Raw genomic sequence first — 72,089 nt, forward strand, 5'->3', positions numbered from 1 at the left:
AAATAGTTGAAAAAGAAATAAAAAAATATAATAATCGGACCTGGATTTAAATCCAGGCCCAAACCAAATTACCCCCTTTAGCCCAGGTCCGGTCCAGTCCGAAAAGAGTCAAAACGACAGCGTTTAGTCGTGGTTCATCATGGACCGTTCGATCAAATCCAATCAACGGCTGAGATACACTACCCTTACCCGTAACCCGTAACCCGACCCTTTGACCCAATACAGGCCGACCCTGAACTTAGACCAAACGACGACGTTTGGTTAAGTGGATTGATCTCAACCCTTCATTCTATCTAATCCAACGGATAATATCAATACACCTCACCCCTATATAAGTCCCAGACCCCTACCCCGGCCCCAAACTAAACACCCCCCCTTCCTACACTGTTCATCATCGTCCCCCAAACCCCCACTCCTAACCCTAGCCGCCCTAGGATCCCACCGCCTGAAACCCGGCGGCATCAACGCCGCCGGTCACCAAAATAACACCCTAGAACCCCCTGAACCTCCTCTATCCAAATATGTTAGCCGTTTGGCTCGAATCTTCCTGAAGGTTCTCGAATCTTCATTTGAAGATTCGAGCTGAGTTTAGATCTAAACCTAACAGTCCCAAATCGACACCATAGCTTCCCCTAGCCACCCTGAGTATGGATCTATTGTTTGTTTGGCTCGAATCAGTTCCGAGCTTCTCGAATCTTCTTTTGAAGATTCGGACCAAACAAGAACAAACTCAGATTTGTTTTAAGCTGACACCAAATGACCCCTAGGCTACCCTCACCCTTGTATCATGTTTGGTTCTCCTCGAATCTGACCAGAAATGGTTAAATCCCAAATCGAACTTTCAAGAACCCTAAAAATACCAAACTTTTGGATTCTGTTCATATTGAGTAAAGATTGAGGTTTAATCGAACTTAGTCGAAGTATTTTCAGTGGAAAATACTTCGACTAAGGTCTGTTTGATTTCAAACAAAATCCGAAGCCAAGATTGAGTTCGAGTCTGATTAAAATTCAGAGGTACTTTTCTATTTCTGTTTGTATATTCTGTATGTATTTTCGTTTGTTTTAATAACTGGTTAATTTTTCATATTTTGTTTTGATTAATTCTGTCATCTTTGTCTCATGCCCGTCTTATGATCAAAATATGAAATTATTTCTGTTGGTTGTGATTGTTTACAATGTGTGTAATCGACTCGATTAAGTTCGTCGATTAGTTATATTACGAATTTTCATTTCTGAAAATGCTGACTGAAACAGTCTGCTTCTATTGTTTTAGACTGATTATGGACAAATGTTGTAAATAGTCAACTGATTAATACTCGTCAATTAAATCATGTTTGTTTGTGAATCAGTGAATTCAAATGTATGCTGTATATGTTGTTTTCTGAACAGGGCATTGTCAGTATATTGACAATGCTCCTGTGTATGTTTGATCTTAGTTCAATTTGAAGATCAGTTTGAATTATTATGCTGAACTCAGTGTAATATTGTTGTAATGTCAAGTTTGAATTCAAGTTTACAAATGTTGATTGGATATAATTGTGTTAGGGGGTTACATTCTTAGTCAGGATTCAGTCCAAACTTTAGGATTGGTTTGTAGCTGTTGTAAATCAGATTAATAATCAGGCTTATACAGATTTTAAAATCTGTATTGTTAAGATGCTGAATTTAAGGCAGTAATACCAGTAGAAAACAGTAAATCTGGACATTTCACAGTGAGGATAGTAGTGTGTTGATAGTGGAGTGTTAGTGGCTTTTAATTTAATGGAGTAATGGGAACAAAGGGTAGTGGACTGCTTAAAACCAGGTTAGGATCATATAAAGTATTAAAAAGTAGTTTGTAATGGAATTTTCTGTTTTTAAAAGATAAAAGGGGGTCCGGGTAGCACTTAAAAAGGGGGGACAGACCTGTATAAGATGGAGGGAATTGGGACTGATTGAGGGGAGTTTTTCAGAAAACTTGAAGAGAGTTTAAGAGTTTTTTTTGAGAGATTTCAGAACAGAATTTAGACAGACTTCCAAGTTCATCAGTTTAAATTTCATTTTTTGTTTCATGTTAGTTAATTAGTAGTGAATTCAATTGGATAGCTATGAGCTAATTGTCTTACTTTGAAAGTTCGTATAAAGCTTTGTAATAATGTTAGTCCTTCATCTCATTAGTTTAATCATATTTGAACTGTCAAGGCAAGAAACATGACATAAAGATTGGCCATTTACTAGGCCTTATGGCGTTGTTAGAATAGAGTGAAAATATCAAAACCATATTGCTAGTTTATTCTTATACTTGATTTAGTTATGGATGGAATGATATAAGTTGTACGTTCTTATGTGGTATGATAACAGGTATTTATAGAACCATTAGTGGATGGTGAGTTGAGTTGTTATGGCTCATTACGATGTTAAAGTGCTACGAATGTTTCAAGACATACAAATAGGTGGCATGTAAGGCAATGTTGTTAATTAATTTGTACAATAATTCCCTTTATTATCAATTTGATGCCTATTTACCATCCTAAATAAATAATTAGGCCTATTAGATTAAAAGCAAGTATATGAGAATAAGATGAGATATACAAATTGCAACACTTTTTATCAACGACAATTAGAAATAGGACTTGCACTAAATAGAAATAATAAAAGTTCTTGAAAAAATATTCTTCCCTTTATAAATCATTTTTAGTTTCATATACAATTCATTATTGGGCATGTAGATATATATGTTGTATTTGTGAAGTATAGTATTAATCATGTTTTTATTCTTTATTTTGAATTTGAATAGTCTTGGATGAACATGTTATATGCGGAAATTATAATCAACGGGCAACATTCAATAAATTGTGAATTCTTTTTCAAGAATTAAAGGGTATCTTAAATGAAGATTTCTCATAATGTAATAAACAATTTGTGGAAAAATCCCTAATATCATTACAAATATTTTGCGCAATGAGGGATACGTTCGCGTACCCTGATTATATTTTTAAAAGCAAAAATTCGGATTATGCGTACGCGCAATTTCGAGCGAATATTTAATAAAAGGATTTTTCCAAAGGCGTTAAATCAATTTCATAAAAAACCGAGATGTACGGTTCACTATTTAAGGAAAAAAAACAAATATTCTTGAGTCACCACAATCTCGAAAAATGATTGTTTAATAAATATATTATCAAAAGTTATTGTGTACACGTACGCGTGACACAATTCCGCATCTTTTTTTTTAATTTATAACACGAATATACGTACGCGTAATTCGATTCAAAAGAATGGTCTTTAATCACAATAAGTAAAAGCGGTAGAAATAAAAATCACGTAACAAAAAGTATTTAATAAAAATCAAGATAATTAAGCCAATAATAAAAATAGTTAAGCGACCGTGCTAGAACCACGGAATTCGGAAATGCCTAACACCTTCTTCCGGATTAACAGAATTCCTTACTCAGGATTTCTGGTTCGCAGAATAATAAACAGAGTCATATTCTCCTCGATTCAGGGATTGAAATTGGTGACTTGGGACGCCTTAAAATTCCCAGGTGGCGACTCTTAAATAATTAAATAAATCACGTTTCGACTGTCCTTTAATTGGAGAAAACTCCCCACGCACCCCGCGGGTGCGGAAAAAGGAGGTGTGACAGGCACGATAGCATCTTTCTTTTGCCAACCAATCCCACTGCTTTTGCGACGACTCGGCGAAATTCAGGATACGGGGTCTTTTAGCCGGCCTTTAGTTCTCTTCTGTACCACGCAAGGTAACCTGGCGCCATTTCACTTTTGGCCCGATCCTGCACACAAGTATCCGCCTTCAAATGTTGACATTCATTCCAAATCTGGCAGATTTTTGCTTCAGGAAATTGTCCGTCAGGGCTAATCTCAATTGTTTGAGCACTAAGATCTTCCTCGTGTGGCACTATTTGGCATCTCCCGAGTTGTCTCAAGACTCGGCAGGGTGCGTAAGGTTGAATGCTTTTAAGTCCCATCAGTAAAAAGTGAGTTCTAGCTGCTGGCATATACATGACCTCATCAACAGGCAACCATCCCAGTGTCCACTGTATTTGGCCGGCAGTGAGAGTCTGAAGAAATGAAGTCCATGCCATAACTCCTTTGGGCAGACTAATCTTTTTGGTTCTTGTGTAAAACTCTTCTATGCAAGTTTTCTTCGAGGAACCATGGCTCAAAAGCTCAGAATGATGGCAGAGATGTTCAGTCATCCATATTTGTAGCAGCAAGTTACACCCTTCGAAGAAATTCCCCCCGACTTTGCAGGCTGTGAGAGCTCGAAAGATATCAGATACCACCATAGGCGCGAGAGTACTGTCATTCTGTGTGAGCAAAGTACTGACGACCCCGGATATTTTCAGATCAATATTTCCATCTTTCCTTGGAAATACCAGAAGGCCCAAAAATGTTATCATGAAAGCCACCCGTCTATGCTCATCACACTTCTGACGACTACCTTTGCTGCATAGCTTGTTAATCGGATTATTGAATCCTCCCACATGACCATACCTGTCGTATATGAAGCATGGATTACAAAAACCTGCGACCAAATCTGGGTTATGGACCGTTCTGGGTATTTTTAGCGAGTCTAGAAATCGATGCACCGTGACAGCTCTTGGGGCAACCAGGTATTTTTGCCTTAATGGAAGTTCAGCATTTCCGATGTACCCAGCCATTTCCTCCAGAGTCGGGGTGAGTTCAAAATCGGAGAAGTGGAAAACATTGTGCGCTGGGTCCCAGTAGGTGACCAAAGCTCTTATGATATCTCCCAGAGGCTGGATTTCCAATAAACCCGTGAGACCTTTCAGATATTTCTTGACCTCATCTTGCCCTTCAATACCTAGATCATTCCATCATAGCCGTAACTTGACAGGGATTTTAGTCATTATAATGGCTAAATATCTGATTTAATACATGTTATTACTTATGTACTTTTATTAAGTTTAAACCGCTTTTATTATCATTTTTATGGAATTGCAACGTCGTGAAAATGCGTCTCGAACCACGTCACAATCAATGCACCCGTGGTTGTTAATGCATTCCGACTCCGTTGAGATTTGAATTTGGGTCACATAAATGCGCACCCGAATTTAAGAATGTAATTTAATTAAGTCGCGCCTAAAGAGTCTAACGCATTATTATCTTTGGGGAGGCAGTGAGGTTCGCTAAACAGCCCATCCCAAGAAATCTAAATATTTATTACAACCAATTATTGAGGGCCCCGCAATTTGCATCTGTACTTGGCGAGACTCGTCTCATTTTTGAAAGGATAAACCTACAATGACTACATTTTTTCTATTATGTTAGTCTCTAAAAATGGAAGAAAGATAAATACACGCTAATTAAATTAACATGCTTGGCCGGCTCCGGACTCTTATTAACTATCAGATTAATTATTTATGAGGCGGGGAATTTTCGTGCCTTATTCCATGAGCGAACATGCTTTTAATTTGATAAAGGAGATTACATACAAGATTAATAAAAATGCTAAACTTACGCTAAATTTTCTTCAAGTTGAATTTAAACTAACCCATGTAAGCGAGATTAATGGAATTAATTATTAGAAGATATTGCTAATGGGATTCGAACCTTGTCTTATAATCTACCTAAAAGGATCCGATAAAGTTAAAACTCAAAAGATTAAAGCTACATTGCATTTGGCAAGGTTAAAGGCAACCCGACCTACATATACAAGACATAACTGGAGATGAAGTCTAATTATCAATATACTAACTACCTGTACATTCCATAAATTACATAGCTATATCATGTATACTACTAAACAAAATATATATCACAGTATTAAACAAAGTAAGTTTCAATTAAGTACAAACTACCTAATGCATTTTCCGTTGACTTATAACTTTAAAGAATCGTATAATCTACTAACACTTTACAAGACTTATAGTTACAGAACCAAGTGATTAAAATTCTTCGCTTCTTTCATTTCATATTCATTGTTACTGCTACATCAGTGTGAAATTTGAGTGTGTATCTGGATGTGGAAACACAACAAGAAGAAAAAAAGTAGAAGAATCAGCAGCAGCAAGAGAAATGGCAGCAGCAACAATAGAGCAGAATCAACCCCAGATGGACAAACCAGAAATAACCCAATGAAACAGTACCCAATACCCAAACAAACAGACTCAGCAGACTCAGTCGAGACCCGGAAATACCAATGTTAATCAACAGGCAGAACTAGGTGAATCCGAAACAACAATGGAACACAGTTTCTGATTTTCGGACACTCAAAGAAAAGAACCTAAGTTTCAATAGAACAAATAGCAGGTTTAGTGCTGATTTCAAACAAAAAAAGTAAAGAAAAGCAGAATTTTCAGCTTCAAATGGAGCAACAGAGATTTTCTTTTGTTTATTGTCTACCCAGGATTGAAGTCCAGAAATGGGCTCTCTTTTTGGTTCTAAAAGAAATCCTCTCCCTCCTCCTTCTATCTTCTGATCTTCTTTTCTTTCAACTCTTGCCCCCTCTTATATTCAACACCCAAACTCCTTTTGCTAGCTCTTAGAGCAACTAGCCAAAAATAAAATATTGATTCCTTCACATCCCCTCCCTTCTGTCTTTCCACTCAAAGTTTAAAACTAAAAGTATTCCCCTCAGATTCCCCTCACAACCTTCTTTTCATTATTATAAGGGTTTATCCTTTTATTAAACTAAAAGAGTATGGGCAGCATGAATATGCCCTGACAGCACATGCTGTCAAGTTAACTTTAGTCCACTAAAGACTACATTGCACATGCTGTCCACAGAAGTAGACAAACAAGGACAACAATTCCATATCAATTCGAATTGAACTCTGAACTCTATATTAAACTGCAGCTATAGCCAATTCAAACACCTAGATTCTGGATTGAAACCTCAGAACAAAATCAAAAACTAATAACCAAAGCTTAGCAGAAACATTGAAACTGAATCTAAGAACTAAATAAAGTTCATCAATGCTCAAAACAGAAAAAGAAATCAAAGATAGTACTACCATTAATCAGCACACACATCAGGTCAAACTTCAAATTGACAATGGCACATTATGGGAATGATCAATTCATAATTCCAAATTGAGCTAATTGGAATGAAGTAAACTCTGCGATAATACTGAACTTGACCAGGATTCATGAATATCAATGCCACATATCACATATGGAAGACAATTTTGAACCAATGTCGCACACCATCTAAACAAAACAACAAACGTACTGAAATGGACTATGGAACCAAAGCCAAGATTAAAACTAATTATCAGGTTAAAACCGACCTACACATAACGAGCCAATAGATTAACCTAACAATTTACAACATGTCATCAAACAATCAGAAGAACTGGACCTAATAAAAGGTCTGATGAGAAGAAGAGAAGTACGAAACAAATCAGGACAAAGATACAATTAAACATAGACAAACAAAACTATAGAAGGCAACAAAAGGAATTGGGGAGAACTTACTATTCTTTTCTCAGATTTCAAACAGTATGTTCTTTTGAACTTGGGTCCTACTCAGTATTGTTCGTCTATTTCGTGAGAACTAGGCCTGCAATACTGAACAGAAACCAATCGACCTTGAAATTTTGACGTTTTGGACTGTTGAAAACCCCTAGATCCGCTATTTGACGGTTTTTAACTCACGTTCGAACCAATCTGGTCAGGGATTAAGGGCGAGGAAGTAAAGGGGGTTGTTGGGTGTTGGTCTAGGGTTGGTTAGTACAAGTTGAGGTTTGACTCGAATCTTCAGATGAAGATTCGAGACGATGTAGGTTTATTCGAACCAAACGGTTTGCGGATCTGTGTCCAGGGGGTCAAGGTGCACTAGGGGTGTTAGTTTGGGGGTCACCGGCGTTGTTGTCGCCGGGTTACAGTGAGGGGAAAGGGGGGCGGCGCTAAGGTTTCGTGGGGGGTTTGGTTCAGTGAGAGAGACGAAGATGAGGGAGGGGGGTCTGGCTTAGGGGGCGTGGGGGTAAGATAGGAGGGTTTATATACGGGACGGGGGTTGGATTTTTGGTCGTTGGATCATTGGTGATCAACGGCCTTGATCTCTTAACTTAAAGAGACGACGTCGTTTGGACTAATGACAGGCCTGACCTGGACCGTTGGATCTGTTTGACCAACGGTTCAGATGGAGGGTGCCAAAAATGGCGTCGTTTCTTTTGCGTCTGGAGCCGGACTGGGTTAGTGAGTTTGGGCCTGATTTTTGGGTCTAAAACCGGCCCAATTCCTATTTTTCCCATAAAAAAACAATTCTTTTCTTCTTTTGATTTTTAATTCAAACAAAATCACTAACTAAATTGTAAAAAATCAAAATAAAACCTTACACATATTAATTAATACTCAAACAACAGTTATCACTCACATTAAATATTTAATTAAAATAAAATCACTCAATGACAACAAATAGAATAAAAGATGCATATTTTGTGATTTTCCTTTTAATAACCAAATTATGGTTTGATTAATTCCTAATAGTAGAATGACATCCTAAACTCAACATGCGACGTATATTTTTTTGTATTTTGTTCGACGATACTAAACAATCACAAACAACACTACAAATAACTGCCAAAAGTGTCACGTAAACTCCAAAAATTGTACAATAAAACCATTTGTTTTATTTTTTTGATTTCTTTTGGAGTAATTGTTGTGTAAGCAAAAATCACGTGCTCACAATATTATGCTGGAACTCCATCACACAGAAAATTTTAGCATAATATACTGGAGATTAGAGTACCTATGTATGAACTTCCAGCATATTATATTGGAATTCCATCACATTATAAATTTCTAGCATGTTATGCTGGAAGTTCACATGTAAAAAATTCGAACTCCAACATATTATGCTGAAATATTTCCGAATTTTGAACAATGTTTTTGTTCAGATTTATCTTTACATGAAAAGTTGCTAAATTTTGATTACTTTTGAAATTGTGGCTATTTTTCAATTACCACTTGTAAATTTGGCTATTTTTGCATTTCACCCTAATTCAATTAAGTTCAGTTATTGCTTGTTCAGTATATTGCACAGAATATTTTTCTTTTATTTCCTTTTTCCCTTCTATCGGACAAGAAAGGTGATATATTTAATAATATATATATATATATATATATATATATAAATATTTAAATGATCAGATCCCTGCACTAAGTACATGCAAATCTTTATGATAAGTATTGCCATTGACAACCTATATAAAAATAATATTACTTCCATCTCAATTTTTGTGACGGTATTAAGATATCGAAAATTAAACGAGTTTTTTTTTTCATGATTTTTTTATATATCTTTTAAATATTTTGACTTTTCATTTATTGTGACTTATAGTAGTAGTAATTTTCACGTTGTTTTCAAATATAAAAAGATTAATATGCTATAATAGATTTGATTATAATGATAGTGCAAAAATGTTGAACACAGTTAATATGTATAACTAAAATCCTATAAGAAATTATATACTAATATAGAAGTAACGGTTGCTATACCTATAATAAGGTCCTTATTAACAACCGACGTGGCCTTTCTTGACATCCAAAGGAGGATGGCGAATCTCACAACTTATTGAACACGCACTTTACATTTTGGAAAGAAAAAAAGGAATCAACTGTAGAAGAAAAGTGAATTAATTCAGGAATGTTCGTAGCTTTCATTGAGTTATGAAGTAATCCCTATACTCTCCGATAGGCAACTGTTACTTTCTCTGTGTCATGAGCTTTGGCTTTGGCTTTGGCTTTTCTCCTCTATTTTAATTTTTTCATTGCGGCCGGGTTTTAAAATTCCGTACGCAGAAGCAGCTTCACCTCTGTAATCAGAAAAAGGTTTCACACAATCTATGTTTTTTTTCGTTTCATGCATTTCAGTTCTCATGACTTTGTGAAATAGGTTTCGTATTTTTGTATTTTAAGTGTTTCTGCATGATCTAATACTGCCACTGTTCCAGTTTTGGTAAACCTATTTCCTCTTTTTGGTCTGTTCCAAAAAGAACGATTATAACCACACAAATACAAATACTGTGAGCTCTTTTAACTTGTTTAGGACCACAAATTTCAAAAGTATTCACAACATTTGTCTCCTATTATTTTTTTAATTTGGTTGTTTAGTTCGATGAACTTTGTTAGTGTTTCTCTTTTTGTGCTTCCTTAATCGTAATCAGTTAATTTCTTAATGTGTAACCAGTGCTTATATATGCATCTCTGCGGGGCTATAATCTATTGTCTTTTTCTTTTATCATTACTAGTTTATCCAAAGATAAATGAGAAGCTTATTCAACTATTTCCCATTGTATATGGTTTTTCCCTTTATTTTTTTCAATTCATGAATTTGTAAACGATAAATTAGTCATGCATAAATGTGTAAAAAGTTGATGGTAAGTGCTATTTTCGCTGACCTTTTATCAACTATCTGGTCTGTAATTTAGAATTGAACATGCGTTTATAGTCTGCATTTTGAGAGTTCTGTTGTAGTCCATGTAAGGCCTAAGCTCACATAGAAATTTAGAGCAAATGGATAAAGAATTATTCAATATAGACAGCCGACCCCGATTAATATAGGATTGAGAAAAATTTGAATCATTTGATCATCCAAGCACGAGACTTGATATCTTTTGTTTACAGGTAGAAGATGGCAACACTGGGAGATATAGGAGTTTCTGCAGCTATAAATATTCTCTCTGCATTTATCTTCCTGTTGGCATTTGCAATTCTGCGGCTCCAACCACTCAACGACAGAGTGTACTTCCCAAAATGGTATCTTATGGGTTTGAGAAATGGTGTGACGCAGTCTGGTGCAATTGTCAAAAAAATTGTTAATTTGGATTGGAGGGCATATATAAGGTTTCTGAACTGGGTGCCGGATGCACTAAAAATGCCTGAACTTGAGCTCATTGACCATGCAGGACTGGACTCTGCTGTTTATTTACGGATCTACTTGCTAGGGTATGCCTTTGGAATTAGTTATACGATTATTTCAATATATATCTTGCTGTTGCAATATCTAGTTATACGTGTTTAGTGACTTTTAGTTCCTCTTTCAATAGTAGTGGGAAGAGATGCATCATGCTTTAAAAGGGAAGCACTGAATTCATTTTACCTTAATAGAACAAACTATAGTTTTTTTTCTTTTCCAAAAGAAACTTATTGGAATTGACTTCAATGTAAATCCATGTACTAAACCGCAAAATAATTTCTTTGCTTTGGATTGATGTGAAGAATGGACGTTCACCTTTTATGCAGCTATATCTTTGATAGGATAAACTTCGAATAAGAAACAATAAACTGAGGGAGAGCTACAAAACATCATTTCTCTTCTGAAGCAGCTAGTTGATCACATTCAACACGGACCTTTAATATGATTATCTTAAAGGCAAGAAAAAGGAGAAATACAGATGTAGTGTCTCGATTAACCTTTTCTATGTGGTCATCACTATATCTCTGGCGTAAATCTTGTTAAAGCAAGACTGTTGAGCAAGGCACATATTCGCAATAATCTCTTCTTCTTTTACTTGGAAAAGTGATGAGAAGGAGAGTGGGAGATGAGGCAAATGTATTGATTTCTTTCTCTTTCTCCTTTCTTATGAAAGGTGGCCTTATGAGTTTCAATTTTGAAAGGAAAAAAAAACTTCTACAATACAGGATTTGTTTAATCATTTACAGTTTATACAATCCAGCTCTTTCCTTTTCAACTGGAAAGAGTATTTCCTTTGCTGGAATTTTGAGTTACACCGAGGAACTGAATATCTGATGTCAATTATGGCTTCTGATTCGCAGGCTAAAAATTTTTGTTCCTATTACATTGCTTGCTTTTACTGTACTAGTACCTGTTCATTGGACAAATAGCACTCTTAGAAAGTCCGGGTTTACTTACAGTGACGTTGATAAGCTCTCCATTTCAAATGTTCCACTCGGATCACAAAGGTTAGACACTTTTTCTTTTTTAAGTGTTTGATTAAATAGACTCATCATTACCAAGTTCTTATTCTTGTACCTACTTATATGATACAGCATATTTTTGGTCCTAGGTTTTAAACCTGTAGCCTTTTATGTCTACACTTTGAAATATGCACATTTTGTATCTGTCTAATTTTATTATAAGGCTATTCTTATGATTCCAAGAAGCTATTTCCCTTTCTTGGGTCAGGGAACTTGCCATACGTTATGAACATTATGATGAACAATTCATATGACTTATCAAAACAAAAATAAAAATAAAAAATAAAAGGAGGTTCACTTCTTGTGTGGATTGGAGTCCATACTTCTCATTAAAAATGTGTTAAACTTATTCTTCGTTGTTACTTGTTTGCTGTATGTCGCAATATGTTTCTGGTTGCTTTATCTTTCACAGCTATATAGATTGCTTCCTGCAATGACTTGTCTTGAACATTGGATGTTTTCAGGTTTTGGACTCATATCATTATGGCCTATGCCATTACAGTTTGGACATGCTATGTCTTACAAAGGGAGTATGCAAAAGTTGCAGCTATGAGGTTGCTGTTTCTTGCATCTGAAAAACGTCGTCCTGATCAATTTACAGTATGTGAAACTGAAACTCTGAAATTCTTCTGTATTAACTATTTACAAGTTTCCATTCTGGATCTAGTGTTCAAAGACTAGAATATATAATCTTTCGTACATGGAAACTTATAAATATAACAATTGATGCATAGATAGAATTGTAATGGCTAGTTTTTCTTTTTTAAAATCTTAACTGTTCAAAATACAAGAACTGAAAGTTTAAATATTTTTACATTCATGATATGTGTAGTTTGTTTGAATTACCTAAATATGTGGGACGATCTTCTGAAATATCTGAATTGACTTTACAAAGGCGAACCTATTTTTCTTTGCCTCATAAAAATCTCTTCTAATATTTGGTTCCACAAAGGAATTTAAAGTTATGGTCTGTTTTCTGAATTGATCCTTATGATATTCATGTTATTGATATGATGGGCTTGATTAAAGAAACTCTAATTTTAAAGTTCTAGCCATAAATAGATTTCTTCTTAACTCTTTGTCAATTCCTTGACCAGAAGAAAGTTGATGCATGTGGTAAAATTCAGCAGTAGAGTTCAGTGAGTATACCTGCATGGGTTTTACTTGTGCAATTCTTTTTTCTTTGTATCAACTAGTTGTCGGAATACTCTTATATCTCTTGACACATAATGGTTCTGACTCACTCTCTTCAGGAACATCTCCGAAATGATCGTGATTCTCATTATTGATATGCTACAATTGCTAATGTCTTTCAGCCAGTTTTACTAGATAGTCGTGATAACAACTTCCTATTACAATCTTGAGCACTGTCGTACAGAAAATCTTTTTACATCATTTATTGAGCTAAAATTTGATTGTTCTCAGGTCCTTGTCAGAAACGTTCCACCTGACACTCATGAATCAGTCGGTGAATGTGTAGAGCACTTTTTCCTGGTTAATCATACAGATCATTACCTCACACACCAGGTTTGTACTTGATAGTACATGTATATGATATATGCAACTTAGGAGTGACTTAAGATTCTTTTGAGTTGTAAGCGTCTTCTTTGTACATATTTTTCCTCTCCTTTTGAATATTGGGTAATCATGTACTGCATCTTGTGATTACTGGATATTTGCCATGTTGAGATTTCATCTCTAAGAAATATGTCAAAGAACAATAGGATTACCATTTGCGACATTAGTGTTATCTTTTCTCAGAAAAAAGATAAGATATAATTCAGAAAGGGAGGAAGAATAGAAGATGGGATGATACCGTCGTGTTTTATACGATAAATGTACAAGAGCGTAAAATTCAGTTCTTCAAGACCATCTCATTCTGTTTCTACTCGCAACCACGGATAATGTCTACTAAGGATATTTTAGGTGTCATAAGTTATGGTTGAAACCCGTTCTAAATAAAAGTAGATATAGACAAGATTGTAACAAAATGGCAAAACAAAGTTTTTTCATGGATCTAGATTTAAGTTTTAACCGGTAAAGCCAAGGAAATAAAATGTTGAACCATCCAATAAGGATGGTACATATTTAACCTTTTCTATAAGATTTTCTGTACATGGAGATTTTATCTTATAGACGATGATTACCACTTCTGGACAATTCATTTATCACAAGTTTTTGTCAAGTTCTGAAAGCTTGTTACCCTCTTGCTTAGAAATGTTTTTTTTCCTTGAAGAACCTAACTTTTCAACGATCAGGCTTTCTGGTTATGGTCATAAATGTATTTTATCTCTTCTCTTCATGAGAAGTCACTTGCATGCCTGATCTTACAATTAATAGGATGATTTGTTTCAAATTGTTAATTGCAGTTTAAATTTTAATAAAAACTGTTTATCTTTATTCATTTAGTTGGGTCGTACTGCAGGTTGTTTACAACGCCAACAAACTAGCAAAATTGGTCAAGGAGAAGAAGAGTAAGCAAAATTGGCTTGACTATTACCAACTAAAGTATTCTAGAAATAAATCAAATCGGCCCATGATGAAGGTATGTATAGTTTGGAGTTTTTATTTCTCTTTCAGGATATCTTGAAACATTCTATGATGCTCCACTATTTCTCTGTCTACCTCAAGCATAACTTGTATTTTTAAATTCCTTCTCAAACTTGCAGACTGGTTTACTTGGTCTTTTTGGAAATAAAGTGGATGCGATCGACTATCAGACTGCTGAAGTTGAAAGACTATCGAAAGAGGTAACCAATCTTGAGTAAGCTTTGCTAACTGTCATGTTGATTGATCTCTACTTCTTTCTCAAACCACTCGTGAAAGCGTATTCTATAATCCTCTATCAACTACTTTTGACATTGCCTGGTCCATGGGTACCAAATGCTTTTATTTGGTTAGAAATAATAAGAATTTTCTTAAATTCAGACGGGAAGCTTTTAGAAAATTCTGTGCTTTCAGGCATCCATGCCTTTCTGTTAATTGAAAAAGAAAAAGTCCTGTAGTTTAATCACGTATCTTTTGAGCTTGTTACCTTTTTGGTTTTATTGCTATTACAGTAGATTAGCTTTAGTTTTACCTGTCTTAATTTCTTGCTTTACATGTAGATAGCTGAAGAGAGAGAGCGGGTTAAAAATGACCCAAAATCTATCATGCCGACGGCATTTGTCTCGTTTAAAACACGGTGGGGTGCTGCTGTTTGTGCTCAAACTCAGCAGTCAAGAAATCCGACTTTGTGGTTAACTGAATGGGCTCCAGAGCCGCGTGATGTATATTGGAGAAACCTGGCGATTCCCTATGTGTCTTTAACAATTAGGAGGCTCATAATCGGTGTTGCTTTCTTTTTCCTCACATTCTTCTTCATGATTCCTATCACATTTGTCCAAACACTTGCAACTATTGAGGGGATCAGGAAAGTAGTGCCATTCCTAAAAGTTATCATTGACATGTGAGTATGCCACATTATAGTACTCTTATTCCGATCCACTATCTCTCTTTTTCAATATTTGCTCTATCTCCTACTTATTCAAGTGCTATGATATTTTTGTTCATCTATTTGTATGAGTTTCTCAAAAATGGTGGTAAAATTAGTTTGATAGCGAAACAAATGGTCCGGTATCTAAATATTGAAGAAAATTAAATGCTCTAGTATCTTAATCTATGCTTCATAATGATGCATAGGACTTCGCTTAACGTGATCAAATATGAAGGTTGGATAATCATGTTCAATAGTGCATATTTCCTTTTGTACATTTAAGAGAGTATTATTTACTTTTCATTGAAAATGGAGTCTTAACCAGTTCTGTTGATAGGCCATTATTCACACAAGAGTTGCTTGACAGAAGTCTTGCAACTTATGTGCTAAATGACATTTCCTTTCTAGAGAGAATATTTGTTGGGAGAACGACTTAACAGAGGAGATGATATATTGACAATTTATTTGAGTTTTGATCGTCGATACTGCTGACCCCACAAATTTTGAAAAACAAAAAATGCTCATGTGTATGTTATTTGCAAGACCTGGGTGAGGATGGTGGGTAGAGACTCGAAACACTTCCCAGTTCTAATGGGGTTGCAGTAGGGGTCTGCTTTAAGCCCGTTTTTATTTGCCTTGACGTTGGATGTACTTACGCGTCATATTCAAGGGGAAGTGTCATGGTATATGTTATTTGCAGACGATATTGTTCTGATTGACGAGACGCGAAGTGGTGTTAACGCGAGGCTGGAGGTTTGGAGACAGAATATAAAGTCAAAAGGTTTCAAGTTGAGCAGGATCAAAACACAATACTTGGAGTGCAAGTTTAGTGACGAGAATCATGAGGCCGACGTGGCTGTGACGCTTGACAACCAAGTCCTCCGCAAGAAGGGTAGTTTCGAATATCTGGGGTCTGTATTTCAAGGGAATAGGGAGAATGACAAGGATATCACACATTGTATTGGAGCGGGATGGTTGACAAGGAGGCTCGCATCCGGTGTTTTGTGTGATAAGAATGTGCCGCCTAGACTTAAAGGTTAATTCTACAAAGTGGTGGTTAGATCGACTTATGTTATATATGACAGAGTGTTGGCCAGTTAAGAACTCTCATGTCCAGAAAATGAAGTAGTAGAGATGAGGATGCTAAGATGGATGTGCGGGCATACTAGGAGAGATATGACTAGGAATGAAGTTATCCGGGACAAGGCGGGAGTGGCCCCGTAGAGGACAAGATGCGAGAAGGGAGGTTGAGATGGTACGGGCATGTGAAGAGGAGAGACGCAGACGCCTTTGTGAGGAGGTGTGAGAGATAGGCCGTCGTGGGCATGAGAAGAGGTAGAGGTAGGCCTAAAAAGTATTGGAGTGAGGTGATTTGGCAGGACATGGCGCGACTTCAGCTTACGGAGGACATACCCTTGATAGGAGGATGTTGAGGTCGATGATTAGGGTAGAAGGTTAGGGGGTAGTTGAGTGTATTCCTTTGCCATTCTCATGGCAGTAGTATTAGACTTGCATTTTTGTTTGTTGAGTTATGTGTCTACCTATTATTTCTTTCACTTCAATTATTTTACTATACCACTGTTGTTACTGCTTGTTGATACTACTCATTTTTATTTTGTCCTTGAGCCGAGGGTCTCCGGAAACAGTCTCTCTATCTTCACAGGGTAGGGGTAAGGTCTGCATGCATATTACCCTCCCCGACCCTACTTGTGGGACTATACCGGGTATGTTGGTGTTGTTGTTAAAACTGCTCTTGCGGTGTTGCCCACCATAGCATGAAGATTGAAATGTCATGAATAGATCAGAATTGATGCAGTAATTCATAAATGGTCTACTAAATGGATCTCTTCTATGTTATTTCTCACCATTCTATGTGGTAATTATGCAAAAGAATTCTGTTGGCTGAGTTATTGCTTTGTTTCAAGCATGATTGTTGAACTTGTGGTTAACCCCCCCCCCCCCCCCCCAAATTTATGGTTGTTCATTTTATGCTTAGGTCTTTGTACTAATAATTCCACCAAATCTGTCGTGCAGACCTTTCGTCAAGTCATTCATCCAAGGTTTTCTACCTGGGATTGCTTTGAAGATCTTTCTCATAGTTTTGCCGAGGATACTGATGCTGATGTCCAAATTTGAGGGCTGGGAAAGTATATCAGCTCTGGAAAGAAGATCTGCATCTAAATACTACATCTTTAACTTTGTGAATGTCTTTCTTGGGAGCATAATTGCAGGAGCTGCATTCGAACAGCTAAAAACTTTTCTTCATCAGTCAGCAAATGAGTAAGTTGAAGTGTCATTATTGAATTTTTATCACTCTTTATTTCTCTTTATACAGGAATAAATTCCATCAAGCAAGCTAGAAACTATTGTATTAAACCTCGCAATATCACTGTTGAATTAATATAGTACTAGAAAGCAGAACCTTGAAATCAATGGTTATGAATAAGGACAAGCGCAAAATAGGAATCCTTTTTTTTTGCTAGCTAATACAATGTGCAGACAAATTGCAGCAACTGTCATTGTGTCTTAGCTCGTCAAGCATTTCAATGAGGAAATATGTCTCTAATATCTATTCAAGGCCTCTGATTCCTCCGAATTCTGCTATGACATTTACGTTGCAGTGTGTTAACACATACATGATAGTACTAGCTCTCCTTATTCCAATTTCCGGATCTTTTCTATCATTTTACTTGAATATTATGTTGCCTAAGCACTACAAGATTCTGTCTTTTGCTGCAGAATTCCTAAAACAATTGGTGTTGCTATCCCAATGAAAGCAACTTTCTTCATAACTTACATAATGGTTGACGGATGGGCTGGTATTGCTGGAGAGATCTTAAGGCTGAAGCCACTAATAATCTTCCACTTGAAGAACTTTTTCTTGGTCAAGACTGAAAATGATAGAAAGAAGGCAATGAATGCTGGAAGCCTTGGTTTCAACACTGGAGAACCGCAGATACAATTATACTTCTTATTGGGCCTTGTCTATGCTGTGGTCACGCCATTTCTGCTTCCTTTCATACTGGTGTTCTTTGGCCTGGCGTTCATTGTGTTCCGGCATCAGGTTATCTTTTCACTTTTTAAGTCTTCTTAATTGATAAAGCTTTTTGTTCTTTAGATAGTGCAGTTATAATGAGTCAAAATTCAAGAGTTTCACATGTAGGCTAATGTAAACTTGATATCTTTTAAAGTAGTTGTGTATCCTCTAATACCAACTTAGACAAATCAAGAATCATGTCAGCTTTGATGTTCAGTTATCCAGTGGATGCAAGGTTTTCAGATTATGCTGGTAATATGAAGTTTTTTTATATACGGTATCAACTGGTGTCCTTGTTAAATAATCTGAAGACACATATGACATTCGAGTGAGGCGACGAGTTCCTATCCGTGTTGGGACAGATGCATCTTTAGCGAACAGACCTATTGACCTATTTGTACTATTAACATAGAGGGATGAGCAGTGTCCACCATCTCTATGAGCGTCTTTATTTTATGGGCGTACTGGTTACTTGGTTTCTCTATGATGATTGTGCATGACAATAGCAAATAAGATTGGATTGAAGATGAGTTTGCTATTCTCCTAGTAATATTTCTTGGAAGTGTGATCAGCACTGTCCATTCGGCTTCTCTAATGGGTTCCTTTTTCATGTTATGCAGATTATAAATGTATACAATCAAAAGTATGAAAGTGGAGCAGCATTCTGGCCAGATGTTCATGGACGTATAATATTCGCTCTGGTCTTCTCTCAGTTATCTTTACTTGGGTTGCTAGGTACAAAACATGCTGCTCAGTCAGCACCTTTCCTTATCGCCCTTCCAGTTCTGACCATCTCTTTTCACAAATTCTGTAAAGGACGTTATGAGCCAGCTTTCACCAGATATCCACTTCAGGTGTGTAGAACATGCAGTTTACAAGAAGATGTTCCATTATTACTTCAAATATACATGTATATCATGTGGATCTTGAACTTCATATGTCCTCTGCATTTTAAACTTGACTTAATACCGCTAAATGGAAGTCCCGAAATAAATTTGAGATCAATATTACTGGTATCTCCACTGTTCCTTTAGGAAACATATGATATTTCAAAAGCATTTTAGGCCTCTTTTCCACAGTAACGCGAATGTACATATCATCTTAAGACTCATCAGGACAAAATTTATTGATTGAAGATGACCTCTCATGTTCTTCTCCGAAATAGGATTTTATAATAGTCAAAAGTGCTGTGCACCATCTTCTTCTTGTATGACAGAAATATGAGAAGGTTATGTTACTGAAGTTGATATAAAGATATAGTTGTAATGTTTATTTACCTATTTGAATATTATCTGAGTCCAATGCATTATTTTTATACAATTAGTTTTTTTTGTTACTTCAAAAGTTGATTGCCAAATTGTTTTTCCTATTCTGTTGGACTCTCTTTTTTTTCCAGTTTTTTCCTCTGATATTTCTAAAACCTTTTCTCACTCATCTGAAGCAGTTCGATAAGGAGTGTCCCTTCACCAATTTTCCTTTGATATTCTAAACATAACAACTTTTTTTAGTCTGATCCAATTTAAATTTATGGTAATGAATCAATCGGTCCTTGATTACTTTTTAAGGAATCTTTTAAACACCTTTTATTGTTGTAAGTTCACGATGTTTCTGATAATCTTTTGTTTTTTAATTTTGAAATTTAATTGGAGGATATCCTTGTCAGCACCAAAATAGAAAGAAGAGACTTATATATTCTGTAGAAAGTAGTATTTGCTAATGTGGTGCCCAATATATGTGGCTCTTGGTTCCGCTGTTGACTTGCAAAGGTAATAATGACAATTTCTTGTGGCGTCAAGGTTCTTGAAAATAACCATATCATACTTATTTTGGTATGATGATGGCATGACTTGTTGAGCTTAAATGAAAAAACATGATCAGTGAGGATTTATATAGCTGCACCAACTTGTTTGGGAATCATATAACCTACTACCAACTTGTTTGGGATTGAGACGTAGTTGTTGTTATATTAGTTCAGCTGCATCTATGTGTATTTTTTCTTCGGGATGAAGATTTGCTTGTGTTGATCTCAAATGACTGCTAGATATCATTAGCAAGGGGTCTAGGTACAGTCACATGGAATTTTAAGACACAGCCTTAACTTGAATATTTATTTTTCTCTAAAAGGACAACTTCCTTTTCTTGGATTTCAGGAAGCGAGAAGGAAAGATACTTTAGAACGAGCAAAAGAGCCCAATCTCAACTTAAAAGCGTACCTTCAAAATGCTTATTTGCACCCTGTTTTTAAAAGTGATGATGAAGATGAAGATGAGGAGTTTGACGATAAGTTGGAGAGTAATGGAACTGTGCTGGTCCCAACGAAGCGCCAGTCAAGAGAAAATACTCCAGCGCCCAGCAGAATGAGTGCCAACTCTTCTCCTTCACGTCCTAATGCAATTGACCAGATACAATAACTGCTTTGTTTTTCAAGGATGTGAGAGTCCACCTTTAATGCTAAATGTAAATTGACATCAGTCCAAATAAGTTGCCAAGTTTGGACATGGTCCTTCTACTTGAATGAGCAAGAGTTGCTGGCTGCAGCCTGTGGCTAATGAAACTTAAAGGAATCAAAGGAAATGGGTATCTTTCAGTGGACAGTTGGAATCTGCTATCTTTAAGGAGGTCACTATTGTATTGAGACCAAATGTTATAGATCTGTGAGCTTTGTGGAGAGTCACACCTTCACTTTCTTCCTGTTGAAGATGTGAAGTTACAAGTTTGGTACGCTGACTTCAACACTCTTAATTGGCCAGGTACATTAATTATGCTAGCACCTTTGTAGTATGTCATACAAATATATATTGTAAAAAAGCTTGTAAAGCAAATGCTTTTTACTCATAATACTGTGCTTCGATTGAGCATATCTGGAATTAAATATTTTAAAAATTTGTTTCTACGGGTGGTCAGAGTGTTATTTCTGCATATGAGCCTGAAAAGGAAGCTTACTTAGAAGAGTATTATAGGATGTAAGATGTCAAAGAAATGAGTTGATCGGCTTATGACTGCTTTGGTGTACTTCTTCAATAATACATGAGCTGACAAAGGGACGAAAGTGAATCAATTTCGAACTTTTACTTAAAATTTAAGCATGCAGGCGTAAGAAACATAAATAAAACTTCATAACTGAAGCTCTAGGCTCTACATATGTTGCTGATGGAGCTGTACAACGCTATATATATCTCCTGCACAATGGGAAGATGTGACGGGACAAATATATAAGTGATGGCATCCTTTGTTTTTGTATCCGATTTTGTTTTTCATGAATGACTAAACATTTTCTTGAAAATAAAAAATAAAAGTCATTAATCCGAGGGGATCAATTTAGGTATATACTCCTTTGTGACTCTAACTAGGTCAATACATTTATTGCTTCCAGAGAAAGTCCAATTGAAGTTCACTATGAATCTTTAGGTACTTTTCATTTTAATTAAAAACAAACTCTTTTTCTACCCATTCAAACCACATTGTCCTGTATCGAGGAATTGAAGAAGTTATACACGAGTGTTTCCGCGCCAAAAAAAAACTGTTGGTATTTTATTATTAATAGTTGGCAATACAAATATATTTTCTCTTTTCGTCTTCTTAAGACGAGGGTCTATCGGAAACAACCTCTCTACTTCCTTGGAGTAGGGGTAAGGTCTGCGTATACACTAGCCTCCCCAAACCCCACTTGTAAGATTTTACTGCATCGTTGTTGTTGTTGTTGGCAATGTAAAATCAAAGATTTCTTTGTAGTTCCTTTTTCTTCTTCTTATTTTTTTTCTCTTATGTGAAACATAAGAGTCCCATATGGATTAGGAAGAACATTATGTTCCACTTTATATAAAGTTGTTCTTTATTGAGCTAGTAAAGAGCCAGTAAAAGGGAGTGTGACCTCGCGCACATGAGAAAATGAATTGGAAGGCAAAACTGGTTGATTAATGCCACGATCCGGAATCCCCAACCTCAGGATCGTGATGTCGCCTAACAAGCAAGCTGACGTGAAATAAGTAATTAACCAATTCTAACATCTAAAAACAAAAATAATGATATTTAACGAGAAATAAATGCCAAATCTAATATAGTATGAATATAAACCATGTGATACTAACTACTCCCAGAAATCCGGAGTCACGAGTACACGAGCAACTAGAAGTCTACAAACATAGTCTGAAATAAATACAACTCTTAGAAAGAGATAAATAGTAAAAGTAGGAAATGGAAGGGGACTTCAAGGTTTGCAAACGCCAACAGATCTACCTCGAGTTTCCGTTTGAAAGTGATCCGAGTCAACGCACCTCTAGCACCGCTGGGACCAATACCAATATCTACACAAGACGTAGAGAAGTGTAGTATGAGTACAACCTACCCAAATAACAAGAAGAATGATAGAATATTAACTGGAAAGGGACATATGAAAGGGGAAAATATTATACAAAAACAGAAATTACGAAATCATGAAATAACACCTTCCGAATTAAGCTACAATATAACTAAGTAAATCGCCAAAACAAGGAAATGAAAATGGCACGGCATCACCCTTCGTGTTTTTACTCTCGTTCTCACTATGTAATATCATGAATATAATGACACGGCATCATCCTTCGTGCATTTACTCACCGGCACGACATCACTATGTAATATCATGAATATAATGACACGGCATCATCCTTCGTGCATTTACTCACCGGCACGACATCACCCGTCGTGCTTTTACTCTCAAATCTCTCAATATGTGATAATGAATGCAAATAAGGCACGACAACACCCTTCTTGCTTTTCTCTCTTCCTCACCAAGCAACAATATAAATCCGAATAATAAAAATAAGGCGGGGAATAATTTCACTTGAAATATGGTGCCATGATATCCAACTTCAACTTCTTCAAAATAAGCAATAAATACGAAACGAATAATTAAGAGAAGTAATAATCTAACCTAAGCATAAATAACATAATTAACGAAATAATATAATACAAAAAAATAATTTTCACCCGCATGCTTTAACTCAATGACAACGCATAGGTACTCATCACATCACATATACGATGTCCCTACACATAAAAACACGTAGCAAATAGACCAACAAGTCCTAATCCCTCAAGTCAAGGTTAACCGCGACACTTATCTCACTTCGCAATCAAAGAAATCAAAGGCCTTTTGAACAAGCCTCCAAACCAACCAAATCTAGTAAGTTATCGATCAAATGGTTCAAAATAAGCTTTAGACACTACCCATCAATGAAAAAGGTTCAATTTTGATCATTTTTTAAAAAAAGTCAACTAAAGTCAATCCCGGGCCCTCTTGGTCAAAACTCGATGTTCGGACCAAAATCCAATTACTCATTCATCCCCGAGCCCGGTTATGTAATTTATTTCGAAATCTTACCTCAATTTGAGGTCTAAATCTCAATTTTACAAAATTCTCAATTTCTATCCAAATCCCTAATTTCTTCCATGGAAATCCAAGATTTGATATTGAAAATACATGAAAAGTAATGGGTAGTTGAAAAGAAATGAATTAAAGTTACTTACCAACGATTTTGGAAGGAAATTCTCTTGAAAAATCGTCTCTAAAGTGTTTAAGATTGAGAAATGGTATAAACTGAGCTACGTCCCAATTTTTTCTTCTTTTACCTAGCTGCAGATGTCGCAATTGGGAAGTCTTGTTCACAATCGCGAACATCGCAAATGTGAGACGAGCGTCGCAAATGCGAACCCTATCACAGAAGTCCAGAAGTCGCAATTGCGATAAAGATATCGCAAATGCGAAGATCCCACCTTCGCAATTGCGGCCGAAATCTTTACAAATGTGAAGATGCCCTAGTGTTGCCAAGCATCGCAAATGCGACCATGTTATTGCAAAAGCAATCCTGAGCAGTTTGAAATTGCAAACATTTTTCTCGCAAATGCGAGGTTATCCAATCCCAGGCCCTGCTCGCAAATGCTAATATTTGTTCGCAAATACGAGATCTGCATCAGACACCAGATCTGGCATTGCACAGAAACCTTTGCACTATTTCAAACTACTCCGAAATACGTCTGAAACACACCCGAACCCCTCAGGCTCCAAACCAAACATACACACAAGTGTAGTAACATCATACAAATTTTCTCGCACGATCAAAATACCAAAGTAATACCTAAAACTATGAATCGAATATCAAAATGCATGAAATTTACAAAGAAACACAAGAACTTCCAAATTCGCAACCGTGCGTCTGAATCCTATCAAATTAACTCCGTTTTGCACCAAATTTTGCATACAAGTCTTAAATAGTAAAATGAACCTATACCAAGTTTCGGAACCGAAATTCGAACCCGGTATCCATAAAGTCAAACTACAATCAAACCTCGAAAAATCTTTAAACCTTCAAATTACTAGTTTTCAACAAATCAATTCAAATCAAGTTAGGGACTTCCGAATTCAATTCCAGGCATACGACCAAGTCCAAAATCATGATACGGACCCAGCTGAATCATCAAAATACCGATCCGAGGTCGTTTACATAAAAATATTGACCGTACTCAACTCAAGTCATTTTAAAGCTAAAGTTCATGTTATCTTCAATTTCTCACATAAAATCTTTTCAGAAAAAGATACCGACTAAGCACACAAATCAAAAAATATTAAAACGGAACTGATCGAGGTCTCGAAATACAAATATAAGAGCTAAAACCCAAAATGACCTATCGAATCATCACAATTAAGCCCCTACGCGCACGATATTATACGTGAGGCCGTGATCACTTACGATGCACCTGTACATAGTCCATTCGTAGAGTGGAATTGTCTATAAAATATTGCTGAAAATAGTTTTTTTTTTTTTTTTTTGGTAAAACTTGATTTAATATGTTAGTTTGTGGGTAACTTAATTTCTTTGTTGCACCATTATACTCATATATCCGAATTTTGTGTTGATATAAGAACATTTCATCATACAAACATTACAAAGCTTTGATGAACATAGTTTTGTTTTGCAAGATTTTTTGTTACTCTTCCTATGCTAACAACTTGATTTGCCCCACCCCCCTCCAACCCATCATTTCCTCTTTTGGTTAGTCAGCTTAAGGGTGTGTGGGGTTTGCCCTTATAGCTTTTTATAAGTTAAAAATTAAAAAGTGCTGTTTTCCTATTTATTCTGATAACCCCTACTATCTGAATCTTGGAAAGACGGCCAGTGATTTTCACAACTTCCAAGTCAACAATACGTACCAAACTGCCAGTGACATTAATGATAAACTTAATTTGGCTACAAGTAAAAAGCTACCGTGTTCTAAACAATATTTCATTAATAAATATTTAAATTAGAATGATACAATTATTAGTTAGGGAGTTAAATCACTTTTATATTGTGAATCTTTAAAATAGTTTAAGAATTTTAGTTCAAAATATTTGATTTAGAGAAACCTTTTTTAAAAAAATTATTGTTTTTATTTCAAAAAATCAAGGCACTAATACTACTTTATTATTTTTATGTGAAAGTCCGTATTAGTGGTTAGATATTCAAATGTTATTCTTAAAAGCGTAATTAATTTAAACCCTATGACCATTCATATATTGCTAAATGGAAAAGATTTACTTATATGTGATATTCGCACCAAATCAAATAAATGTTATAGTTAAACACGTTTAATTAATTTGTACTTTCACGTTAATTTAGCACTTAGTCATAGCAAATTAATATTCCCTCTATTCCAATTTATTTGATAGTTTTTCCGTTTTAGATTGTTCCAAATATAGTGGCATTTTTCTGACTTTAAAATTCTTGTTTTACCTTTAACGCGGTACCTAATTTATATCTTCAATATATATATATATATATATATATATAGAAAGAGAGAGAGCATAAATTCAAAGTCTGTGTTTTTTTCTTCGTGCCTAGTCAAATACCATCACATAACGGATGGAGTATATAATTTAATTTAAATAGAGGGATCTTTATATAAATAGCCGGTTGAATTCATTGTTCATTTTCCCTAGCCTATATATATAAATTATGCACTGATTATATGCAGTTATACATATTTCAATTAGTTTTTTAAAAGGTGTGGGCGTAAAACGAAACATTTTATCTTATGGGGAGGGGTAGGGTGGGGTGGGTTGGGGTGTATGTGTGGGGGAGGAGGGAGGCGTAAGCCCTGAGACACAACGCGAAAACTCCATTAATATTAAATTTTTAATATTTTATAAATTAATAAAATAAATAAATAACTGCATTAAAATTACAACTATTCAAGAAAATTATAAAATTAGTAGGAAGATATTATATCTATTATAAACATGCTAACATTTGCACGAACCTTACAAAAAATATTTTTTTTCAACTTAAAAAGGTAAAAGACGTAAAAATGTATTACACCTATAATATGACTATGATGTCACATAAGTAGAGTTGTAAAATTAATATTTTAGTTCCAAATAATTCAAAGAATAAAAATAAAAATAATATAATGTTATTGTTTAAAAACCTAAAACTACACACAAGTCATAAATATTTATTATACTACAATAGCCAGAATAGAGTATTCAAAATAATATCTGAACTAGAGTGATACCAAAAAAAAAAAATTAAAACAAAAATCTAACTTGAAAATAATAAATTAAAGAATACGCACAAAAAAAAACTTAAAGGAAATTAAGCATAAAGAAGGAAAATACAAACATGGAATAATAAGAATTAGAGAACAAAACTATTTTACTTTATAATTTAGAGACAACGATCTAAATTGTGTTTGTTACTCAGTAAACGACAAAGAGAAAAATTGTGAAATAAGAATAAACAATTAAAAAAAATATTGACTTTTGAGATTTTTAGTTTGAGAATTTAATATGAGTTAACTTTTGGGTATTTAAGTTTTAAAAAAGAATTTATTAAGTATTTTTGGGTTCAAATTTTAAAAATTTCTCGGGGCTTACATCCTAAATGAACACCTAGAACATTGAGGTTTACGCTTACGTGAACGCCCAAAGAGGTGGGGCGTAGGGGCCATGGTACTTACATTCAACCAGTACGCCTCAATGTGTTTTTGGTATTCCTCACCCCAAAGGCTCGCCCATAATCGGAGCGGACCTAGAGCATTGAATATGGGTTTTCGAGAACCCAGTAACTCTTGCGTATATCCTGTTTTTATATTAAGAAATTCACTAAATATTTAATTGTGAACCTACTAACTCTTGCATAGAAATTTGAAATTACGGTAGCTAGGAACCCACAAATTCCAAATCCCGAATCCGTCTCTGGCCCATAAAATACTTTTTAAAATACTGACTATATATTATTTATTCCTCGACTGTTTTTAGTTTAACCTGTTGGCTGGATGACTGTTTGGATTATTTCTTTCGTATATGAGATTATTTTTATCACGATTATTATGTTATACTTTAATGTAAACAGAGGGTGAATAAGGGATAAAACGCGCGCCGTTTAATTCTCCCCCCCCCCCCCTCCTTTTAGGAACTAACAAACGAAACAGAAGCACACTGTAAATCTTGCATTACATCCCTTTTCTTTCTCTCAATGCATGCATATCTCTCTCTTTATTATTGATTCACTCGTTTCAACCACCAACGGCTCAATGTACACACTCCTCTTCCCTTCTAATTCGAACGCATGGCATTAATTGTGTACACACATCTAGAGAGACAAACAAGAAAATGATGATGGGAAATTGAAGAGTGTGTAATTAATTAAAGGCATGAAGAAGAAGGGGTTGATTGTGGGAGCAGGAGTATCGTGGTTTGCGTGGAAGCTGTTGATTGTGGTTTCCCTCACTCTCACCATTGTTCTCTGCATGTTGGCTTTTCTCAGGCTCCAGCGATTCCTTCCTTCACACTCCCAAAATCCTTCTTCTTCAGTTTCTCGTAGATTTCTCCATCCCAATTGGGATTCCATTAGTTTTCGAGGCGATCCCAAAGTTGCTTTTCTCTTTCTAGCCCGCCGTAATTTGCCTCTCGATTTTCTTTGGAAATCTTTCTTCGAGGTGACGTGATTTAATTTCTCTTTTTTATTATTGAAAATTCATCAAGTTGTAACGTGTCCTACATTAGTTGAAGAAATGAATGTTGTCAGCTTACACAATTCTCATCTCATGAGCTAATTTTTGAGATTAAGTTGGGCCTGAGATACAATCGTCAATTATAAATGTTGGACCGCTGGATATGTTTGTGTTCCGAATTCTAATGTCCATCTTACTTTGGAGGTTTAAGGGGAGTATATATTGCTTCATCTAAGTTCTTAGAGTTTCAGTTTTTATGTCATTTTCCTTTTTCTTCACTGCAGATATGCTCTTTTAAAGAATTAGCAAAAATTGATAATTTAAAAAATAGAGGCTTTTCAGCTTCAGATTAGTCTCTATTGTCTATTTGCTTTGCAGTAATAATGGAAATGTGAAGAACTATCAAGTTTTAAGGAAGTTTTATAATACTTGAGAGTATTATGGAGCATTTCTAAATCTATTTAAACTCCTCTCTTACACTTTGATCATTGTTTGATGTTAGCAGAATGCTGACGCTGATAAATTTTCAATATATATACATTCGGAGCCTGGTTTTGTGTTTAACGAGTCTACCACAAGGCCATCTTTCTTTCATGATCGCCAATTGAATAATAGCATCAAGGTAAATAATGTTCTTACTAGTTTGCTGTCACTTTTGAAAGTGAAAGCAGATTTTATCCCTTTCTTATTTGCAACCCAAATTATCTTTAATTTTCTTGAATGAAACAATATGAGTTTTTAATCTATTTGTGTTCCCTTCTTTCACTTCCTTTTGATCTCCCTATTAATTACTTATGACTCTCGAAGATTATCAACCGCTCTACCTAGATATACCTGAATAGTTTAGCTAGGTTACCTTTAAATTGTCAGTGTTTATAACTTAAATCTTTTCCAATGATTTAAGATCCATTAGTCAAGTTCTTTAAGTTATAGTATTCTCTCCCCGACTCATGAGGGACTATTTATGTTTAATGGTTTTAGATTTTCTGCTGATACTTGAGATGTATGTTGCTTACTTCCTTTCTCCTTTTGAATTGCTTTCATTTTGGTATCTTAGCCCGATTGATATTAATTGTGACTTGTAGGTAGCTTGGGGAGAAGCAAGTATGATTGAAGCAGAGAGATTGTTACTTGAAGAAGCTCTTAAGGATCCAGCCAATAGAAGATTTGTTCTATTGTCAGAGAGGTTCAACTTCTAACTCTCAGAAACGTTGCTCTCTTAATTATTTTTGAACTACTTCCCCTTTTCCATCTACCCAATTTACTTAGCCCCTTATCAAAAATGGAAAAGTTTACTACAAATATCTCTTCCGATTATGCCGGTAGACATTTCTTGAACAGCCTACCTAACATTCATTCATTTTTCACTATTACATACTTTAGGTATATCTGTAACTAAGTAGTTTTGATTGCTCATCTCGAACTGTTTACCTATTGAAAGTTTTATTATTTCCTTAGTTTCCACCTTGATTAAATAGGATCATATAAATCCGAATGGATCCATAAGGTTTTGGGTTCCTATTCAAAAGGAATGGTATATGTGTTGAAATGTCAAAAATTTCAACGTCCCACATCGGTGGGTTAGCAAAAGTGGATAGGATTTTTCCTTATAAAAGGAGGCCTAATGTTTAGGATTTAAACACACCTCTCATTTGCCTTCTCATCTGTTTAAGGCATTTGTATCTTCTCTCTTTAGTATTATTTCACTTGTATTTTTGGAGTGGAATAAAATATTGGTTGTGTCCGAGGAGTAGGCAAAATTAGCCGAACCTCGTAAATTCTGGTGTTCCCTTTATTGTTGCTTTATTGTCTTATTTATTATTTGGTGGCTGTCATAATTTTTGGTATAGTAGTTGTGACTTATTCACACTATATACATTTGGCTTCCGCAACAATTGGTATCAGAGCCAAGGTACTGTCTAAGTATGCTCTGTGGTTGCAGCATAGTCTGATCTTCCACATCAGAAAAGATTTATCTTGGTAACTGAGTCAAGGTTCTGTCTGAGTATGCTCTGTGGTTGCAGCTTAGTCTGATCTTCCACACCAAAAAGGAAATAATCTTGATTTGTGTCGTCGGCTATTAAATAATATTTTGTCAAAATGGGAGACAATAAACAAGAAGAATCTACATCAACTGTCAACAATACGTCATCATTGGCATCTTCGCTTATGACAAGAATTGTGTCAAATGCGAAATTTGCGGTAGAAATTTTTGACAGGTCCGGGCATTTTGGGATGTGGCAAGGCGAGGTTCTAGATGTCCTTTTTCAACAAGGGCTAGATCTTGCCATTGAAGAAAAAAGACCAGATGTTATTGGAGAAGAAGATTGGAGAATTATCAACCGTGTTGCTTGCGGTACCATTCGATCCTACCTTGCTAGAGAGCAGAAATATCCATACACAAAGGAAACTTCTGCAAGTAAATTATGGAAAGCACTGGAGGATAAATTTTTGAAGAAAAACAGTCAAAATAAATTGTACATGAAGAAGAGACTGTTTCACTTCACCTATGTTCCTGGTACCACGATGAATGAACATATCACCAGTTTCAATAAGTTGGTCACAGATTTGCAAAATATGGATACAACTTATGATGATGGTGACTTGGCCTTGATGTTGTTGGCGTCACTTCCTGATGAGTACGAGCACCTTGAAACTACTCTACTCCATGGAAATGACGAAGTTTCTCTCAGAGAAGTTTGTTCGGCTTTGTACAGCTATGAACAAAGAAAGCGAGAAAAACAGAAGGGCGGAGAAGGAGAAGCACTATTTGTGAGGGGTCGTCCTCAAAATCAAACGAGGACAAAGAAGGGAAGATCCAAGTCAAGATCCAGACCCAGCAAAGATGAATGTGCCTTTTGTCGAGAAAAAGGGCACTGGAAGAAAGACTGTCCGAAGTTGAAGAATAAGGCCAAACATAACAATGGAAAGGCCATTATGGATTCAAATGTAGCTGATTGTGATGATTCAGACTTCTCATTAGTTACAACAGAGTCATCAACATCATCAGACATATGGTTGATGGACTCGGCTTGTAGCTATCATATGTGTCCCAACAGGGACTGGTTCGTGGAATTTCAAGAAGGAGAATATGGAGTCATCCACACAGCGGATAACAGCCCTCTTACCTCATATGGCATTGGTTCAATACGATTAAGGAACCATGATGGAATGATCAGAACATTGATAGATGTTCGATATGTACCGGATTTGAAGAAGAATCTCATCTCTGTGGGAGCCCTAGAATCAAAAGGGTTCAAAATCATTGCAGAAAATGGAGTGATGAGAGTATGCTCCGGTGCACTAGTGGTAATGAAGGCCAATCGGAAGAACAATAACATGTACCGTTATCACGGTAGTACAGTTATTGGGACATCGATAGTAACATCTAGTGACGAAAAAGAGGCAGAAACAACCAAGCTATGACACATGCGCTTGGGACATGCTGGAGGAAAATCCTTGAAAACTCTATCAGATCAAGGATTGTTAAAAGGAGTCAAGGCTTGCAACTTGGAGTTTTGTGAGCATTGTGTTAAAGGGAAACAGACAAGGGTTAAATTTGGTACAGCGATCCATAATACTAAAGGCATTTTGGATTATGTACACTCTGATGTTTGGGGTCCTTCCAAAACACCTTCATTGGGTGGGAAGCACTATTTTGTAACCTTTGTTGATGATTTTTCCCGAAGAGTATGGGTGTATACAATGAAGAGCAAAGATGAAGTGTTGGGAATTTTTCTCAAATGGAAGACGATGGTGGAGAATCAAACAGGCAAGAGGATCAAGTGTATTCGCACAGACAATGGAGGTGAATACAAAAATGATCATTTCAATAAGGTCTGTGAAAATGATGGCATCGTCCGACACTTCACTGTTAGACATACACCACAACAGAATGGAGTGGCAGAACGTATGAACCGGACCTTGCTGGAGAAGGTACGGTGTATGTTGTCCAATGCTGGCTTGGGCAAAGAATTTTGGGCTGAGGCAATTACATATGCATGTCACCTCATTAATCGTCTACCATCTGCTGCTATTGATGGCAAGACACCATTTGAAAAATGGTATGGAAAGCCTGCTGTAGATTATGACTCTTTGCACGTGTTTGGCTCAACTGCATATTATCATGTGACAGAGTCAAAATTGGATCCAAGGGCAAAGAAGGCTATTTTTATGGGAATTACTTCTGGAGTCAAAGGATATCGCTTATGGTGTCCTATGACAAAGAAAGTAATATTCAGCAGGGATGTTACCTTTGATGAATCTGCTATGGTAAATAAGGTAACAGAAGATACCAAACAAAATGAAGGTGCTTCTAAGCAGGTGGAGTTTGAGGGAAAATTTATTTTTCCTACACAAGAAGCAGAGGAGGAAACAAATGAAGATTACCCTCTGGAAGGAGAGCCAGTAGAGGAGATTCCAACTCAGGAACCTCAACAACAACTTGAATCAATAGCAACCAGCAGGCCAAAAAGAACAATAACGAAACCTGTTCGTCTCATAGAGACGGTTGCTTGTGCAACCTCAATTGTAGCTGATGATGTTCCTACTACTTATAAAGACGCTGTCCAAAGTTCAGAAGAAGATAAGTGGAGGATTGCCATGAATGATGAAATACAGTCCCTTCATCAGAATCATACATGGAGATTGGCCAATCTCCCGAAGGGAAAGAAAGCAATTGGGTGCAAATGGGTATTTGCAAAGAAAGAAGGATTTCCTAACCAATTAGATGTTCGCTACAAAGCAAGATTGGTGGCCAAAGGATATGCTCAAAAGGAGGGAATTGATTACAATGAAGTGTTTTCTCCAGTTGTAAAACATTCCTCCATTAGAATTATGTTGGCTTTGGTAGCACAATTGGATTTGGAACTAGTTCAGATGGATGTAAAAACTGCATTTTTACATGGAAACTTGGAGGAGGAAATCTACATGACTCAGCCAGAAGGATTCAAAGTTGCTGGAAAAGAAAATATGGTGTGCAAACTTGAAAAATCGTTGTACGGATTGAAACAATCTTCTAGACAATGGTACAAGCGATTTGACGAGTTTATGTTGCGGCAAGGGTACAAGAGAAGCAAATACGATCATTGTGTGTATTTGCGCAAGCTTAAAGATGGTTCCTTTGTATATCTTCTCCTATATGTTGATGATATGTTGATAGCTTCCAAGAATTCGGAAGAAATTGATAAGTTGAAGATTCAACTGAAGAAGGAGTTCGAGATGAAGGATTTGGGTGAGGCAAAGAAAATTCTTGGCATGGAGATAATTAGAGATAGACGTTCAAAGAAACTCTGTTTATCTCAAAAGGAATATTTGAAGAGAGTACTTCAACGTTTTGGCATAGATGACAAGACTAAGCCAGTTAGTACTCCACTTGCTTCCCATTTTAAGCTAAGTACTACTATGTCGCCAATGGATGAAGCTGAACGAGAGTATATGTCAAAGGTACCATACGCAAATGTTGTTGGTAGCTTGATGTATGCAATGGTTTGCACAAGGCCTGACATTTCACAAGCTGTTGGAGTTATTAGCAGATATATGCACAATCCAGGGAAGGAGCATTGGCAAGCTGTGAAGTGGATTCTACGGTATATTCATAATACTGTAGATGTCGGGTTAGTTTTTGAGCAGGAAGACAATCAGTCTGTAGTTGGATATTGTGACTCAGATTTTGCGGGTGATCTGGACAAACGAAGATCAACTACTGGTTATGTGTTTACTTTTGCAAAGGCACCAGTTAGTTGGAAGTCTACTTTGCAGTCAACAGTTGCTTTGTCTACAACAGAGGTAGAGTACATGGCTATTACAGAGGCTGTGAAAGAGGCAATTTGGCTTCAAGGATTGCTAAAGGAGCTTGGTGTTGAACAAAAAGGTATCACAATTTTTTGTGATAGTCAAAGTGCTATTCAATTAGCGAAGAACCAAGTTTATCATGCAAGGACGAAGCACATTGATGTTCGGTATCATTTCGTACGAGAAATCATAGAAGAAGGTGGAGTCACGGTGAAGAAAATTCATACTACGGAGAATCCTGCTGATATGCTGACAAAGGTGGTGACTGCGGTCAAGTTTCAACATTGTTTGGATTTGATCAACATTGTTGAACACTGAAGATTGAAGATGAAGACACAACCAAAATTTGTTATAGAGAGAAAATTGAAGACGTGGAATTTTTGCCAAGGTGGAGATTTGTTGAAATGTCAAAAATTTCAACGTCCCACATCGGTGGGTTAGCAAAAGTGGATAGGATTTTTCCCTATAAAAGTAGGCCTAATGTTTAGGATTTAAACACACCTCTCATTTGCCTTCTCATCTGTTTAAGGCATTTGTATCTTCTCTCTTTAGTATTATTTCACTTGTATTTTTGGAGTGGAATAAAATATTGGTTGTGTCCGAGGAGTAGGCAAAATTAGCCGAACCTCGTAAATTCTGGTGTTCTCTTTATTGTTGCTTTATTGTCTTATTTATTATTTGGTGGCTGTCATAATTTTTGGTATAGTAGTTGTGACTTATTCACACTATATACATTTGGCTTCCGCAACAATTGGTATCAGAGCCAAGATACTGAAGGAATGGTTAATCCCTATCGAGTATGCTGAACAGACATGATGTGATATCATAGTTTCGTTTGCTAAAAAGGAAATATATTATTGATAGGATAGGTAGATGAAACACTGTAATTCTTGGGAAAAATTAACGAGGATGAGAGACAACTAGGACATGACAATGAAAAAGTTTCTGAGACAAACAATTTTTTAGAATCGGTCAAGATTGATAATACTAGATTGGTAAAGGGCGAGCTAGATCTTTGATATTTTGAATTGCACATTCATTATTTTTTCATGCATATGGCATTCCCGTAAAAGCTCGCAGATTCTCAATATAAAGTGCCACTTGTAAGTTGGTGTCTTCCAACATATATAATATTTCACTCATGGATCCCTTGAGGCCATCTATTTAATTGGACCTGTTTAGTTCTTTCCATCAATGTATTTTTCTTCAGTTTATTTCATTATATCTCTTTGACCTTGGTGTTAGATATTTATGTAACCACGTACTTCTCAATTTGCAGCTGCATCCCATTGTACAACTTTAGCTATATATACAACTATTTGAGGGCTTCTCCTAGGAGTTTTGTGGACAGGTAAACTGGATATAACTTGTATGATGAACTCCGCAGTTGATTGATTTGGAGGAACTAAAAGGAAATAAGAGCTAAAAGAAACTACATTGTAGCTTTGAGAAGAATATACTATCTTGTGTTTCCTCTTCTTTTTTTCCGTTTCCTTTATGTTCTAACCAACAGACCCTCAAGTGGATTCTGGGTTAGAGAATCTGTTTAGGATTGATTAAAATATTTCAGTATTTATGTATTCAGTGAATAATATATTTTGGTATGTCTCTTCCAGCTTTCTTGATAAAAAGGAGCGCCGCTACAACCCAAACATGTCACCATATATACCTATGAGCAAATGGAGGAAAGGATCACAGGTAGTTGCTTGGTCTTTGGTTACATGTCTAGTGACATAGAAGTGTTTGCCACCTGTCTACTTCGCTGCATTAAAGGAGTAGATATTTTTGGTGTCTTTTTTTGTAAAGCATGCCGAGCAATAATCTAGGTAGAGCGTCAAGTATTGAGGTTAAAATGAGCCTAGCTGCACCTACCTCTTAGTTAGCTAGAGCACAAGGCGATGGATTCAGATCCTTGAAATTTGATTATCAAAGAGCATAAAAAGAAACTCAACTCTGCAACCCAAAAATATTCTAATGGTATCAGCTCTACTGTCTTAAAATATGGATCTACTAATGTTGAAAGATATTAAAGCAATCTGCTGAAAGTGACACTTCTCCAGGTTCCCCTGTGATATGTCTAGATGTTATATCAGTTTCAGCAAACTGATTATAGATTCAGTTTGTAATATATGCGCCACAACTCAGCAACCAACATATAGGAAGAAGTAATACAAAAAGCGACAAGTAAAGCTCAAGCTATAGCCAGCTTGGTTCTGGTTGCCTTTGTGAGCTTTTCTGAGTTGATAACAGATTTAGTCAGCCAAAATAAATTGGTATACAAAATAAAATTGGCCTTCTGGTTAAATCTAGGCTTGTTTTTTTCTAACTTTAACTCTCATTATGAATGTCCGTCATTCTTAAGCACAACTAATTTTGAATAGCAATTTGTTGTCAACTCAAGAAATATTCTTTTCTTTATGTGAATGATGTAAGTGTATTTCACTTCATACTGCAAAAGATAGATTATACCTAGAATATGTATACAAAGCTAGAGACATAATTTCAAGAGTGTATCCCTAAGATCATGGCTTTTACCCACAATCTTTGACTATATCATGAGACACAATCTAACATACAATCTAATATTGAAATACTCTCTCACAAATCTAAGTCTTAACACTCTCCCTCAAGCTGGAGCGTACATGTCATATGCTCCAAGCTTGCTACAAATGTATTCAATTCGAGCCCCCCTAAGGGACTTAGTAAGGACATCTGCCAATTGATCATTTGAACCGACAAAGCTAGTGGCAATGCATCCGGATTCGATCTTCTGCCTAATAAAATGACAATCCGCCTCTATATGTTTTGTTCTTTCATGAAAAACTGGATTAGAGGCAATATGAAGGGCAGCCTGATTGTCTCATATAAGCTCCGTCTGTTTGAACTCAACACATTTTAACTCTTGGAGGAGTTGTTTCAACCAAATAAGCTCGCATGTAGCAAGGGTCATAGCTCGATATTCTGCTTCTACACTATATCTGACAACAACATATTGCTTTTTGCTTTTCCAAGAGATTAGATTTCCCCCAATCATGATACAGTACCCAGAAGTAGAGCGTCTATCTGACAGAGAACCTGCCCAATCAGCATCAGAATATCCAACAATGTCCGTGTGACCTTTGTCTTCATATAATAGTCCTTGCCCCAGAGCTTTTTGATGTATCTTAGGATGCGAATTACTGCGTCCCAATGATCTTTACACGGAGCTTCGAGAAACTGACTAACCACACTTACTGCAAATGAAATATCAGGTCGTGTTGTAGTAAGATAATTCAGTTTATCGACCAGCCTTCGATATCTGCTAGGATCATTTAATGGCTCCCCCTGTCCAGGGACGAGTTTGACATTTGGATCCATAGGAGCGTTAGTAGGTTTGCAGTTTAACACGCATGTTTCCTCTAGTATATCCAAAGCATATTTTCTTTGTGAGATAGCAATACCGGTCTTGGATTGTGCTACCTCGATTCCCAAGAAATACTTTAACTTCCCCAAGTCCTTGGTTTGAAAGTGACTGAATAGATGCTGCTTTAGTTGAGATATTCCTTTTTGATCATTTCCAGTTATGACAATGTTATCAACATAAACGACCAGATAAATATTATTTTCTGGACCACTATGTCGATAGAAAACGGAGTGATCTGCTTCACTTCGAGACATCCCAAATTGTTGGACAACAGAACTAAATTTGCCAAACCATGCTCTCGAAGATTGCTTAAGGCCATATAGTGAACGTTTCAGACGGCATACTAAGTTTGACTCCCCCTAAGCAACAAACCCAGGAGGTTGCTCCATATAAACTTCCTCAGCAAACTCACCATGTAAGAAGGCATTCTTTATATCTAGTTGATGAAGCGGCCAACAACGCCTTTCTGCTAAGGAGATAAACGGTCGGACAGATGCAATTTTGGCAACGGGAGAGAATGTGTCACCATAATCAAGGTCATAAATCTGGGTGTATCCTTTAACAACAAGGAGAGCTTTTAGCTGATGAATTGTTCCATCTGAACCTACCTTTATTGTATAGATCCACCGGCATCCAACAGTAGATTTCCTTTCGGTAACTGGACCAATTCCCAAGTGTTATTAGTCTCTAGAGCAGTCATTTCTTCGATCATAGCACCTTTCCACCCTGAATGTTCCAATGCTTCACCAACAGTCTTTGGTATAGGTACATGAGAGAAGGCAGATACAAAGGTATAATATAATGGGGACAATCGATGATAACTTAAGCAGTTAAATCGTACTTGTTTCTGAGTAGTGCATATACCTTTGCGTATGGCGATTGGTGGAGTTACTGCATCTGATGAAGGCATGATTGGAGCAGGTGACTTAGTAGGAGCAAGAGATGAGTCATCGGGAGCTTCCAATGTATCCGGATCAGGTGTAGTGCTATAATTAGTATTAGCTAGAGGACGGGCACGTCTGGAGTATACTTGGAGAAGAGGAGGAGAGCCTTGAGGTCTGTCTGGAAGACTAACCTACGGTATAGGAAATGTAGGCACTGGCAAAACTTGAGGCATCAAATTTCTGTTTGTAGTGTTTAGTGAAAAATAGGGAGATGTCTCAAAGAATGTTACATACGCAGAGATCAAATATTTATATGCTTTTGGATCATAGCATTTATAACCTTTCTGGTAACGAGAGTATCCAAGAAAGACACACTTAATTGACTTTGGTTGGAGTTTGTCATTTCGAGGACTGTGATCATGAACAAAGCAAGTACATCCAAACACTCTCAAAGGTAGATGATAGGGATTTTGACCTGGAAAGAGAATTGAGTGTGGATTTTGATGTTGCAACACAGAAGAAGGCATCCTATTGATCAGATAGCAAGCAGTGAGAACATCATCTCCCCAAAAACGAAGAGGAACGTGATGGTGTACAAGTAAGGTACGATCAGTTTCAATGAGATGCCAATTTTTTACGTTCGGCGACTCCATTTTGTTGAGGAGTATATGCACAAGAGGTCTGATGAGTGATTCCTTGAGATGACATGAAACTAGTGAAGGGGGATGATAAATACTCTTTCGCATTGTCACTACGTAATACCTTTACTGAAACACCAAATTGATTATTTACCTCAACGCAAAAGTTTTGAAAAATAGAAAACAATTCAGAACGATTTTTCATTAAAAATACCCATGTGCAACGGGAGAAGTCATCAATAAAGGTAACAAAATACTGAAATCCTAAACTTGAAACAACACGACTAGGACCCCAAACGTCTGAGTGAACAATGTCAAACATAGATGATGCCCTATTATTGACTCTTTTAGGAAACGAAATGCGGGTGTGTTTCCCAAGCTGACAAGATTCACATTCAAAATAAGACAATGTGGAAAGACTAGGAATTAATTTCTGAAGCTTTGCAAGACTCGGGTGACCTAAACGGCTGTGGAGTAGATCAGCTGACGCAACGGAAGTGAATGCAACTGGTGGTTGTGATCTGGACATATGATATAGTCCCTGTGACTCATATCCTGTTCCAATCGTCTTCCCTTTTCTCCAGTGCTGCACAACAACAGAGTTAGCAAAAAAAGTGACAGAACAATTAAGACTTTTGATTAATTTACTAATGGAAATCAAATTGAATGGGCATTATGGAGCAAATAAAACTGAGTTTATAGAGATAGAGGGAAGAAGTTGCACTTTTCCTATTCCTTTTACTGCAGTTCGCAAGCCATTAGCAAAGGTAACCGCAGAGAGGTTTGAAGAAGGAATAAGGTTTGAAAAAAGATTCTGATTACCGAAGATATGGTCAGATACACCCGAGTCTAGTATCCACGAGCAATTGGGTGAAGACCTGCTCAGACAAGCAAAGGAATTACCAGTTTTTGAGGTGCCAGATGAGAGTGATTATTGTTTAGCCGCTTGATACCGCAAGTAATCACTATAATCCACTGCAGATAAAGTAATAAAATCAGCATGTTGATCATCTGTTTCACCACCATTTTGAACCATGTGGGTTGTACTGCGATTGTTTGTACGTGATGGTCGACCATGCAGTTTCCAACAAGTTTGTCGAATATGGCCTGGCTTGTTGTAGTAATTGCAGTAGGGTCTGGTGCTTTTACCTTTTCCTCTTTAAGAGACATTTTGTTTTTGTGGATTTTCATTTTGCACAACTAATACAGATGTCACCACTTTATTAGTATCAAGTGTTTTTGTTCCAATACGCAATAGTCGAGCTGAAACCTCAACTAATGAAGGAACTACAGAGCTTGCCAAGATTTGATCCTTTACAGGGCTGAGATCAGATCGAATTCCTTTCAATGCCAAAACCATAAAAAACTTATCTCTTTGTTGCTCCTGGGTGGTGACTCTTGCAGTAAGTGGCATGAGTGAGTCAAATTGATCTTTCAAGGTATCTATTTATCCTAAATAACTCGTCATATCTTGATTGTTCTGCTGAAGTTGGACTAAATCTGAAACTACTTTGTATATTCGTTGTATATCGTTCGTATACAAAGCTTTAGCTTTAGTCCAAACTTTATAACAAGTTTTACAAGATTGAAACAAGTTGAGTAATTTAGGATCCAAAGAGTTCCATAAAAGATTACACAATTGTGCATCAATTCGGGTCCACTTAGTCTTTTCACTAGTGCCAATTTCACTAGCATTTTTGACTAAGTGATCCTCATATCCCTGTCCCTTGAACCACATCTCAACTGAAGAAGACCATGGTGAGTAATTATTACTACCTTGTAATTTAACAGTATTAATAGTGGAAGGATTCGAAATTGAAGAGAAAAATGGTCTGACTTCTTCTGTTGTGGATGACTCACCTATCATTGTGATATTAAATTTCAAGAAGGTAAGGGTACAAAATAATATGGAAAGAGGACAAAAGCAAGATCACTGCATAATAAAATAGAAGACTTTGTTGGACAAGAAAGCTTGTAAGAATGGCCCCCACATGTAAAGACAAAGTAATAAAGTATGACTTGAAATTAAGAAAGCTTTACTTTTGAAAAAGCTTTTCAAAACCAAAGTTTTACTCTTCTGCAACGAAAAATCCCCTCTATCTAATAGAATAGTTTTCTTTTCCTCTCACCAAAATCACAAGATCTGGCCGGGAAAGGAGCTTATTCATAGAGTCGGGTCAAAGGGTAACAAGATCTGACCGTAAACTACTTCGGAGATTTTAGAGAATGTGATGGGTAAGACCGGAATAAATGGTCGACCCTCACGTATCTGAAATAAAAGTCAGAGATGGCCGGAAAAATCCGCCGAAGAAGTGGATGCCGGAAAAAGCAACCGGAAAAGGTGGTCGGAAAAATCTACCGAAGTAGTGACTGCCGGAAAAAGCAATCGGAAAAAGTATTTGAGTCTCTACCGAGATCGTAGAGGCTCTGATACCATGTGAACGATGTAAGTGTATTTCACTTAATACTGCAAAAGATAGATTACACCTAGAATATATATACACAAAGCTAGAGACATAATTTCAAGAGTGTATCCCTAAGATCATGGCTTTTACCCACAATTTTTGACTATACCATCAGACACAATCTAAAATGCAATCTAATATTGAAATACTCTCTGACAAAATCTAAGCCTTAACACTTTAAAAAGTAGGCTTCAGCTTTATTCATAGATCACAGTCAGATTGTTTTATAAAATACTAATCTCTCATTCTTTCTGCTCCTTCTGCTATTAAATCAATAGAATAGGTTTCCTACTTCTATAAGTTTTAACTTGACATTTTAATCCAGTGGATCACTTTAATCAGGAGGCATGCAGAAGTCATTGCGGACGATGATGTTGTCTTTCCGGTTTTCAAGATGTTCTGCAAGGTGTGTGCATCATGCTGCTCTTTCCCTTCCTCAATTTCAACTCTGGATTTAAAAATTTCAATTCATCAACTTCTAACCTTTCATTTTCAAGCCATATTTAGTCTAAACTTGTAGTATATCATGCAGCAAAGTCACAACTGCATTCCAGATGAACATTACGTGCAGACATTATTGGCAGTAAGTAATTAACCAATTATTTACCTAAGGTGCTTTTCTGTTTTCAGTCTTCTTGTATTTTTTTTCTGTTTCATGGAAGAAGTCAAAACTGTGATGCTCTTAAGCAACTTCCTTCTGTGTTGTTCTATGAGAATCATCATGTATTCAATCTGGTATTACATGTACTGGTTTTTCATTTTTGCGAATAGATGCATGACATTGAAGGAGAACTGGAACGTAGAACGATAACCTATACAGAGTGGAATCAATCTGCGACAAACATGGACAAAAGTAGTTGGCATCCTGTGACATTTAGCTATGCAGATGCAGGGGCTGAACAGATCAAGAGAATAAAGGTAATTTCACAGGCGCATATATAATATTCTATCATCTCCTACTTGGGCATTTGGCTGCATTCATCTCTTTTATGTTTGGAGTTTAACTTCTATATACTGGAAGTGTCAAAAGAATTTTTAAACTATGCGATCACCTAAAGATATCTACAGGTAACCAGTCCATAATAAGTGGGATTACTTAATAACCTAGAAAATAAGGTTGGTAACTAGCTAACAACTAGTTAACGTACTCTAGTAGTCTAAAAATTCTTTAGATTGTCAGTGCAGATAATTAAGTTAAATCGGAATGTTTTTATGCGGTCTTAGTTCTTAATTCTCTATGTTGATTCGCTTGGTTGACTTTTCTGGTCGTTTCTCTTGGATTTCTAGCTGGTTATATTCCTCTAGTTAGTTATGCATCAAATCATTTGGCCTTCACAACTGATTGATTTATGTATGAATTCTGACAGGATATTGACAATGTTTACTATGAAACTGAGTACAGAACGGAGTGGTGCCATAATAATTCCACACAGGTTCCCTGTTTTTTGTTTGCAAGGAAATTCTCAAGAGGAGCAGCAATGCGTCTGTTGAGTGAAGGAGTAATTTATCAGTTTGATGCCTCTGCTATAATGGACCCAACGCCATGATTTTGCTTTGTATTATAGGCCAGTAGACCTTGAGATCTTAATACATAAGGGTGATCAATACTAGAAAGAGAAAAAAGTTTTGATAGTATTACTGTTCAGTACTTCAGCCTTTTAGAATTTGGAAACATAAAGTGGAAGTTGTTCCTTGGTTTGGTTCATGTAAAGGCTTCCTGTTGTAGAAAGTTACTTTATACTGATGTATGATTCAAGTTGCCTAAAATTGAAAGGTTTTTCTTTGGTTAGTGTGTACTTTATGAGCTAAAGATATACACTATTTTTGGGGTTCGTACGAGTTTAAATATATGCAGGAATAGTGCAGAAAGTTTATACATAATCGTCGAATTTTTATCAGTCATAGCATATTACTTAACTATTCTATTTTGTAGGTCATTATATCAAGTTATATTCTGTAGGTTATTATATCAAGTTATTTGTTGTTGTAGGTTAACTTAATGTAATAGTATAAAAATTATTTATGATGTCAATGTACATAATCCCGATAATGTAAATACCTCTCTACACCCAACATCCCTTCCTCCTCAAAATTTTCATAAATATCAAGATAGCCCCCCTTAAGCGGAGAGATTTCACCAATTATATAGCCATCAAAGCCTTTTTTTTCTTCCATTTTAGAATTAGAAAGAGATGAGGTAGGATTTCTTTTCACAATCCAGTTAGTAAGAAAAATGAAATTTGGCAATGCCGGCTGAAGGGTAAAGCAACCCAAGTTGTGGCTTTAGGGTAGAAATGGCGTGGGGTAGCCACTGTTTAAGCTGGTTGTGGGCATATAATTTTATTAAAATTAAATCCGTAAAATAATTTGGACTATATTGTAAATTCAAGATACATTGGTCCAAATATATGTTATGGGCTAATATAATTGAATTAATTATATAAGTCCAATATAAATGGATTAAATAAATAAGCTTAATCCATTGGGCTAGCCCATTTAATTGGGCTAAAGTGATGAGCCCACTTCATTAAGCCCAAATTGTCATCTTCCTAGAGGCCCAGTTTTGTGTCACGTGTCAAATGATGTGGCGCGCCAAGTCAAGCGGAAGAGCCAATAGGACCATGCCACGTGTCAAAATGACAAGGCATGTCCAGTCACACTAAAAGGCCAATGAAATCGCGCCACATGTGCAAGTGACATGTTCTGGCCAATCAAATGTAGTCATGTCATGCTTCAATTTGATTGGTCGGAAAGAGTTTGTTCTTATCATAACTCCTCCCTTCCACAACTATAAATAGAGGTCTTCATAACTCAGAAAAGACACCAGAAGTTATAACAATAAGCAAGAAAGAGCTCGTGGATCAAACGCTGCAAAATCCTCCACAAGTTTCAAACTTCAAGTTCAATTTCAAGAAATCAAGTTCAAGCTCAAGAACGAAGAACAACTCAAGTTCAAGCTCAAGAACGAAGAACAAATCAAGTTCAAGTTCAAGAACGAAGAACAAATCAAGTTCAAGCTCAAGAACGAAGAACAAATCAAGTTCAGGCTCAAGAACGAAGACTAAATCAAGTTCAAGTCCAAGCAATCAAGCTCAAGCTCAAGAACAAGATCATCGTTCGTGGCAACAAACATAGATTCAAGATCAAGTTCAAAGGCCCTTGAATTTATTTACCATTGAAAAGAAGAAGCAGAGGATTCATAGAGATTGTACACTCAAATATTCAAAATTAAATACTACGATTGTTGCGATATTTTTTGTCTTGATTTTATTTTCTCAAACCAAATTTATTATCTACAAATTCTGGCACGCCCAGTGGGACAATCTCTACCTCTCATCTCAACTTTTCAATCACCAAAGTTCAAGAACATTGAAATGGCTTTAAAGAAAATCAACTCCGATTCAACTTCCGCCAAGGCTGCTAACTCCAGGTTATGTGCTGATGTGGAAAACACCCTCGATGTTACCTTTGGAAGATTCGGACCAGTTACGAGGAGCAAAGCAAGCTCTCTAGGACAAAAAGCACCCCAAGTGTCGTCTGCATCAACCCCTATTTTCGGATCTTCATCCTCAAAAGGAGCAAGATCTTCCACAAACGCATCTGAAGGAGGAAGCGATGTTGCTGAAAAGATCAAGAAAACTCTTGCTTTGCTTGACCTCTCTGGATCCAAGCACTCTGCTATGAAGGAAGATGATGATGCTTCAAGTGATGGATTCTCCCCACTTACACCACATAGCGTAAGCCAATCAAGGATCAATCTGTGTGAAAATCCATGCTACTCTCTGTTGTCCACGACAATCATGCAAGCCATGGTGACAAACACTTCATCTATGGAGGAGCAGTTGGCAAACTTGACGGAAGCAATCGCTGGCTTGACCAAATGCATGCAAAATCAAGAGGCTAGAATTGACAAGCTAACAGACAGGGTGGGAATCTTGATGGAAGAAGAATCCACCCATGCACCCGGCAAGCTCCCAGAGGTTTTAGAGAGTGACTCTCTCCCAAGACAAGCAGCATCCACTAAGGCTATCCCTGTCTCATCTGAAGGGATGATTCCAATCGATCAAGTGAAGGAGTTCATCGAAGGAACCATTAAGAACAAATATGAAGTTGCTGCCAAATCCTCCCTTACATATGCAAAACCGTACACTGCAAGGGTCGATATGTTGAAGATGCCTGCTGGTTATCAACCTCCAAAGTTTCAACAGTTTGACGGTAAAGGTAACCCAAAGCAACATGTTGTGCACTTCGTGGAGACATGCAACAATGCTGGGACTTATGGAGATTACCTCATCAAGCAGTTTGTCCGCTCGCTAAAAGGAAATGCTTTTGAATGGTACACGGACCTCGAGGTTGGATCTATCGATAGCTGGGATCAACTAGAGCAAGAGTTCCTCAATCACTTCTATAGTATGAGACGTACTGTGAGTATGATAGAACTTACAAATACTCATCAACGAAAGGGGAAACCAGTTATCGACTTTATCAATCGTTGGAGGAATGCAAGCCTCAACTGCAAACACAGGCTTAGTGAAGCTTCAAGCATAGAGGTGTGCATCCAAGGCATGCATTGGGGATTGCGCTATATCTTGCAAGGTATCAAGCCTGGCACATTTGAAGAACTTGCAACTCGTGCCCATGACATGGAATTGAGCATGGCCTCCGCTGGAAATGAAAGGCTGCCCATCTATGAACCTCGCAAAGGGAATGACAAGCAAAAAGTTAGGAAGTGGGGCAAGTTTGTACCCAAGTCTGAAAGCAAAGAAGCTATGAATATCAACTCGTCACCTGTGAAGTTCACGATGAAGGTGAGCAAGAAGCAGAGTATGAAATCCACTTCTTTTCAAGATAAGCCAAGTGGAAAGTTGACTCTAAAAGAAATGCAAGAGAAGGAGTACTTATTTCTGGATTTTTATGTGCCAGCCATTTTCGAAGAACTCCTCGAGTTAAATCTTATTGAGCTTCCGGAGATGAAGTGACCAAATGAAGCTGGGGAAACAAATGACCCAAATTACTGCAAATATCACCAACTTGTAAGCCACCCTCTGGATAAGTGCCTTGTTTTCAAGGACAAAGTCATGGACTTGGATCGCGAAAAGAAGATCATGTTTGAAGATGAGAAAGCAAGCGCAAACCAAGTCTCTATCACCTTTGGCTCATTCAGTTCGGATGAATTATACGGTTTTAAAGAAAGCAAAGATGAAGGATTACTGGAGAGAAACAAAGCTGAAGTCAATCAACCCGATGATGATAAAGGTTGGACATTGGTGACTCGTCATAGGTACCACAAAAGGAGCCCATGAAAAGGATCAATAGAACAACCAACAAGGAAGATGATGATAAAAAGACCAACGAAAAAGAATCCAGTTAGGCATTTGAAGAAAGCAAAAGTGGAGATGCACCATCCTCAAAAGCCGCGAAATCCAGTGACCTTGGAGGAGTTTTTACCAAGTTGGTTCCGCACGAAGATTTCCCTTGAGGGCACTGACGCCTTTTGTTGCCATGCTGACAAAGGGGAAGAAAAGAGTGATGACCTACCGTTGGCACCATCTTCGGAAAAGCCCATCGAGTCCACTCCTCAAGAAGTTAATGCTTGTGAGGAAAAGGTCACGTTCACAAATGACGATCTTTTGCTAGGTGACACTCCTCATAACCGCCCATTGTAGCTAGTTGGCTATATGCGCGATGAAAGGGTAAATCGATTTTGGTTGATGAAGGATCCTCAGTGAATATTTTGCCAATCCACACAGTGAAAGAACTTGGTATTCCTATGAACGAACTCTCAGGAAGTCGTGTGATGATCCAAGGATTCAACCAAGGAGGGCAAAGAGCCATAGGCGCGATCAGACTGGGAATCACTATTGAAGATATGCAATCAAGTGCATGGTTGCATGTGATCGATGCGAATACTTCATACAATGTTTTGCTTGGGAGGCCTTGGATACATGAGAATAAAGGAGTTCCATCTACCTACCATCAATGTTTAAAATACTACTAGGGTGAAGTCGAGAAGACAGTAGTTGCTGATGATGAGCCATTCACCAAGGCTGAGTCACACTTCTCCGATGCAAAGTTCTACTTGAAGAACCGCGTTGTGAAGGAGCTGAAAGCTGATGATGGCATGAAAAGCAAGAATAAAGAGCCCTCAACTAAAAGAGAAGAGGTGACTACTGGTGAAGCCAAAGCTGTTAGTAAGGAGGTACAACTCAATGCGAATAAATCTCATAGAGGGAATATTACGTTTTATGGCAAGAAAGTAAGTCCGGCGCTCCAATATGTCCCTAAAAGGAAGAAAGACGAAGGTGAACCATCTAATTGCCAAGCTAACATGCTAAAGGAGTTAACTCTTCCGGTTAAACGAATTGAGGCAGTAAAGTCGTCCTTAATGCCGCTTTCAGGGTTTGTAGCCCAAAATCGTTTGCAGAATATGGCACTCCCTACAAAGCGAACAGATGAAGGTTTTGACCCTAACGCTTACAATCTATTTGCAAAAGCTGGATACAATCCCATTGAGCCATCAAAGTTAGGGAAGCTCCCATCAGAAGCTGCAACGAGGCAACCATGTGAAGGTTTGGGATACAAGCAACCACCATCAGTGCGCATCTCAATAAGAAGGGTGAGCGGCAATTATATCACTATAGAAGATGAATCATCCACTTCTAACAAGCCTTCTATCTTTGATCGACTTGGAAAATCACCTGTGAGGACCTTTGTGTTTGAAAGATTGGGTCCACTAAAGAAGGGGAACAAGTTCCGGAGAAACTTTTAAAGCATAAGAACACCTGCTTCACCCAAAATCCAGGAGATCTCTAAGGATTTCCAAAGTTTGGTTCCTTCTAGAATAAGGCGACAAACAAAGCTTGTGGTTTCATGTAAAGAAGTACTGAAGGTAAAGCCATATATTGTGGTCTATACTAAGAAACGTGATGTAGACGAAGAAAGTGTGGGTTCTTCGTATCATGTTACTGTACAAGTCGAGAATGGCATTCCATCTTCAATGGAAGATAATGCGGAATTGGAGGATGTTTCGTCGTGTTATCATATATCCTTCAATGATGGGGGACCCTCAAAAAGATGAAGATGCAAAATATGCTCCACCTGAACTTGAAGAAGGAGTGAAGACGACAGTTGATGCCTTAAAAGAAGTTAATCTTGGCACCGATGAAGAACCAAGACCCACCTACCTAAGTGCTTTACTAGAAGCTAATTAAGAGAGAACTTATATTTAGTTACTCAAAGAGTTCAGGGATGTCTTTGATTGGAGTTACAAAGAGATGCCTGGATTGGACCCGAAAGTAGAATCCATCACCTTGCAGTCAAATATGGTGCTCACCCTGTTAAACAAGCTCAAAGGCATTTTAGGCCGGACTTGGTTCCCCTGATTGAAACTGAAGTTAACAAACTCATTGAAGCTGGATTTATTCAGGAAGTTAAATACCCAACATGGGTTTCAAGTATTGTCCTTGTAAGGAAGAAGAATGGCCAGATTCGAGTATGCGTTGACTTCAGGGACCTCAATAATGCATGTCCCAAAGATGAATTCCCGCTTCCTATTCCAGAGCTGATGATCGATGCTACTACTGGTTACGAGGCAATGTCTTTCATAGACGGTTCGTCGGGCTATAACCAAATTCGCATGGCACCAAAAGATAAAGATCTTACTTTATTTCGCACCCCCAAGGGTATTTATTGCTACAAGGTAATGCATTTTGGCTTGAAGAATGCTGGTGCTACTTACCAAAGGGCTATGCAGAATATTTTCGACGATCTTCTCCACAAGAATGTCGAATGCTATGTTGACGACTTGGTGGTGAAATCAAGAGAGAAGGGCGACCACATGAAAGACTTGAGGATGGTATTTTAATTACTCCGGAGGTACCAACTTAGGATGAATCCGTTGAAATGTGCTTTAGAGTTACTTCTGGAAAGTTCCTTGGTTTCATTGTCCGACATCGAGGGATCGAAATTGATCAAGCCAAAGTGGATGCCATTTTGAAAATGCATGAGCCTTGAGATATCCATGAATTGAAAAGTCTGCAAGGAAAGCTAGCATACCTTAGAAGATTCATATCAAACCTGGCTGGGAGGTGCCAACCATTTAGTCGCCTCATGAAGAAAGGCATTCCTTTCAAGTGGGACCAAGCTTGTAGCAATGCCTTCGAAAGTATCAAAACCTACTTGATGAAGCCTCCAGTTTTAGCAGCACCTATACCTGGAAAGCCATTGATACTATACATTGCGGCGCAGGAAAGGTCTGTTGGAGAACTCTTGGCCCAAAAAAATAGTGAGGGGAAAGAAAACTCTCTTTACTACTTGAACAGGTTTATGACACCTAACGAGTTGAATTATTCGCCAATTGAAAAGTTGTATTTGGCGCTAGTCTTCTCAATTCAAAAGTTGAAGCACTACTTTCAGGTTCATGTTGTCCGTCTTGTTTCTAAAGCAAATCCCATCAAGTTCGTGATGTCAAAACCTGTTCTTAGTGATCGACTAGCGAGATAGTACCTCCAATTTCAACAATTCGAGATTTTGTACATCCCTCAGAAGGTTGTTTAAGGACAAGCATTGGCAGACTTCTTGGCAGATCATCCGATACCTGATGACTGGGAGCTAACTGATGAACTACCTGATGAGGACGCAATGGTCGTTGAAGTTCAACCTCCATGGAAGATGTACTTTGATGGTGTTGCACATCGTGGGGGAGCCGGGGCTGGCGTAGTATTTGTCACTCCCCAAGGTGAAGTCTTTCCCTACTCCTTCACCTTGACACAACTTTGTTCCAACAATGTTGCTGAGTATCAAGCATTAATACTTGGGCTGGAAATGGTCGTTGATATAAAGCAATTGCAATTGCAAGTCTTTGGTGACTCCCAGTTAGTGGTCAATCATCTTTTGGGTAGTTACGAGGTTAAGAAGCCTGAACTATGCCCATAAAAGTTGATGGGGTGGCTCGGTGATGTGACTATTCAGCATGTGCCAAGGAAAGAAAATAAGAAGGCTGATGCTTTAGCTGCTCTAGCTTCATCATTAGCCCTGCCTAAACAAGCACAAGTTACTGCCTGCCAAAAATGGGTAGTACCGCCGCCAAATGAGGCTGAAGGTGAAGAAGACGAACTCAAGCATCTTGTTACTGTTTCTGAAGTTGAGAAAGAAGAATGGTGACAACCCATTATCGACTACTTATGCTATGGGATACTTCCAGAAAATCCGAGGAGAAGGACTGAAATCCATCGTTGTGCACCTCGCTTCCTTTACTACAAGGATACTCTATATAGAAGGTCGTTCAAGGGAGTACTCTTACGATGCCTATGAGAAGAAGAAGCTCTCCAAGCTTTGCAAGAGGCACATTCTGGGGTATGTGGGTCACACCAGTCCAGACCAAAGCTTCACTTCCATATAAAAAGGATGGGATATTATTGTCCAACGATGGTAAAAGATTGCTTGGACTACGCTCAAAGATGCAAGGCTTGTCAATTCTATGCGAATTTTATTTATCAACCTCCAGAAGTGTTGCACCCAACTGTTGCATCCTGGCCATTTGACGCTTGGGAATTGGATGTTGTTAGACCACTGCCAAAGTCCTCTGGTGGGCACCTATACATCTTGGCTGCAACTGACTACTTCTCAAAATGGGCTGAAGCTGTTGCTCTTAAAGAAGTAAAGAAGGAAAATGTTGCAAGTTTCATCCGAGTAAACATTATTTATCACTTTGGCATTCCTCGTTACATAATAACGGATAATGGAAAGTCATTCGATAATAGGTTGATGAACAAGATTTGTGATCTCTTTGGCTTCAAGCAACGTAACTCTTCGATGTACAATGCTGCCGCCAATAGTCTAGCTGAGGCATTCAACAAGACTCTATGCAACTTGTTAAAGAAAGTTGTCTCCAAATCCAAATGAGATTGGAATGACCGTATGGAAGAAGCTCTATGGGCATATAGGACGACTCACCGCACGCCAACACAGAGGACTCCTTATTCACTCGTTTATGGAGTCGAAGCCGTCTTGCCACTTGAGCGTCAAATACCTTCATTGCGACTGGCTATTCAAAAAGGGATCACTGATGAAGAAAATGCTCGACTTCGATTAGAAGAGTTGGAAGCTCTTTATGAAAAGAGATTGGAAGCTCAACAGAGTCTTGAATGTTATCAAGCTCGATTATCTCGCGCCTTCAATAAAAGAGTTTGCCCGAGATCCTTTCAAGTAGGAGATCAAGTCCTTGCCGTATGAAGACCCATAATTACTTCCCATAAACCTGTAGGGATGTTCACTTCAAAATGGAATGGGTCATATATCGTACAAGAAGCTTACTCAAGTGGGGCTTACAAACTGGTTGATGCAGATGGTATGAGAATCGACCCTATCAATGGCAAGTTTTTGAAGAAGTATTATCCTTGAAGTTGCAACGCTCCTCGACGTACGAGCCTAAACTGCAAGTCATGATGCTCCTTGACGCATGAGCCTAAACTGTATGTTGCCACACTCCTGGACCGCAAGAGTATAAACTGTGTACGGCCCAACAAAAATGTCCACTAGGTTGAAAATCTCAAAAGAGGCGGCCTAGGCAAAATTTAGGACGTAAAAAAAACATTACCCAGTCTGAACTACGGTATGACTTGATCCTCTTCACCGAGGTACGTAGGCAGCTTAAAGTTTCATTCTAAGTTCAGTCGCATAAGTTCAAAGATACATATTGCCCCAATTGTTGTTCGAATGAAGTATGAAGGAATGTAAGATCAAGCTGAAATGCCATCCTCCTACTGAACTTTGACCTCATTTGATTTAAAGGGGGCAACCCTCCATGGTAAATTGATATCTTCGATGGGCCGATTTTAGGAGGATGTCAAGTATTTGCATTGAAGTCCAGGGATTCTCTATGTCTTCAGGTTTGCCAAACCTTCAAATTTGTTGGTCTCCAAGTCCGCCCTCTGCCTTAAAAAAAGGGAAGAGAAGAGAGACATCAAAAGGAAGCACAAGTATAAGAAAAGGATTGCTTGGTACAACGTTTCAAATTCAGTGAGACTTGAACTCAAGATATTTGTGAGAATATGGCTCTTAAATTTCAATTGATGGCAAGTAAGATATCTTCCGATCCCGAGGCTTCCATACCAAGATATGAATTTTTGTGAGACTGCGCAAACCTGGAATTGATGGCGTGGTGCAATATAAAGTTGATTTCAAAATATTATCTGGGACGATTCTGAAGTTGTTTGATTGAGAATTTTGGATATGTTCTAAATCTGGAAGTCTAGTTTTCTTGAAATCAACAAAGCTGAATTCTTCAAGTCTGTCGGTCTTCAAGTTTAAGTCTTCAAATATGTTGATCTTCAAGTTGAAATATTTAGGCCCTCCAAGTCTCAAAAGTTGAAGTCCTCAAGTCCGTCAGTCTTCAAGTTGAAGTCTTCAAATTCGCTGATCTTCAAGTTGAAATATTTAGGCCCTTCAAGTCTCAAAGTTGAAGTCTTCAAGTTCGTCGGTCTTCAAGTTTAAGTCTTCAAATTCGTCGGTCTTAAAGTTGAATTGTTTAAGCCCTCCGAATCTTCGAGTTGAAATCTACAAAGTCCGCCAAATCTTCAAAGTTTTCCAAGTGTTCAAGTCGATGTCGTCTTCAAGTTGAAGCTTTATAACTTTCCAATCTTAAGGTGGACATATAAGTCCCTTTGCATCTTAAGTTGGCCTCGCCGATAGTCGAGCCACATTGAGAGTAATCTCTCCGATAGTCAGGCCACAATGAGAGTAATTTCTCCGATAGTCGGGCCGTTTTGAAAGTAATCTCTCCAATAGTCAAGCCACATTCTGTGGACATTTTGAGAGTAATCTCTCCAATAGTCAAGCCACATTCTATGGACATTTTGAGAGTAATCTCTTTGATAGTCAAGCCACATTCTGTGGACATATAAGTCTTACAATCTTAAGGTGGACATATAAGTCCCTTTGCACCTTAAGTTGGCCTCTTCGCGAGTTTGTCCTTGAAAGGAACTATAACTTTCCAATCTCAAGGTGGACATATGAGTCCCTTTGCACCTTAAGTTGGCATCGCCGATAGTCGAGCCACATTGAGAGTAATCTCTCCGATAGTCAGGCCACATTAAGAGTAATCTCTCCGATAGTCGGGCCGTTTTGAGAGTAATCTCTCCGATATTTGGGCAGGGATGAGTATCCATCCCCTCACACCCTAAGAACGCCTTCTTCATATGTAGATCATCTTGTTGAATAAGAACATATCTTTCTCGTTTGACATACAAAAAAAAAAGACAACAAAACAAGAAAAGCACAGGAAAAGTAGAAAAAATTACCTTCGCATTAATGCTTCCGAGTCCACAAAAAATAGACTCAAGTGGCTTGCAGATTCTTCTAATTGATGCTCAATAAATACAGGCATATGTCTTTATATAGATCTTCATAGATGATTTACTTTAGCATATTGACGATGTGGGAATCACGGAATCAGTTCCCGAAAAGAATTTGGACTGCTAAGGCGGCGGTGTAATTTCACGGAATTACCTAGTTGGCTCTAATCTTATGACTACTTAGCTTCTTCGAGTTCAAGTGGGAATCAGAAACTAATATACGACAAAGTTCAAGTTAACTGAAGCTCATGATTTCCTATTTTCTAGTCATATGGAATATGCAAATACGATGTTTGTATGCTATGTGTATGTGGGTTCCTCTGTGTTACTTTTCCATGAGAACAAATGTTTGGTATAAGGTACTAATGTGAGGAAAAGTTCCAAATCAAATAAAAGAAGCTTGGCCTACGTGCTTACACTAGTCCACGTGATTAATATGTATTGTGAAATACAAATATATTTTACATTACTTGAATATGTTTTCGGGAGTATTCATACTAAAATAAATATTTTTCTAATACTTCAAGCCTCGTCTTTTGGAGTTGAATACGCTTAAACCCGTCAAGTCTTGAAGTAGGGGACATTTGTGGGCATATAAATTTTATTAAAATTAAATCCGTAAAATAATTTGGACTATATTTTAAATTCAAGATACATTGGTCCGAATATATGTTATGGGCTAATATATTGAATTAATTATATAAGTTCAATATAAATGGATTAAATAAATAAGTCTTAATTCATTGGGCTAGCCCATTTAATTGGGCTAAAGTGATGAGCCTACTTCATTAAGCCCAAATTGTCATCTTCCTAGAGGCCCAGTTCCGTGCCACGTGTCAAATGATGTGGCGCGCCAAGTCAAGCGGAAGAGCCAATAGGACCATGCCACGTGTCAAAATGCCAAGGCATGTCCAGTCACACTAAAAGGCCAATGAAATCGCGCCACGTGTGCAAGTGACATGTTCTGGCCAATCAAATGGAGCCATGTCATGCTTCAATTTGATTGGTCGGAAAGAGTTTGTTCTTATCATAACTCCTCCCTTCCACAACTATAAATAGAGGTCTTCATAACTCAGAAAAGACACCAGAAGTTATAACAATAAGCAAGAAAGAGCTCGTGGATCAAACGCTGCAAAATCCTCCACAAGTTTCAAACTTCAAGTTCAATTTCAAGAAATCAAGTTCAAGCTCAAGAACGAAGAACAAATCAAGTTCAAGCTCAAGAACGAAGGATAAATTAAGTTCAAGCTCAAGAACGAAGAACAAATCAAGTTCAAGCTCAAGAACAAAGAACAAATCAAGTTCAAGCTCAAGAACGAAGACTAAATCAAGTTCAAGTCCAAGCAATCAAGCTCAAGCTCAAGAACAAGATCATTGTTCGTGGCAACAAACATAGATTCAAGATCAAGTTCAAAGGCCCTTGAATTTATTTACCATTGAAAAGAAGAATCGGAGGATTCATAGAGATTGTACACTCAAATATTCAAAATTAAATGCTACGATTGTTGCGATATTTTCGGTCTTGATTTTATTTTCTCGAACCAAATTTATTATCTACACTGGTATTTACTTTTTATCCAGTATTTTTAATGCTTAGCAATAGTAGCCACTAATCTATTAAAATTAATATGAAAAGACTGTGTTACCCTTTCTTTTATCTCTTTTCTCTCTGATCCTATGTATACAAATATCTACTTGCAACTTATTAAGACAACTTTTACACTATACAAGGTCTGAATTGATCGTATCCTGAAGTAAGAAAGTGAGATATGAAGCAGAGTTAGTAGACCTTGAGCCACACTGTAGGAAATGAGTTACTAAGAGAAACAACTCTTAGAGGGACAGTCAAAGCATATGTCTTAGACTTCCATTTCTCTAATGTTGCTAGAAGCTCTTCATCATTGTTATCTTACACATTTTCCGATTTTCCAACTCCAGTGCCTGTGTAATTCAAAGTCCATGGCACCAAGTAAAATAAGCAGTGAAAAATAAAGAGGGAGAGAGAGAGCAGAAGAAACTTTAGACGAGATCTTCATGCAACATTCATTAGTATCAATGATATCAAAAGCAATTAGGAAAATAATGACACTAGTTCAAGTTCAAAAGTTAAGTTCAATAGTTAAGGACACTAGTTCAAAAGTTAAGGATATGCAGTCATTAACTTACAGTTACAAGTTCTAAAGTTAAGGACAAGCAGTCCTTAACTTATAGTTACAAGTTCAAAAGTTAAGGACAGACAGTCCTTAACTTACAGTTACACGTTCAAAAGTTAAGGACAAGCAGTCATTAACTTACAGTTGCAAGTTCAAAAGTTAAGGATAATAGGTCCTTAACTTTGACTTACAAGTTCAAAAGTTAAGGACGCTTGGTCCTGAAGTTTGAGTTCCAAGTTCAAAAGTTAAGGATATGTAGTCCTGAAGTCCTAAACTTAGAGTTACAAGTTCAAAAGTTAAGGACATATGGTCCTAAAGTCCTGAACTTAGAGTTCCAAGTTCAAAAGTTAAGGACATGTAGTCCTGAAGTTATGTACAAAAGTTAAGGACATGAGCAGAAGGGTATTTTCGTCCGGGAAGTTAAAGTTTATTAAAGCAGTGGCTAAAGACTAAAGACATTTTAAACGGTGGCTTAAAAGTAAATACATGTGTTATTAGTGGCTAACCGTGCACTTCCCCCGGCTTTAGGCCCCCAAGTTTTGGGGGCTCCATCTTTCATTAGTAGTAATTTTATGAATTAATTTTTTATATACAAAATTAAAGTTAAAAAGTAAAAAAAATACCAAAAGGAAAAGAAAATTTCAATTTATTACTGATATTGACCCTTGAGTTTGAATAATTTGAAGCGTATAAGAATATCTTTAATTTTTTATTTAGTGGGTAAAAATTGAGATTGGATGATAAAATCTAACAAATATTGACTTAGCCTTGATTAGAACATAATAGCCACTCTGATATGATAATTTAGGCTTATTTTTCAAATTATATAGCGTGAAAGGAAATATTACAAGTAGAAGATAAGACTCTAATCGATATACTTAATAAGATAACAAGACTTCATTTTTTTTCTAATGCCTATATTCCTTATAGAATAAAGTGTTACTATAACAATTGCAACTGGGGAAAGATTTTTTTTTTTCAAATTAAAATTGACAAAATTTTGTATAAGATCAATAATGTCTCACGAGGATCTAAAATAGATCAGATTAGCAGTATTATTAGTTGAAATGAATTATTAGAATAACTCGATTTTAAGAAAATTATTAATGATTTTGCATCTAAAAAATTAGGAAAATACACTTTAATCAAATAAAAAATTAAGGCCTCTCATCAAAATTTTGCTTTAGGCCACCAACAATATTGAGCCGCCCTTGAAATTTGGTGTCATCAAAGTTGTAGCCGACCAAATTGACTACTATTTCAACAAAAACAAAGACAGAATGCAAAGATGAATATGTTACTCTATAATAGAATTTGACAGCACCAGCGAAGGGTGTAGAGCGGGATAGTTGACATCTCTTCATCTTTTATCAAATGATTTTATATTCGAGCCTTAAAAATAAAGATTTTTTTCTAGGAAGAACGTTGTAATCCGTAGCGACTCTAGTGGGCCGAAATTTGAATTAGTTAAGCCAGTAAACTCTAAAGGGTTGATGACTCGGATGGTCACTCAACCTTGGAAATTTGGTCATTAAAGTCGTAAAAGTTTTTGGAATTTTTACATTCCTATGCCATATAAGAAATTATATTACCCTCAATGTTTAATGTTTGATATAATTACATTTTGTATACCTAATTACCATTTATATACCATTAGTGATTTTTAAGGGTATTAATTACACTCCTAATTTAATGGTACCGTATATTCCTTCTAATACCACTCTCCCCCACGTTTTTCTCTCCAATTCTCACACCTTCACCCACGTTTCCCTCCCACACTCATGATTTCTGTATCAAAATCCCATTATTTCTTCCATAGCGAAGGCACTGTCGGCATCTCTGCAATCTTGTCCCAATATTTTTGTGCCCGAGGAAGATGAGCACAAGCCTGGTCGATTTGATGGTTATGATTTTGGGTTCCTTCAGTAATATAAGAGGAAAGGAAAAGAGAGCAACACTTCCACCATTGACAGCCATTAAAAAGCTTTGAAGCTTTGAATTCAAATTTGGGTTTTCAAGAATCATTATTTGTTTGGAATGAGTGTTGTTATAAATAATTGGGAATATGGTTTGGAGTTTATATCTCAATTTTGAGGGGTTTTGGTGAATATTAGACTTGGTTTTGGCTGAATTTCAGATTGAAACTCGAAGAAGAAGAAGAAGAAGAAGACATGACATACATTATATTGCAGCAATTGTAGAAAAATTGTAGAAAAATTGCAGACTGTTGTTTATTTATTTTTGAGTTTTTGTGTTAAAAGTTTTGATGGGAGCTTGTTATTCCACTTCGTCTGTTTTGGAGCTAACTTGTGCAGAGGAGAAGATATTTTTTTAAGTTATATATATTGCTATACCTTTAAATTCAATAAAGTATGGTTGTATTGTATTTAAAGAGGCGTGAATTTGTAAAATAGGTTGAATGTGAGTAATGAGTCAAATAAGATTCGCAATGGCTTGTTTTCTATATTTATTCTACAATAAAACTGCATATCATTTGAAAAATTAATATGAAAATACAGAATTTCAATGTTTCTACAAATTATCTATAAAATTTTTACAAATTGTTCATAACAGAATTTATCTTTATTTTCATGCATGTTCGTCTGCAACACTAAAGTTACTTGATATGCCAACATCTCCCGTTATAGAGGAATACAAATTATCTATAATTTTCTACAACTTTCACACATTATTTCCACCCAGTTAAATATAACTACAATAACATAAAATTTGAGCTTTGTGTTTTTTGTGTTAAAAGTTTTGATGGGAGGTTGTTATTCCACTTCGTCTGTTTTGGAGCTAACTTGTGCAGAAGAGAAGATGTTTTTTAAGTTATATATATATTGTTATACCTTTAAATTCAAGAAAGTATGGTTGTATTGTATTTAAAGAAACGTGAATTTGTAGAATAGGTTGAATGTGAGAAATGAGTCAAATAAGACTCACAATGACTTATTTTGTACATTTATTCTACAATAAAATTGCGTATCATTTGAAAAATTAATATGAAAATACAGAATTTTAATGTTTCTACAAATTATCTACAAAATTTCTACAAACTGTTCATAACAGAATTTATCTTTATTTTCATGCATGTTCGTCTGCAACACTCAAGTCACTTGATATGCCAACATCTCCCGTTATAGAGGAATACAACTTATCTACAACTTTCACACATTATTTCTACCCAGTGAAATACAACTACAATAACATAAAACTTACATACAAATTTTATACAATATGTCTTTTGTATATTTTGTATCTGATTTATACATAGTAAAAATAATTTTCATACAACTACTTATATATTATACAGCTTATCTACAAATTATCTACAATTTTCGTACATTATTTCTACTAAGATATACAACTACAATATAATACCACTTAAATATAATTTTTATACAATATTGTTTAACTTTCATACAATAGTTAAATGAATAAAAGAAAAATAAATAAACAACAGAATACAATTTTTCTACATTTTTTCTACAGTTTCTGCAATATAATGTATGTCATGGCTTCTCTTCTTCTTCTTCTTCTTCTTCTTCTTCTTCTTCTTCTTCTCTTCTTCTTCTTCTTCTTCTTCTTCTTCTTCTTCTTCTTCTTCTTCTTCTTCTTCTTCTTCTTCTTCTTCTTCTTCTTCTTCGAGTTTCAATCCGAAATTCAGCCAAAACCAAGTCTAATCTTCACCAAAATCCCTCAAAATTGAGATATAAACTCCAAACCATATTCCTAATTATTTGCAACAACACTCAATCCAAACAAATAATGATTTTTGAAAACCCAAATTTGAATTCAAAGCTTTTTAGTGGGTGTCAATGGTGGAATTATTGCTCTCTTTTCCTTTACTTTGTATTACTGAAATTTGGACATAATTGTGTTTGATGTAGAAGAATTGTAGAAGATTTAGTTGTTTTTGATTTGTGAAATCAGAAAAAAGTTTGAAACACAATGTATCGAAAAAGCAGAGACGCTAAATTTGAAACGAAACTGACGAAGAAGATTAATGTGCATGATTTGCGTTGCGGAAGATCTGGAAGAATATTTAATCCCCCAATTTTAGCGCACCTAAATAAGGAAGATTACAGCTACAATGATTCTTTATTTAATGCATTGTCTATATTATGTAGAAGTACTATTATCATGAAGGGTAATATGCAAACTATGAGCATATTTGGTAATATAGTTTCTTATATGGTATAGGAACGAAAATTTCCCAACTGTTTTTTGTCTTTCAAAATTAGTTAATTTTGGGTAATTGACCATCAAAGTCATATAACTTTCTTTTGTCTTTTAAAAATCACTCAATTTTACCTAATTTACTTAAAAGTTCATTCTTGTCGGATTCATAACTTTTTTGGCCAAGCTTCTCCCAAGCCCAAAAGCATTTTTTTTTTCTCAAAAAAAGTACTCCCCCCCCCCAACTAGAGGTGTTTGGCCAAACTTTTGTAGGGGAAAAAATACTTTTGGCTAGAAGCAAAAGTAGTTTTGAATCTTCTTCCTACCAAAATTACCCTTAGCAAAATATTATATATACCAAAATAACCTTTAATTATTTTAAAGTAAACTATTAAGTAATATATAATGACTTTTGGGATGAACTTTCATATTTATTGAATTGTTTTTTGATATATTTAAATCATCTTGAAAGAATAAAGTACTGTTCAATTTTATTTTTACTTTTTACTTAAATAAAATGAAAAACTTTATTATTTTATTTAATAATAAATAATAATAATTATTATTATCTATTTATATAATATTAACTCTTAAGAAAATCTCTCCTAAGTCCTTATTCATAATTTGACATTTAAAAGCACTTTTTGAAAAGTTTGCCCAAACACAAATTGTTGTTTAAAAGTACTTTTTAAATTGATTAGTCAAACACAAATCTTTTCTCCAAAAGTACTTTTTTCGAAAAACACTTCTGAAAATAAGTTGATTTTTTCAACTTGGTCAAACAGGCTATTAGTACTTTCTGCTAAGTGTTAGTAACATGAAAAAAAAATTAATTTTAAGAAAAAATTATTAAAATATTAATTTAAAACATGGACTATTTTAAAATACCTGATGTGTTCTACATATATGGATCAGCATTAACATCTTCTTTGTTCTTTATGCAATTGATGTAAACGAAAGTTTTTGTACTTTTGAACATGATTTATATTATTGAATTTCTCATATCTCATCTCAAAAATTATGTTACATCAAATTTACAGCAATCAACTCTTGCAAATATTTAAAAATAAAATTCGCATATCCTTTGAAAAGCATTTGAGAGTTTAGTTACAACTTCTAAATTTTACAGGAAATGTTAAGTTTAAACAAACATTAAAAAATATTAAATCAAATTTTTTCATAAGTAATTTATCTTAACTTTCAAATTTGATATAACATCATTTGGAGATGGGAACTGAAAATTTAAATAACATAAATCATTGTTTAAAAGTATAAAAACTTTCAAATTAACTATAATTGTGTATAGAACAGTGAAGTTATTAAAATCGACCAATATATGTGGGATGAGTCAGGCATTAGATAAATGGATGAGTTGGATTTTAAAATGGTTCAAGTTTTACATTAGTATTTAAATCATTTTTTCATAAAGTTAATTTTTGCCATGTTACTATAAATCTCACCAAAACGTACAAAACCGACAAATATGACTATTTAAGTGAACTAGAAAAAGTTAAATGATTTTTAAAAGACAAAAAAGTTACTTATATAACTTTGATGACCAATTACCTAAAATTGAGGGATTTTTAAAAGACCGATATAGTGCTGGCAAATTGAGCCCAAATCTGCTCAATCCGTCCAAATTTTAGTGGGATGAATGAGTGATATTTAAGTTGGGTAAAATCTGGGCTTCAACCGATATTCAACCCGTAGAAATATGGTATTCATGGGTAAAATGTAGATAAAATAGAGAGTTTTACATGGTTGCTCTCTTTTTAAAAACTATTTTGATAAATGATAGCAATCTTTGTTTATTCCAAAACTGGCACATTTTTTTTTATTTTTTTAGCACTTTCACGTTGGTAACTCATTAACTAAGGGATCCATTTTCCCTCTCTCTTCCATAATTTTCTTCTTCTCTTCCATAAATAACACTTACCAAATATATCAAAGATTCTGGAAAAAAAATATCTAAAATATAATCCGCTCTTTAACGAGGTTGCACAATGGGAATTTTAGTATTTTTTTCTTTTAGTTTTAAACTTTTTACTGTACAATTTTGTTTTTACTCATAATATACCTTTAATATATTTCAAGTATATTATATTGTGATAATTTATAATATAAATATTCCATCAATATGTCATATACAATTTTTATATATATTTTATACCACATATAGAAGAATTTATATATATACATATATATATATATATATATATATATATATATATATATATCATAATACTTTATATATACCATTATTATATAACTTATCACATATACCATTTAAATCGAAAATATATAAGCACCACCAATCAAAATTATAACATGTTAAAATAATATATTATTATCCAAATTTAAACTCTAACGAAGGAAATGAAAAGAAGAATTTTGCATAAGAAAATAAGAAAGAAAGGCATTAGAAAAGGGAAGACAAAAAAAATGTAGGGATTGTACCAGTTATGGAAGATTAAAAATTTGAGCGAAAAAATAGGAACAGTTTCCTATGGGATTGATTATTGTCCAGCTGACATTTAGGATCATTTATTTGACAGCTATTAGGAAATGTAAATATTTAGGTGTCGTGGATGAAAATAACTAATGTTGCTATAATTTTGCAAATTTTCTTTAGCTATTGCCTAGTTATGTTTTTTGCTCGATAAAATATGGGTTAGCCTAATGGGGTATCTTTCAACTTTTACTCACTCAAAATACATGATATCATTTTTGAAACTGAATGCTATAAAGTTATTCCAACTCCTCTTCCTTTGTATATTTCTTCTCACTATAATTGACTATGTGAGTATTGTTTTTCTTCTTTTTTTTTCCCTTCTAAACATTGTAAGTACAATTTACTTTTATTTACATTTGTTTTAAAAAAATATCTTTGAACTGAATATACTAATTAGCTCTATACATACACAAGAATTTAGGGACATTAGTGGATTCTTTAGCTTATATAGATGTGATTTGCATGTAGGCTATTTTTTTTTTTTTAAATTTAGAGGGGTCAAGGTAGATTTTGATCATAATACATGCATGTTCTTAGTAATGAAAGATGCAATAAGTCATTGTGGTAATTGGTATGATTTGATTAGTGCTTAATATTAGACTTGTTAGTGTTGTTGCTGGCATGGTATACTAATCTATATATATATATATATATAAGAGGGAATAGACAAGAGGGATAAATTTAAAAATAACCAAATTTATAACTGGTCGTTCAAAAATAGCCCAATTTTAAAAGTAATCGAAATTTAGCCACTTTTCATGTAAAGATAAATCTGAGCGAAAACATTGTTCAAAACCCGAAAAATACGCCAGTATATTATACTGGAGTTCCAGCATAAGTATGCTTGAACTCCAGCATATTATACTGGAGTTCCAGGATAAGTATGCTGGAACTCCAGCATAATATGATGGAGTTCCAGCATAAATACACTAGAACTCCAGCATAATATACTGGAGTTCCAGCAAGTATAATTGTTCAGTACAATATACTGGAGTCAGCAAAGTATACCGATCCAGCATAATATGCTGGAGTTCATACACAGGTGCACCAAACTCCAGTATATTATGCTGGACCGGTCTCTGTTGCAGCAAAATAGTGGCTAATTTTCATTGACTTCGTAAACGCTGACTATTTTTGAATGACCAGTCCGAAAGCTGGCTATATGTGCTATTTTTACTAGACAAGATGAGTCGGCACCTCTCTTTGTTCAAGGATCCTATTTATCTTTTTTCTCCTTTTTTTGGTATTTTCTATTTTCTCCCCGTTTTTTTTACTATATTATAAAAAATCAAAATCACTCATTTAACTCTCTTAATTATGTTAAATGTGCTATGTTAATTAGTCAGTTACGTACCTTTTTGTATTCCAATCCATGAATTGTACAAAACAACAAAAACATAACTGTTAGAGATGATGGGCACGTTAATTCTTAATTTCTTCTTGCTATAAATTCTGATGATTTTCCAAGCTGCAGTGTCGGTATCATTTAATCAACGTTATTCAGATGTGTGCAACGATTTTTATATGTTATAGTTATGCTAATTATATGCCATTTTCTTATTTGCATAGTGTTATATTGAAGTCTTTGTTGATCTATTCTTTCCCCATGACTTAAAGTTGTCTTTCTTTAATTTTTTATTACGACACATAAACCCAGTGGAAAAGGTAATTCATACCATTCGCTTTGGAAGGGAGGATCTATTTGTTGGTTCCTTTTCATAATGATCCGATCACTATAGATATTTTGCAAAATAATAGGTAAGGATTTTAACAAACTTTATACATCATATTGCAGGGATATTCAAAGAGAGGCTGCGCCAAGCTTTGGAGGAGCTTAGAATTTCCAAGGAAAGAAGGTTAAAAGTACGGAAAAGGCCTAAAATGCCCTTTTACTATATGAAATAGGACAGGCTAGCCCTCCGTTAAAAGTTGGTCTCTACTCTGCCCTTGCCGTCAACAAATGGGCTCGTATATGCCCTCCATTACTAACGGAAGACTCATAAAGCCACATGAAAATATGTGAGGGCAAATTAGACCTAGTTCGAATTGTACAGAGGCATATATGAGTTAGTTACAATAGTCATTTCTCAAACACTTCACCACTCCATATTAGTTTACTTAGACACCTATTTGACAACACCAAACTAATTATCATAACAAATAAACTCAGTCATAGACACAACAAATGAACGACAATGACTCTATTAAATCCTTGTATAAAAACATAAAGCTTCATTACATAATAAAAGACAATAATTAAGCCACAATAACACTAACATTACATATCATTTCGCACTGATCCAAAGAACATAACAAGACATCCCAATATCATACACATGAAAATCCACATCTTCTTCCGAAATTTAGCATCAAGCACAACTGAGTACTCTAAATCGGTCACTTTCTTCATTAGAACATTTCTTCCAATTCCAAGGCTTCTATTCGTCCATGATCGACGAGCATCATAATATCCTCAAGATCAAATTTTCCTTTGGAAAACATTTCTTTCACGGATTAGAGCTTCCTTTTCCTTCTTTAAACTGCATATGAGATTTGAAACTCTAGGAGGAAGCTCTTCATCTTGCCATTCCCAATAAGAATATTTTTCATCCTAAAAACCAAAAATAAATAAAACAAATTTACAAGCAAATCGGAATAATTAAAAGAACCCATCAAAAAATTTACTTACCTCATGCTTCGGGCACTTGAAAAACTTTCACCTAGCATTTAAAGGTGCTCATGCCATGAAATAATTGGCAGCAAGTCCGTAATGACACCTCCTATTCGATCCATTTGAGCTACTAGAACATTCCGACATTGTCTTTTGTTGTCTTTTGTTATGATTCGACCCCTTTGAGCTACTAGAATTTAATGAAGTCATTGCCGCTCATTTGAATGTTTGTGTCTATGACTTAGTTTATTTACTGTGATAATTAGTTTGGTGTTGTCAAATAGGTGTCTAAGTAAATTGATATGGAGTTGTAAAGTGTTTGAGAAATGACTATTATAACTGACTCATATATGCCCCTGTACAATTCAAACTAGGTCTAACTTGCCCTCATATATATTCCACGTGACTTTATGAGTCTTCCGATAGTGATAGAGGGCATATACGAGCCTATTTGTTGACGGCAAGGGCAGAATAGAGACCAACTTTTAACGGAGAGCTAGTCTGTCCTATTTTATAAAGTAAAGGGGCATTTTAGGCCCTTTTCCGTTAAAAATATAATGAATTCGGAGTACAATGGTCAAAACATTTGATAAGAAAAAGAATGAAGACCCAAAAATTATATTTTAGAAAAAACAACACTTCTACTATAACTCCAGCATTTGTCAGCATTTGATCGAAAGAGTTTATGCATGGTGTCTATTACGCTATGCTTTCGAGGATTTTCTTGTCTTTCCTCTAGCCTAAGAGACAAAGTTTTTGTTAGCATTTAAACTTCCATCTCATGGTTATGTATAGGTCTCAGGTCGGTAAAGTATTGTTTCGGTTTGATTATGATTGGAGTCGGGAGAGCATATTTTCAATTTAAAGATATTTTGATGTAGCTATTATGCGAAAAGTGGGTGTATTCTGATAAATACTCTATGGTTTCTATCTTTTCTTGCAATTGTTTAAATGACACTATCTCAGAAAAATCTTTATTATCTCCACTTTATTTCCTACATATGTTTATTACTTAATATAATTTTTTGATTAGGATTCTTTGAAAATATTAATTCTTTAAACCGCAACTTGTGTTGAATTAGATGTTTTGTTGCAGGTGTAACAAATGATACAAAACTTTGCCGATGCAGTAGGCGAAGTAGTTGAGAATAAATTGGTGTTATTTTTACCTCAAATAGTGAATAAGTATCACTGACACGCAATGAATAGTTTTACGTTAAATTGATGTGTATTCCTTAATCAATTTGCTCTTTGATTTATTAACCGAAAATAAGTTCAAGAAATTCGTACTTGTCACGACCCCGGTTCGCCTTCCGTGAACCATCGTGACGGCACCTAGTCTCTACGACTAGGTAAGCCTAAATTTGCGGAAGATAACCAAACTTGCGGAAGTAAAATAATTTAAAAACAGAAATAAAGCAATAACAGTGTTTAAATGTGCCGTTCGGCATACACCATATTTAACTCTTAACACCAAACATAAATTCAAGACCCGAAAACCCATAAATCACAAGCTAAGAAATAGAGAAATACTACATAGCTCTAACTCCGGAATTTGTCTAATAAGAACAGAAAGTACAAAAGGGCTAAATACTAAAAGGCAGGAATAGAAAGGGACTCCTCGGTCTGCGGACGCGGCAGATGTACCTCGAAGTCTCTAAGTAGTCGCCTCCCTCAAGGATGGTAGGCCTGAGTAGAAGTACCTGGGTCTACACATGAAAAACATGTGCAGAAGAGGCATGAGTACACCACAACGGTACTCAGTAAGTGCCAAGCCTAACCTCGGTTGGGTAGTGACGAGGAAGATTAGGGCCCTACTGAGGTTAAATACAATATAAGGGTTAACAGTGTGGAATAAAACAGTATAAATAAGTACAACAGTAAGAAATAATATAGAATTAACCGAACAATAACAACTAGAACAGAGACAAAACAAGCCACGGAAAGAAATACAACTCAACACAGAGATAACAACCGGGGCACCTTCCAGGATACCGTCATGTAGTCCCACTTACAACTGTCCAGTGGATCTCCCGGGATACCGTCCCGTAGTCCATCATAAAACTGTCCAGTGGATCTCCCGGGATACCGTCCCGTAGTCCAACTATCAATGCGCGGATCTAGCGGAATTCCGATCCGTAGTCCCAAATATTAATACCCAGTACTGGGGGAATCTACCGGGTGCATTCCCGTAGTTCCATATAACTGTGTAGGGGGATCTACCGGGTGCATTCCCGTAGTTCCATATAACTGTGCAGGGGGATCCACCGAGAATTGAACCCGTAGTCCCAAAGTAAACAGACAAGGGGGAGCTACCTGAATCCCACATCCGTAGTCCCAAAATAAATACACAACAACAGCAGGAAGATATACAGAAATGGCAAAATTTCATATTAAGGCAATAAGTGATTCTAGCCTAGCATGCTGCACGGAATTCAAGTAAGGCAGGTTGAATCAAATAAAGCAAATTAAGTCACTTAGACATGCTTTCCTAAGCTAACAACAAGCTTAATAGTGCAAAAAATAGAAACAGGAAAGGAAACATACTAGTAATTACTTAAGAAAAACTGAATTTTCAACAATTAACACAAGTACGCACTCGTCACCTCACGTACAAGGCATTTCAATTACCAAATATATCAATCTTAAGGGGAAGGTCCACCACACAAGGTTAGACAAGTCACTTACCTCGAACCGGCTCAAAATCAACCTGAAACCATGCTCTTGCCACGAGTACTCGACTCCAAATAACTCAAATCTATTCAATTCAATTTTATAATGTAAATAACACTTCAAGCAACTGATTCTACAATTAAATTCTAAGCTAATACGCGAAATTATATAAAATGACCAAAACGTCCATTGGGCCCACGTCTCAGAATCGGGTGAAATTTATATTTTCAGAAATCTCGAACTCTCACGAGTCTATACATAACAAGAACGCTGAAATCGGAGTCCAAACGACCCTTCAAATCCTCGTTTAAAGGCCTCTTAAACTCAAGCCCTAATTAATCATTTTCCCCAAATTTCTCACCACTAATTAGGTCTTTAATCACATAAAAACGACTTATGAAGTCAAGGATGTTACCTCCAAGCGATTTCCCTTTGCTTTCCTCAAGAATCTCTCTCAAAAGCTTCAAACCCGGATGAAAATGGTGAAAGAATCCTTCAAATTCGCGAAGACAACTATTTATATGTTCTGCCTAGCGATTTTCGCATCTGCGGTGCGGTCCCGCTTCTGCGGAACTAACATCGCATCTGCGACTTTTCACTTGAATGGCAAATTTTCGCATCTGCGACTCCCGATCCGCAGATACAGTACCGCTTCTGCGGAAAAATAACTGCATCTGCGGTTCCTGCTGAAGAGACCAAAATCCGCTTCTGCGGCCTATTAGATGCTTCTGCGGCGCCGCATCTGCGGTCCCCAAACCGCAGATGCGAAAATACCAGAAGCAACAAAGAAAGGCAACTGTAACATTTCCTAAAACTTCCCGTTAACCATCCGAAATCACCCCGAGGCCCCCGGGACCTCAACCAAAAGCACAAACATCACCTAATACCTTGTTCAAACTTGTACCAATCCTTAAAACACCTAAAACAACATCGAAATCTCGAATTAACCATGGATTTAAGCCTAAGAACTCCAAATTTTCTCAAAATATGCTTTTGATCAAAAAATCTATCAAAACACGTCCGAATGACCTGAAATTTTGTACACACATCCCAAATAACATAACGGAACTACTGCAACTCTCGGAATTCCATTCCGACCCTTGGATCAAAATCTCACTATCGAACCGGAAACTTACAAAATTCAACTTTCGGCATTTCAAGCCTAAATTAGCTACGAACCTCCAAAACACAATCCGAACATGCTCCTAACCCCAAAATTACCCAACAGAGCTAACGAAACCATCGGATTTTCATTCCGAGACCGTCTTCACACTGTTCCGACTACAGTCAACTTTCCAACACTTAAGCTCTTATTTAGGGACTAAGTGTCCCAAAACTCTCTGAAACTCAAAGCCGAACATCCCGGCAAATCAAAATAGCAGAATTAAACTTGGGAAAAGCAATTAATAGGGGATCAAGGCGTAAATTCTTAAGACGACCGGCCGGGTCGTCACAATACTCTTATGATATTTCATGTAATAGTTAATTACATTATATTTCTGTAATTAAAGTAAATATTTTGCCTTTTGTAGTTCTTTCTATTTGTTTATTGTTATAGCTAACTTCTATTTTTTTTCTTTTCTGTCGTCTTTTTTTCCATCTAAATCTGTTATTCCTTCTACCTTCTCTTTCCATTATTTTCTCCTTAATTAAGTCAATTAAAATATTATTTAAGGAAAGATGACATTATCCATCTTTAGACCAGAAAATACAATTATCTTTTTCATATTGTTAAAAAATTTCTCAACATTAACGCCCAATAATATATAACTATACTACTACTAATATCTATAAATAATTATATATATATAGAGAGATAGATAGATAGATATAACGACTGGACACTTCTCTTTAGCCAATGATCCTATTTAATTTTTTTCTCTTTCTTTTTGGTTGCATTTTCTCTTTTTTTATTGGGTAAATTAGCTCAATAATGACTTGAGTCTTTTTGATTTCCCACTTTTACTATATTTTTTAAACCATACCGTATAAAAACTCAAAATTTCACCTTCTTAAACATTCTTCTAACGTTTCAAACTTTCCCCTTTCCCCATAATTGATTATTAATTAGATATTTATCATTTTGCTCAGTACTTATGTGACACCAAAAATCATTCTTCTTTCATTTTTAACTTTCTTTCTCCTCATTAAAGCTCATGGTCTCTAAATACATTTATTAATAAATATTATTATTATATTATAACAAATAATATAAACAACATTAAAACGAAATGAAATGCAAGAGGATTTAACGTTGCCTTTTTCTTTCTATCCAGAAGACTCTAAATACTTTTCCTCATTTTCTCTTCTCTAATGTTTATATTAATTTGATTGAAATTCAAGAAGTACACATATTTTATGACTGTTATTTATCACCTACGCTAAATAAATTTTATATATGAGAACCTATTTTATTTAGTGTATGAACATAAACCAATTGTAAGAGTTTAAGAACTTTAGTAACATTGCCAAGCCAATACTCGGTTATTTTACAGTAATACAAGTAAGAACACGACGTCCGTTAAATTGACTAAAGTGTTCATGATGATAAAAAATTATATTTGTGATGTAATCAACTTATATATGCTTATGGATAAAAATTATCTAGTTTATCTCAAGTATGTTCAAACAAATATAAATTCAATTCAATTAAAACCGCGCGAAGCGCGGGAAAATTCACTAGTGCAAAATAAAAATCAGAAGAAACAGAGGAAAATATTAAAGAAAAAGTCGATCTAATGCATTCCAGTGAATCGTGATAAAGAGATAAATATTTTCTAAGTATCCTCTTACGAAAATGTGATCTTTAACACTATCCAACAAAATGTTTTCAACATAAAATTCGTGTTGATTCTCCGATTATTATCTGATAGTTCAAAAATGTAGTTATTCCTTCATTTTTTGGCTAAACTTTTAAGTTTGGGACACAGATTTATGTGTACAGGCATCTTGCCATCTTGGTCATATTTTCTTCCTAAAATGAAAATTGTTATATTTTGTTGAAAAGTAACTTAAATTTATAAGGTGATAATCAAATTTGAATAAATTTAATGATTAAAAGTATATATTATTCCAGTTAAACTTATGTCACTAAATAATATGAGCAAAAGAAATTTTTTAAATTGCACTTGAAAAAAATATTACACTTGCATAATATGGGTAAACCCATATTCAATCCGTTTCTGATCGGCATAAAAATGGACGGTTTGAGACCCAACCCATTTTTGCTTAATTCATTTTTAACTCGCCCAAATCCGACCCAACACGCACATTTGCTACCACTAGACGGACATTTATCTATGTCCATTTATAAGTAGCTTATTACAGAAACTAACTAATTCATCAAATATTACTAATATTAGCCAATTAGTTATTTGTAGCAAATAAAAGGTTAAATTTTTGCTTTCTTTTGAGTGAGTGTTATGAGAATAAATTGGGTATATCTTAAGGAATTTAAATCTCAATTTTGAGATGATTTGACAGTTTTGAAGTGGTTTGAATTGAAAATTCGAAGTAGAAAAAAATAATATGTGTATCACACTATGTATCATTTGTGTATCACATATGTATCATTTGTGTATCACATATGTATCACATGTATATCTATATATACTTCTATGTGTGATACATGTTAGTATCCTGTATTTATAAAAATAATTCTGGAGAATATAAAATAACGTATAAACAGAAATAAAAAACAGAAACAGACTTTAATCCGAGTCCACTGAATTCACAGTGCTTCCTTAAGGAATTTAATTCCCTCCTAGTACCCAAGGTTGTGGATTATTTCCTCCCAGGATAGAACGAATTACACACTGGTGTAACGGTACTTCAAACTCCAGTGTTTTAGCGAACACAAAAATTAGTAGCAAAACACACTTAATGTTGCATTCTTAGTAGTTAAAACAATGCAGAAGAAAGGAGGAAAAGTCAGAAATTCGTATGAAAAATCTGAGATAATGGAGTGC

At 36.0% G+C, this 72,089-nt stretch overlaps 2 protein-coding genes across 3 annotated transcripts; both read left to right on the forward strand.

The window, feature by feature from the left end:
- Positions 1-9,563: 9,563 nt before the first annotated feature.
- LOC104248846 (calcium permeable stress-gated cation channel 1-like) lies at positions 9,564-21,280 on the forward strand. 2 transcript variants are annotated; one of them, XM_009805173.2, is made up of 12 exons: positions 9,564-9,801; positions 10,597-10,917; positions 11,749-11,895; positions 12,375-12,510; positions 13,336-13,437; positions 14,336-14,455; positions 14,580-14,660; positions 15,018-15,358; positions 17,420-17,665; positions 18,125-18,449; positions 19,043-19,276; positions 20,573-21,280. In XM_009805173.2, the coding sequence occupies exons 2-12, from the start codon at positions 10,604-10,606 to the stop codon at positions 20,831-20,833; spliced, it is 2,307 nt and encodes a 768-aa protein (XP_009803475.1). In that variant the 5' UTR covers positions 9,564-9,801; positions 10,597-10,603; the 3' UTR covers positions 20,834-21,280. The 2 variants fall into 2 exon arrangements, with proteins under 2 accessions (XP_009803475.1, XP_070023641.1); XM_070167540.1 differs by lacking the exon at positions 9,564-9,801 and adding an exon at positions 9,971-9,995.
- Positions 21,281-27,911: 6,631 nt separating this feature from the next.
- Positions 27,912-43,493, forward strand: LOC104216634 (glycosyltransferase BC10-like). The gene is made up of 9 exons (XM_070167541.1): positions 27,912-28,379; positions 28,900-29,016; positions 29,480-29,580; positions 35,467-35,538; positions 35,804-35,885; positions 41,903-41,983; positions 42,110-42,160; positions 42,349-42,495; positions 42,945-43,493. Exons 1-9 carry the CDS (start codon positions 28,095-28,097, stop codon positions 43,122-43,124), a joined length of 1,116 nt encoding a protein of 371 aa, XP_070023642.1. The 5' UTR covers positions 27,912-28,094; the 3' UTR covers positions 43,125-43,493.
- The last annotated feature ends 28,596 nt before the right edge of the window (positions 43,494-72,089 follow it).

Source organism: Nicotiana sylvestris, chromosome 2, assembly GCF_000393655.2.
Source record: "Nicotiana sylvestris chromosome 2, ASM39365v2, whole genome shotgun sequence".
Taxonomy (NCBI): Eukaryota; Viridiplantae; Streptophyta; class Magnoliopsida; order Solanales; family Solanaceae; genus Nicotiana; species Nicotiana sylvestris.

Coding starts and splice junctions, on each gene's coding strand:
- LOC104248846 (XM_009805173.2), top strand. CDS start 10,604: ATGGCAACACTGGGAGATATAGGAGTTTCTGCAGCTATAAATATTCTC. Junction 12,511..13,335: donor GTCGTCCTGATCAATTTACA/GTATGTGAAACT, acceptor GATTGTTCTCAG/GTCCTTGTCAGAAACGTTCC. Junction 18,450..19,042: donor TCATTGTGTTCCGGCATCAG/GTTATCTTTTCA, acceptor CATGTTATGCAG/ATTATAAATGTATACAATCA.
- LOC104216634 (XM_070167541.1), top strand. CDS start 28,095: ATGAAGAAGAAGGGGTTGATTGTGGGAGCAGGAGTATCGTGGTTTGCG. Junction 35,886..41,902: donor AATGGAGGAAAGGATCACAG/GTAGTTGCTTGG, acceptor ATTTTAATCCAG/TGGATCACTTTAATCAGGAG. Junction 41,984..42,109: donor TTTTCAAGATGTTCTGCAAG/GTGTGTGCATCA, acceptor TATATCATGCAG/CAAAGTCACAACTGCATTCC.